Raw genomic sequence first — 72,089 nt, 5'->3', positions numbered from 1 at the left:
TATATTCCTCCATCTGAGAGAGAGAGAGAGAGAGAGAGAGAGAGAGAGAGAGAGAGAGAGAGAGAGAGAGAGAGAGAGAGAATAAGTGGTGTTCAATGGGAAGGCTGCCTTCACACTGGCATCACCTGGGGGAGCTTGTAAACTGACAGCTGCCTGGAACTCGGGCTAAGGCATTTGAATCAGAATATCAGGAGATGGGGCCCAGGCTTTGGTATTTTACCCCTTCCAGGTCAGCCAAGGTGGCAAACCACTGCTGGAAGGAAGTGATTCTACCTTTTTATTAGCACTCACTGAGCAGCCAGTTTGCAAAGTGTCCTGCTGGACCAGTGACGTCAGCATCACCTGGGAACCTGTTAAAAACACAAATTCTTGGGCCCCACTCCAGACCTACTGAACCCAAAACTCTGGGGGCAGGGACCCAGCAATCTGTGTTTCACAAGCTCTCCAGGAGATAACTGGTACCCTCTCAAGTTTGTGAACCACTGCATTAGAACCAGGCTGTCTTCATTCCGGGCTCTGCCATTTATTTACCATGACCTTGAGCAAATTATTTAACCTCCCTAGCTCCCTCAGTCCCAGCAACTACTCTGTGAAATGGGGATAATAGGCCCCACATCTTTGGGAGAATAAGAGAGTTTTGTAAAGTGCTTAATATGCTGTCTGGCACATAGAATAGTATGTGCTATAAAGCCTTGGCTAAAGAAAGATCTACCCACAATCTGATACAATATAGGAGTTGGGGTGGTTATGCAAGTATCAATAGGTTGAATCCATTCTCCAAAGAGAAAGAGGGTGAAAGGCTCACTCATCTATTTTTGCTTGTCCCATCTGGCCAGAGCAGGGCAGGTGGGGACTTGGGTCAAGCAGTCACACAGTCCTAGAGGGTCAGTAGTTGATGAGTGAGGCCATTTTTAAGGCACAATGAAATAGCAAAAAGAGCTTTTGCTGGGACCCAGGAATCCCAGCTGGGTGACCCCAGGTCCAACCCCTGATTTTCAGGGTCAATTTCCACTTGTCTCAGGCAAGGCAGATTCCTTGCAGCTCTGACGTTCGGTGACTTCTGAGTGTGCAAATCACTTTCAAACACTTAGCTCAGCCTGAAAAATAATGACCTACATTGGCAGGGCGATTTAAGTCCCTGAGAAACTCCCAGCAACAGGCTGAACTGGTTTGCAACTTTGTGCTTTGCCCATCTAGTTTGCAATGGGCTGAAACTGTCCTGGGCAAAAAAAGATCCTCATGCTTTATATGACATGAGCGCGGCTCCGAACAGCACGGCACAGTGGCAGAAGTCGTCGTGTTGGGGCCATGGGTGGAAGCCATCCATGGTTCCCCCCTGTGTGCACACCTCTCAGCCTGGGAACATATCTTGCTGGCAAGTCTGCCCTAGGAGATGGCGGGCTCTTAGGAATGAGCTGCCAGCCCGTATGGTCACCTGAGTTTCCTTGGAAATAACCTCAGTATCAGGAAAAGGGACGCTGGAGGGGAGAAAGGTAATGAGTTCAGGTTCCAAAATTCTGAGTCAGGCAGGTTCACATTCTGCCCCTCACTAACTTTGTGACCCTGGGCAAATTACCTGAACTTTGCACCTTATCTTCACCACCAGTAAAATGGAATTACTCTAACTCAGTGGTTCTCATCTGGGGACAATTCTGTCCCCAGCAGACACTTGGCAAGGTCTGAAGACATTTTTGGTGCTCACAACTGGGGGAGGGGTTGCCCCTGGCAACCAGGGATGCTGCTCAACATCCTACAACACACAGGACAGCCCCCACCACGGAGAATGACCCTGCCCCAAATGTCAATAGTGCGTGCTTAGCTCATCTGCTGTGAAAAATAAACAAGATGATGAATACACAATTGTTGGCACAGTACATATAGTAGGTGCTCAATAAACTTTAGTTGAAGAAACAAAAATCCAAACATTTTTAAATGTTCCCCCTTAAAGTCTAATTATGATCAGTAGGATGACCTCAACATAAGAAGGAATGAGTTCAAACCCCAAGTATGCCACTTGATAGCTGTATGGCTTTAAGCACATTACTTGGCCTTCCTGGGTTTGAGTTTTGTTACGTGTAAAATGGAAATAATGACATCCTGTTCACGGTGATGCTATGCAGAGCAATTAGTTACATAGACTCCTCAAGTACAGTGTGTCTTAGTTTGCTAATGCTGCAGAATGCAAAACACCAGAGATGAATAGGCTTTTATAAAACGGGGGTTTATTTCACTACACAATTACAGTCTTAAGGCCACAAAGTGTCCAAGGTAACACATCAGCAATCGGGTACCCTCACCGGAGGATGGCCAATGGCCTCCGGAAAACCTCTGTTAGCTAGGAAGGCAGCTGGCATCTGCTCCAAAGCTCCGGCCTCAAAACGGCTTTCTCCCAGGACGTTCCTCTCTAGCAAGCTTGCTCCTCTTCAAAACATCACTCCCAGCTGCACTCTCTTCCTCCCCCCGAGTCAGCTCATTTATGTAGCTCCACCGATCAAGGCCCACCCCGAATGGGTGGGGCCACGCCTCCATGAGAACATCTCATCAGAATCATTGCCCACAGCTGGGTGGGGCACATTCCAAGCAAATCCAACCATCACCAAAACGCCTGCCCCACACAAAACCACAAAGATAATGGCATTTGGGGGACACAATACACTCAAACCGGCACACAGTGCTTCGTTCGTTTAGAATGGTCCTCACCAACTGGTACGTTGCGTTCTAAAGGCTAGTTGTGATGGTAATGGTAGTAACATTTGGGTTGGACCTAATAATTTCAATAGCACTTCTATGTCCATAATTTCTTTTGATACTTACCGCCCGGTTTCACATGCAAAAGAGTACCTGCTAACACATCCGTGTATCTATTTTAAAGATGAATAGTCTGAGGCTCAGAGAAGATTTATAATTTACCTAATGGCCAGCAGAAGCTCCCGATTTTCTTCTCTGGAAGGAAACAAGTGCAGCAATCTAATTGGAAGGGAGGCTGCATCTTGAAACTATGTTTACAAGGCAAGCACCGTGCTTTACATAGATTGTTAATTTACTAAGGATGGAAATGGGGCAGGAAGCTAGGGCCCCACCCCAAACCCAACCTTCCAAAGCAAAGCTCCTTCTGGGGTTCCACCACTAGTTTAGAAGAGTGCACCCTGAGCCTTCCTACTCTAAACTCTGCGTCCCTTACACTGAGCCATGATTAAGTTTCTCACCAATAGGCTTCCTGGTGATGTTGAGGACAGGTGGCCAGGATTAAGCTGCAGACTTTGTGACATGGTGTTCAGAAATCAATTAGCATGTCCATTTCAGATAGGGGAAAACCAAAGCCACATATATGTAATTATTCATCCCTGACATTGAATGACACTACACAAATTCAGCAGACTAAAATGTGACCCAGAATTTGATCATTCTTATCTCTTTGGACTCACAAAGGTTATTTTCAGAATTAGCCAAGGAAATACAGCATTACAGACGGTGTTTCAAAATGGAAAGCATTTTCTCATTCCCTTTGCTGTACATGGTGGCTGGGTTACTGTATCCTAAAGCTGACAGAACTCCTAGGGTGGCTGCACACAGGATTTTCCATTTGCTAGTGCGATATACAAGGTATCTTGTATGTTGACATGCAATGTGGGTTAAGGTGAGGGAATCGGAGAGGGAATGAGGAAGATGAACAACAAAAGATGGTTCTGGATGAATTTTACAAGTGCCAAGCTTTGATGGCAGCCATGTTTCTTCTGGGCCAAGCTGGGTGTGCCCCACTGGGGCTGGAAGGGGTCATGCCACAGAGAGGCCTGACTGACCTGCAGGGTTTCTTGTCCGCAGGGATCAGTGAGGAACTGACGCACCAAGTCTTTTGGTCCCAGTTAACTGCTGTCAACACAAAGATGCTTTCCGAATTAGGTTACCATTCTCTTCTATCCCAGAACATAACTCTCGCCATTCAGTTTGGCTTCAGTACAGTGGTCACAATATTTCAATCTCATACAAGAGGTAACAGCTTTCCATCTAAGTGTCCGTTATTAGCAGGTGGGTTTTGGGACAGGTGCATGTGAAGCAAGCTACACTGATGAGGTAAAAATAACATCAAAGCCATACAGACAGATGGAAGAATCATCCCAACTATTTTTAAGATATCATTTCTGTTATGACGAGGACGATAGGAAAATGCAGTCAAGAGGATAACACAGGCAGTTAAAAACTGCTTTAAATATTAATGCCAAGCCCCAGGAAAGCAGCAACTCAAAAATACATTCATTACAAAATCATTTTAGTCCAAGCAGAAATGTGTTATTAATCAAGAGTTTAACTATGATAAAAGGCATTTAAATGTATCTTAAGCAAATTTCAACACTTTTTTTTCTAATTATTTTCATCTAATTCATTACATGACCTTCTAGCCCACACGATAAAACAAATTGTGTGGTTATACACTGTGAATTTCAATACAAACGTCTCACCAGCCTGTTGAATTACATTTGTTTCCCATTTAATAATCCAGGCTAACTGGTTCTCCTTCCCCAAGTTTGCACATCCAAAAAGTCACCTCTTTCCATAAACCATCCTGTGACCGACTTGAGATGTGCTAGAAGCCTGAGATGACCTAGTGGAGTCTCCAGGCATCACAGGCAGGGGTGGCCATTAGAGCCAGAGGCAGCCCTGCTTTGAATTAGACTTTTGACATTTGCAAAGCACATTCACATCTATTAGCTCACCGAGTTCTCCAACTCTGTGAAGCTGGAAGGACAATTACAATTAGCCCCAGAGTGCAGATGAGACAACAGATTCCGAATGGCCAGGCTGCCCAGAGAGGGGTTACAGGGCTGACTGGGGGAACAGTCATCAGCTCAGGCTCAAGCCCCTTTCGCTAGAAGGCCGTCGTACCTGCTCATGGGCTCGTAATTGTTCCTCCCAGGTAGGCACACGATGCCAAGTGGACATGCTAAGGTGGGCGCACACACTGTGCGGGCAGCAACTGCGTCTTCTTCACCTTTCCTTCTCTATGACTCAGACTAGTTCCAGGCATGTGATAGATGCTCAGATGGGAATAGAAGTAATAAATGAATACAAGGTTCATGGTGATACCAGCAGGGACCCGTAGGCATTAAAATCATAGTTCCCTGCCTTCATGTGGGTAAGAGTGTGTGAGAGTGTGTGTGTGTGTGTGTGTGTGTGTGTGTGTGTGTGTGTGACATTTGTTCCGTAACTGCTGTTAGGCAGGCACTATTCTAGGCATTTTCATAGGTCACCCCTTTTTGATCCTCACAACAGTCCAACAAGAGGGGTTGGTTGCTGCCATGAACACAATGGCCCATCCAAACAACAGAATACCAAGTGGCCATTAAACCAAAGCTGTAGATGAAGATTGCTATCAGATATATAGTTAATGATAAAGTTGGTTAGAAAAAGAGGGTGCACAACATGAGCCACTAAGGAAAAATAATCTGTGTACCTAAGCACAGAAAGACAGTCTAGAAGGATGGATCCACAGTAGCTACCTCTGGGTTGTGGGGATGAGGTGTTTTTCATTTTCTGCTTTTGGCTCATCTTTATTTCCTATCATGAACATATATTTCTTCCATTTTTAAAATTAAATTCATATTAAATTTTTATTTTAGACAAAAGAAACTGGAAAAGAGCTCTGATTCCCTGTGGATTTTGGGTGGATTCACTGCAGAAATTGTAGAGGGGCAGGACTGAAAGTGTGAAAACCCACAGGGTTAACGCAGCTGGAGGGAAAACTGTCTGTCATGTGCTGTGCAGAGCACATTTCAACAATCCTTTAAGGGGAGTAATTTAGTAGCCTGTATACAAATTGCAAATGTGCATCCCCCTTGACCTAAGTGTCCATCAGCATGGGACGGATTAAATAAACAAATGAAAACTATGATACGATCCACAATAGGATATTATGCAGCTGTTTAAGAAAAAGAATGAGGGATTTCATTATGTACTGATTTGAAAAGATCCAGAAGATATATTAAATGGAAAAAAAGTTAGATGCAGAAAGATGCATACTCTGCGACAATCTGCATAAAAACAAGAGAGGAATAAAGTAGAAATAAGGCCAAACCATGGAGTCTAGATTCAGACAGCTACACTTGAACCTTGGCTCCCCTTCCTAGCAGCCGTGTCAACTTGGGCAGGTTCCTTATCTTGGCAGCTTCCTCCACTGAAAACTGGGGATAATAACTACTTTGTTGGACTTTTGTTAAGGACTATGTGAATTAGGTGTTCAAAAATAGTTGCTATTGTTATTACTTGCACACAGTCATTCACTCATGTAACGAATATTGATTATCTACTATGTACCACCTGCTGTGAGAGGTGCTTAGAACACATCAGTGAACAAAACAAAGAAAAACAGACTCATCGACACAGAAAAGAAACACCCCAAATCATCTAGCCCAGAACTTCCTTTCTAGCCTAGCATCCTAATGATTTTACATAAGAATATTCTGCCACTTTTAAATTAACTTACTGTGGTGGTGAAGTTCCCATCAACTTGGCCAGGTGATGGTGTCCAGTTGTTTGGTCAAGCAAGCACTGGCCTGATTGTTACTGGGAGGGTATTTCTTGGATTTAAATCATCAGTAAATTGATCACATCTACAGCCAATTACACCTACAATTCAACTGAGGAGCTTGCCTTCAGCGAAGAGAGATGTCTCATTCAATCAGCTGAAGGCCTTAAAAGAAGAACTGATAATTTCAGCAGTCAGAAAGAAAAATTTCTCTCTCTACTTCAGCCAGCCAGCTTCTCCTGGGGAATTCATTAAAACCTTCATTGGAGTTCCCAGCTTGCAGCCTGCCCTATGGAATTTGGACTTGCCAATCCCCATAGCCGTGTGAGTCAATTTCTATAATACATCTCTTAATATTTACATTTATCCTGTCGGTTCTGCTTCTCTGGAGAAGCCTGACAAAAACACTTATCTATCATTCTCTCAACTCACATGTCTTCCATGTTCATATCTCCATGTCTTTGTTCATGCAATTCCCTCTGGCTAAAACATCCTTCTGCTCCCTCACCCCGAGTTCCCATATACCTTCAAAGTGCCTATCAAAGGCTACTGGTTGCAAAATGTGGTCCTCCAATACCCCTGTCTTGAAATGATTATCTTGCTTCCCTATACTCTTGGATAGCTAGTTTGCATCACTGAGGTAGCATCTACCTTGTATAATTACTAATTATTATGATTAATTACTGTGCGCATAGCAATCTGCCCAGATTATAAACTCCTGGAGAGTTCATTGCCATTTAAAAAATATTTCCCCATGCTGCATTTGGTTGACGCTCAATAAACATTTACTTGTTGATACATCATTGCAACCTGAACTGTTCTCATCAGCTTTGCCACGCTGAGTTTGAATTCTCTCTTATTTTTCTGTTGCACTCCTTAGCCATTGTGATTTCCTTAGGGACACAAGTGGGCCCCCTTCATCTTTATATCCCTGGGGTTCACACAGTGCCTGGCAATGGTGGGTGTACAGCTATGTTAACTGAGCAGACATACAAGTTTTTCTGGTAAACTTGATTTACTAAGGGCTACAAAATTGCATGGAAATAGGAATTTTTCCATGGTTTTTGGAGGGGGGATCTAAATACATGGAAGCAACAACATAAGCCCCTAACATTACCTTCTGCTAATGGATGGCTGGGTGGATCTATTTCTCTGTATGATTAAAATGTACAGATACAGGACCGTGCGTGATTCATAGACCTCTGGCCCTCACTTTTGATATTGGCAATGGCCAACAAGCCCACACTTTGTGTAACTGGATCCAAAACTAACACTACTTTGTATACTGGCATTGAGTATAGGATTTGGTACATGGAAACCAAAAAGTGTTTGAATAAATGAAAGACTAGCATTCAACTCGGGGCTTCTTCCAAAAGAAGCCACGCAACAGTGACCGGGCAGGCCTAGGATTTCAAGAGACAGACCCTACAGCCCATAAGGCAACATCATACTCAACATGAACTTGCTGCTTCAGCACTCAAGAAACCCTCCTGTTTTTGTGAAGACACAAGCACAATTTGGAGCCCTGAATCAAAGTCCAGGGGTTACCAATGATCACAATTTCCAGATATATACTCATTTTCATTTTTCCAGTTGAAGGCTCCCATGGCTGGAAATGGCTCTTTGCTAATGGTGAGTTCATAGTCTCAGCCTTCTTTGTTTCCCCAGTTTCTTATTTTGAGATATTTCATTCACATAGAAAAAAATTGAAAGAGAAGTACTCTTCACCTAGAGCACTGGTTCTCAAGCATGGATGATTTTGACATCCCAGGGAACATTTTGACATCCCAGGGAACATTTTTGGTGACTATAACTAGGGAGGGGGGAGGTTTGCTCCTGGCATCTAGCATGTAGAGACCAGGGCTGCTGCTAAACATTCTACAATCCACAGGACAACCCCAACAGCAAAGAATTATCTGGCTCCAAGTGTCAATGGTATGAAGGTTGAAAAACCCCGACCTAAAAAAATCAATTGTTAATACTTTGCAACATTTATCTCATCTCTCTTCACTTCTCTTTCTCTCCGTTTATGCATGTAAAATTTTTACTTGAACCATGCGAAAGTAAGTCACAAACATATGACACTTCCCCCCAAAATTCTTCAGCATCTCTCCTAAGAACAAGCAGTCCCCTTGAAAACCACAATACCATTATCACATCCAAGAAATTTAACAATGATGCAATAATAATATTTATCTAATAATTCACCCATATTCAAATTTCCCCAATTATCCTAATGTCATTTATAGTTTTTTTTAAAAATTGTTGCTTTGATCTGGTATTCAACCAAGGATCATTCCTTGCATTTAGTTTTCATGTCTCTTTATTCAACCATGTTTTAAGGATGCAAAAATTATAATAACTTTAAGACTTGAGAAAAGATGAGACTACCCTTTCCTTCAAAACCCAGCAATAATGACCAATGTTCATAAATCACATCGTAGAATCTACCCAAATGCAACTATTTTGAGCTTTTTCTTCAAGGACCATGGTGATCGTGGGCCGTTTTAATTGTAGAAAAGGGTCCCAGTGACTTTTGGAATTTTTTAGAGGGCAGAGTTCAAGACAGGACCATGAATTAATAACTAATCAGCAACTACAGAGCAGGACAAAAAGGGTTCTAGAATTTATGATGACGAAATGGGTCAGTCAAGAACCAGGAGGTCCCAAATCCTTGTGGTCAGGGCAAGGCGGCGGTACAGACAACAGCCAGCAGCAACAGCACACAACAGGTACCAGGACAAAGGTTTTGACATGAAGGAACATTCTACCCTGGTGAGAAAGCCCCTCAGAAACACGATTGAAAATGTATTTGCTGGTGAACGCCCCAGAGTTTTGCGTCACTTTCATCCTTCCTCATTCCAAAAAGCATCTGAGGTGGCAGATGAAACCCTTAAGAAAGACAGTAAAGAGTTTGGTGTAGCTGAAGGCTGGAGGGAAGACTGGCCATTCTGGAGTAAGAGCAGATTCTGAGGGGACACACGGCACATTGGATGGGCCAAGCCTCCACACACGCAAAGGCTCTCCAGGTCCCAAGAGCCTTTCCAGTCAACCAACAAGATTTACTGGGCATCGGCTCCTGTTTGCAAGGTTCTGTGGTTGGCCCTGTGTGTGACATAGAGCCCCAATAATACAGTTTCTGCTCTCAAGAGGGCCTACCTATAATGTCGTCTGTTTTTTTCTTTTCCAAGCACCTAGTGCCCTCAGGATGTTACATTCATTGATTCAGTCTTTCAAAACATTGTGTCAAGGACTTTTGTACAAGGCACTGTGCCTGGCTAGAGCTGTGACAGACTGACATGGTGCTTGCCCTCATAGGACTTATAACATTGTGGGGCATTGTTCTAGTTTGCTAATGCTGCAGAATGCAAAACACCAGAGATGGATAGGCTTTTATAAAACGGGGGTTTATTTCACTACACAGTTACAGTCTTAAGGCCACAAAGTGTCCAAGGTAACACCTCAGCAATCAGGTACCTTCACCAGAGGATGGCCAATGGCATCCGGAAAACCTCTGTTAGCTGGGAAGGCAGCTGGCGTCTGCTCCAAAGCTCCGGCCTCAAAACGGCTTTCTCCCAGGACGGTCCTCTCTAGCAAGCTTGCTCCTCTTCAAAACATCACTCCCAGCTGCACTCAGTTAGTTCCCTCTCTCTGAGTCAGCTCATTTCTATAGCTCCACTGATCAAGGCCCACCCCCGAATGGGCGGGGCCATGCCTCCATGGGAACATCTCATCAAAATTATCATTACCCACAGCTGGGTGGGGCACATTCCAAGCAAATCCAACCAGCACAAAAACTTCTGCCCCACAAAACCACAAAGATAATGGCATTTGGGGGACACAATACATTCAAACCGGCACAGGCATGTAGGCATCACAGCTTACCCTATTTAGATATTATCCTGGTTCCGGGTTCTTCCCTGAGCCCTGTGCTTTCATTGAAACTCCTCAGTTGGGTGTCTCATGCTGGATAAATTCAGACAGCAGGAAACAGGAGAATCCTCCTTACATCCTTCAAATTATCCCACACAGATAATCATTTCACCTATGCTGATCACTAAATGATTTCCCTGCTTCATGTAGGGCCAGGTCTTTTGCTTTTAGCTATAATAAGGAACCTGACTATATTCTCAGGATGTACCAAATGAATCATGTCAGAGAACTTGGATGGTGATTTTATGATTTATGCAACCCAGCACTGGTTGAATCTGCCCAAAGGCCTAATCTAATTTTCAGATGTGATGTTAAAACACTTTTGCAACCACTCATAATTTTTAGAGGCAGTATTCATCTTCACATTTGACTTATTTATAGATGACTCACTGCCTAATAGTGCCACTCACCAAGCGTCACCAAATCCAATCAGCTTCCCATTGAACATCCTCATAAACTGTAGTTGAAAAATTCAAATATTTTCTGAGTGAGCTATCCCTTGTGAAAATTATATTTCTACTCTTTGTTGAGGACATGCACATATAATTGAGCCATTTTTTATTTTTATGGATCAACATGTAAAATGCTTGCTTATCTGTACTGTAGTTTTCTTAAACTCTTAGCCTTGCTGAAATGGCTTTTCGAATCTTCAGTGAAAAGTATATCTACTAGCTATCTTCTATTCCATCGTGTTTCTTTTACCTAGTAAGAGAATCAAAATATTACTGAAAAATATATCCTTGACTAGCTACCAGCAACAGAAAGGGAGGGATTCTTAAAAAGAAGAAACTGGAGAGAGGATGGAACTGATACAACTATATATGGACCTTTTGTGAACTAGAAAGTAATAAAGGATTTGGACAGAAGAGCACTGGCCTGGGAGGCAGGAGGTTAAATTCTAAGCCAACCATTTATAGCAGGGATCAGCAGACTTTCCCTGTCCAGGGCCGCATCTTAAATATGTTCAGCTTTGTGGGTCATAGGGTCTCTGTTGCAACAACCACTCAATTTGAGGGCTGTATGGAAAACAGCTACAGATGACATGTAAACAAATGGGCTGGCTGTGTGCCAACACAATTTTATTTACAAAATCAGGCCCATATTTGGCCCTCAGGCTGTAGTCTGTTGACACCTGACTTACAGGGGCACCATGGGAAGGCTATTTATATTTCTGCCCCTCAGTTTTCTCATTCAGACAATGAAGGTGCTGTATTCCATGATTTCTAAGGTCACTCAAAGCTCCAAAAGATTCGCCTTTATCAAGAAAATCAGGTGTCTTTCTCCAAGGCCTTAACCTTTAACAGGATTGGAAAGAAACCCAGATATACAAATTCTGCAAGACTGTTTTTCCATTGTGGTAACAGTTCACCACTTAAGGAAAGTGAGCAGGATTCCTTTTTCCCATCGCACTTGACCCAAAGATAGAACATTATAGTTCAATTCATCACATATCTGAGTATTTATGGGGAGTTTTAAATCTCTGAACCATTGATCTTGTCTTGTAAATAGGGCCACTATCTGGATGAATGGTGTTTCAAATATGCAATATGTAAGCAGTCCAAACACATAATGGAAAAACTGGCTCCGGTGGCTGCTTTCCAAGATGCAGATTGAGATTCTTTTGGGCTTATAGAAACAGAATCATAAGCTGGTTTTTAAGAGTTTCAAAATGTGATGTTATAAGATAGTTTTCATATCAAGGGGGCATGATGTCTAATAATAGCTACCATTGTTTTAGCCTCTTACAGTTTTTAAACTACCAAAGGCCATTAGCTTTCCAAGCTAAAACGTGTCAATTTTCAATCAAAAACTTGCTTGAGTCTGGTTCCCAATCTCAGGGTCTGCTGGAGACCTCTTTCTTCACTGCTCTGCTACAATCCCTGGAAGTACAGGTGTTTAGAGTAAAAATGCTGCCATCTGTAACAAGGGAAGCTGGAGAGTTACAAGCACACTTAGATACACCCAAACACACTGGCACTAAAATGCATAGTCGGGCTTGCTTCCCCGGAATGAGAGCGCATTTGCATATTTTTAATGGTTATTTACAAACATAAACAAAACGCAAAAACCTAGTGCACTTTATTTTTATTGGATTCTAGGAAAATTTCTGGTGGCTTTCCATTTAGGGTTGTTTACCACAGAAATTCATGGCTTTATTCCTGCATTTAGATGACTGTCAGCTCTCCCCATTGCAATCCTGAATTCATCACTTGATTCCACACCACAGCATCTCTTAATCCTTCTAAACTATCAATGTGTACTTGATGCTAAGTACACAAATTAATATGATTTTTTAATACTCTCTGCCTGGATATCAAAGGGGAATACATTATTTCACTAGATTTCACAATATCCACACATTTCCAAGGTCATCAAAAATATATGAGATTAGAGAGCACAAAAAGACTCATAAGGGATGTAAACATACCAAATTGAAAATAGCTACCTATGACTCAGGGTCTCCCTATTATTTTTTGTAAACAACTATGAAGATCATAGGGAGAAAAAGAAGTCCTAAAGATGTGTGAGAACTTTCTGGTAGTAATGGAAGCCAATTTGCAGATGCTTCTGACCCAACATCACCCTCCTTTGATTTATTTTGGTTTTGTTCATTCAAAACCCCCTTTATTGAGCATCAGTTTGTGGGTGGAACTGTGAGAGAGAAACAAAAATGACAAGCCCGCATCTTCAAAGAATGGCAAAGCTAATAAAAAATAAAGGAGGGAGGAGGTACTGCTGAGTGTGGGCTGGAAAGATGAACATCAAACCGCCTTGCTCCATATGGGGAAAACAGATTTATGGTTATCGTCTTTAGAAAGTCCCTGAGAGAGTCCACCTCTAACTCTGGAGGTGGAAGAGGCCACATTCTTTCATAATTTTCACAGTTTCCCCTTCTGGCCTCACATTTCCATAACCACTTTGCTAACAAGTATACTTATCATGACAGTTATAATAAAAAACTACAGCAAGATAAATGGCGCCATTAGAATAATATTAGGGCTCCTTAGTTTCTTCCTAATTCCCTAGTTTCTACATGGTGTTCGTTCATATTCTTCATTTCATCAGCTCCAAAGATGGTCACGTTATCACTGAGCCCAAGAGAAAGATCCAGAGATTCCAAACTCTTTGTCCTAGCTCAAGTAATGGCCGCAAGTAAGCCCTGCTACCTTTTTGATATCCAAACATGATCATTTTGAAAATCAGGACAAACATACCATGTTTTCCCCAATGTTTTTCCCAAGACACAATGAGCTTAAAATACTGTGAAGACAGTAAGTGCTCAACACTTCTATAGCATGGAATAATTATTTCCATGCTAAGGAAGATGTTTATTTACAAAGGGCAGACTTAGCACATAGCGGGAAAGAGCTACACTGTGGCCATGTATGACATGTTAAATTTTTACTGGATGAGTTCTAAAAATCTGCTCCTTCAAGTGACAACGATAATATATCTGCAACCATGAATGTTTCCAGGAAAGGGTTTTTAGCAACTAGCTGATACATTTATTAGAAAAGTGCTGAAAAGCCTTTCATAATGAAAAGTGCCCCTTATAGCAGGGCTTTTCCAACTCTCAATGTATATAAAAATCAGCTGAGCATCTTGGTAAGACACAGATTATGATTTGGCAGGTCGGGGGTGGGGCCAAGATGCTGCATTTCTAATGAGTTCTGATGTGGTGCTGATGCTGCCAGTCCGCTGGGAGTACACTTTGGGGAGCTGGCTTTAACAGGCTTCTAGAAAAATTCAACGTGGGCCTCCCAGATGGACTGTGGTTGGCAGGTATCTGGGAGGCCCATGAGGTCAGCCTGGCAGCACATGCTCCTCATCTGACCCTGACTTTGGGGGATCCAGGTCAAGGCAAAAAGAGTAGACAAGAAAAGGTTCGACCAGGGAAAACCAAACCTAACAAATTTAGTCACCTGAACAATACTGACACTTCACACATGGGATCATCTCAGATTTCTAATGTATGAGCATGATGACCATCCATTACATGGAACTCTACCGCACTTCCTTCTAACATTGACAGACAGCCTCCGTGATGGCCTACAACTAAAGGGTGTCCTTCTCTGGGCAGGATTTTAGGGTAAGTCCCTAGCTCTGACGCTCTATCAGCACCCACAACTCTATACCCAGTACGCAAGGCAGGCCTTGCTCTTAATCTTTGGCTAAGGTTTGGGTTCTCTGGCAGAGCAGAGTTTAAAAGCTCTGCGAAACTTTCCATGAAGTCCCCACCCTACTCCTCGCCAATAGTATTTATTGAGCACGTATTTGTGTCTTTGAACGCGTCTAAACTCTGTAAGAACACACAATGATAGCTTGGCCCTGGTTCTCAAGGAACATGTACAGGAGCTGATGACAAGAAATGATTATACATAAAAATAACCTGAAAACAACCACGGATAGACTAAATTGAAAAGAGGTATCCCTACAGAACTATCACACAGCCTAGTCCACCCATTTCACGTGCTACCTCCTTCAAAAAGGCGCTTCAGACTCTCCCCTCCAGGAACGGCATCTCCTCTGGCCTGCTGCCTATTTTTGTAAATAAAAATTTATTGGAACATGGCCCTGCCCATTTGCTTCCATGTCCTCTGTGGCTGCTTTCACGGGACAATGGCAGAGAATATTGTGACAGAGACCATGTGCTCTACAAAACCTAAAATAACTACTATCTGGCCCTTTACACAAAAAGTTTGCTCACCCCTGCTCTAGAGTAATAAGTACCTCCCTGACGGCACTTCTATTGCATCAAATATGTGTGTGTGTGTTTGTGTGTGTGTGTGTGTGTGTATGTGTATGTATATATAACCCCTAGGGCCCACCTGGTTGCACACATCCAGGCTGTGCCATTCCCTTTATCAGTGATCCCCTATCCCAATTCTCTTACTAGACTCTGAGAGTCCTATTTCATCTGAATAAGTCATGTACCACCTGCCTAGATATTTGCCCAAAGTTGGAGCTCAATGAATACCATTGAATTAAAATGAAGCCTGGAGTTTTTCTAGGGCACAGTTGAAGCCGTGATATTTAGGACGGTGAAATTACTGAGAGCAATAAGCAAACATCTGATTACACCTGTAACTAAATTAGCAGAAGCCAAATGGTCTTTTTGGCAGCAAAAAGTAATTTTGTTTGACAAGGATTTAACAAGAGGCTCTGAAATGAATTGCATCCATAAAATATTTGATATTCGCACGACAGACCCTTGGTGACTCTTTACTTCCAAGCTGTAGCAGAGATAAAGAGGACAGTCCCTGCCCTCTCTAATACACACACAACCCAAAAGCACTGCCATCAGCATGCTGGCTCATGGGCTGTGTGTTTCTTCTTCTGCTCCAGCAACCCCATTTTTACAGTCTTATTTTATAGTCTTACCTGGGCTCCAAGGACCCAGCAGGAAGAAGAAACAGTAATTGCATTTTGTAAGCAATTAACTTTTTTCTTCCTTTTAAAATTTCCTCCTTTATGTAATCAATTTTTAAGAATGGAATAAAAATATGCACCTCTGTCATTGTCTCTGGAAAGGAGACTAAGTCAAATTCTTTTCTAATTATCGTATTCACTCATCGTATGTTTTAATGCTCAGTATTTCTTTTATTTCCTAGCACTCTTTGGCCCCACGAATTCCATTCATTTGCAATTGGTGAGTCCTATAAGCCCAGACAAATCCTAATAGCTGTTAAGAGTGCAGATGAAAAGTATTCCTAAGAAGCTGGTGAGTTTGAGGCCCTTTAAAATAAATTTATTTAAGATTAATTCTTATAGGTACAGTATTTTCTTCCCTTTATTTTCCCCCATTAAAAAAATCTCAAATTTCTAATCTTGCCCAGATTCTGTATCAGCATTTGTCTCTAAATTTAGAGAAGTTTTTAAAACTTGGAAACAATCTGGATTTTTTAAAAAAAGAGACTAATAAGTGTGATGCTTAGCTTTGATTTATCTGACTCAGGCGTGGCAAGAAAAATTACACAAAATTATGCATTTCAATGAATGGTCTTTCCAAATAGCCTATAATTTGTAAATTTCCCATAAAGCACACAAAATGGGCCTTGATTTCATGAAAGATTAGAAAATAAATATTCTATCAAAAGATTTAGCATCCTAGCATCACAAGGAACCTTACTTTGTTTATAGATGATAACGAGGTGTGGTAAATTGATGTTTATAAAGTTTTGATGCTTCCAATAATAAACTCTGCTGTGTTTGTGCCTCTGAGTGGAATGGTAACAGCTAAAACCTCCAACCCAATACAACCAAAGCCCCCTGCAGGGTAAATGGAATTGGCTACTCAACAATGAAAGACTTTCAATTCTCCCTCCCTCGTGAAGCCCCTGCTCTGAATTCCTGTAGTTCTTACCATCTCATGCTCCCATTTGGTTGTCCACAGGCACCCCGAATTCAAAACATCCAAAACTGAACTCACATTCATTCCCCCAAATCTCCTCCTCCACCTAATTCCCCCTTCTCCATAAATGGAAACCTTGTACTCCAAGAGTGGCTGCGATGAATTCCCTGGAAGACGTCTGCCTTCCCTCACCCTTGGTTTTTTGAGCTTGCTGGGCCCTCAGCCTGGAAGACTCGTCTCCAACTCCCCCATCGCCATTCTCCCAATTGACTAACTTCTTTTCCTTCTGCCTTGATGTTTCATCCTCCAGGAAACCCTTCTATCCACCTGCCCTGTCTAATAAGGGAGCCGCTCACCACATGTGGCTACCGAGCACTGCAAATGCGAGTAGTCCAAATTGAGATGCGCTGGAAGTGTAAAAGGCACACCAGATTTCGAAGTCTTAGTACAAAAAAAAAAAAAAAAGGATATATATCTCATCGATATTTTTTAATATACTGATTATAGGTTGAAATGGTAATATTTTGGGATCATTAGGTTAAGCAAAATACACTATTAAAGTTAATTGCACCAGTTTCTTTTTTTTAAAACGTGGCTACTAGAAAATGGAAAATGGCACACATGGCTAGCATTGCGTGGTCTGATTCAGGATCAGACCCATAACTAACCCATATGTAGGCGCTTACATATGTTTGTTGAATGAATGCAGGAACTCCACTAGGAATCAGGTGACTGGAGTCACTGTCCCTTCACCTTTCTGGGCTGCGGGGACCGAGGGGGTTAAACTGGGTCCTCTCCCCAGGCCCTTCCAGCTGTATTGACTGCGGGTGACTAACAGGGAAGTTGAATGAGTCTTTTCTTCCTCTTCAGGTTTTTAGCTCTTTCAAGGCAAAACATGCCTTTTATATTTTCCTAATGACCACAGGTCATGGAGAGTTAGCCTTTCCTTAAAAGCCATTATCAGGTCAACAAATAGCAAACAAAAAATACTAAGGTTTAAGGGGTGGGCCTGGCATGGGAGAAGTGTTTAATCTAGTGGACTCTTCTTAAACAAGGTCCGAATGTGGCTCTCGGGAATCTTGACAGAGGACTTCACTTGAGCAGGAATGACAAGCTCCCTAAAGCAATCAGGCAAATTCCCCAGGCGCTGCTAGGAAGCTTCCAGGGAGGCCAGTGTCCAGGAATGGCTGTTTTTGGGGATGCATCCTCTCTTCCTTTCCTTCTCTGGTCCAGACAATAAGGAGCAAACAATAAGGACTTCCCCAAAGATATTGGGTACTGCTACCTAAGTTGGCGGTCTCCGAAACAGTCTTAACATCCCAAATCACCTGTTCTCCTGGATCTCAAGAGGCTTTTTGGGGAAAAACACAATCTTAATTTATACTTACAATGAGCAAGTGCACAAATGCTCAACTGCTAAGTTTATTTAGTGAAAATATCCACACAAAAACACATGCTTGTTCTTAGGCTTATTTTTTTTTAACTTAAAGATAATCTTAAACAGCCTGAAATTACTTCCATCTCCAAGCAACTAGAAACCCAGTTGTCTAATCCATCAATGTTTGTAGGCTGACCGTCTGTGTTAGCTCCACTGCTGTGTTAAATGTTTCCAGTGTGGATCCCTGGGGTTATTAAGATAATTTCCCTTATTCATGGAAAAGATGCCAGCCATCGATCATGACGCACAAGACAACAATCTCATTTTAGCAAGAGGAAGGAGCGAGCTGAAAAGTAGCTTTAGCCAGAGTACAGGTGACTGAGTTGAAAAGGAAGGGGCAATGCATACAAGAAGCATAATTAAACTCCTTTAGTAGGTTGCAAATATCCATAATTATCATTTGTATTCCATGCATATTTCTCCCAGTGATAGCCAACATCTTATGACCAAAAAAATCTTTCTGGGGAGCTAAGAGGAGTCAGAAATATAAGGGCCTATTGGAAATTTCACTTTTCCTTTTTTCTTTTTTAGTGTAGCTTACCCCAGAGCATCTCTTCTGGAACCTCTCTGACCACCCTGAAGGATTCCACAGTCAAACCCACAAAGGTTTTTCTTGTGTATTTCTTCTTACCTGCCACCTGCCTTCATCTGGTTTCTGAGATTTTGGCCACATGTCCTTGATCCACCTCTGTTTATATAATTGCTCTAATTTCTCTCTTGAAATTCTCCCCCCCCACACACACACTTTTTTTCTCTACACGCACACACACACACAATTATTCTTCCCTTTTTTCCCAACACAACACACATATATAAAAATATATATTTTGTAATCGCTCCCTTTGTTCCATTTCTTTTTCCTTTCCAGCCCTAGGAAATTTCTCTTTCTGGCAGGCCCCTCTTGTTCTCTTTGGCAGTATTTCGCAGAGGCACACACAGCCATAATGATCTAAGTGCACATTTGCAGAGGGCTCCTCACCCAAGGAGAGTAAGCCACTTTGCAGACATTATCTCATCAATCTTCCCTAAACTCTGCAAAGGAGGGACTGCAATTACCTCCCATTTCCCAGTAGAGACCAGAGAGGGTTAAGGCGGCAGCACTCAATAAAAGAACCCAGAACAGAATGTCACTCATTTACATCCGAAGCATAATTAAACTCTTTTAACACCAGGCTCTTTCACTTACTTCTCTCGTTCCTTCCTTCTGGGCCTCACCCTTAATTTTTACCCAACATGAAAGGGTGATTCTTAAGTCTTGAAACTAATTTCTTCTTTCATGGTTTAATATCTGTGGCTGTCATGTGCTGAAGAGGCATATGGGGGAAAGAAACATAAACCTAATTTATGTTTTATTTTCAATTTTACTCTCTGTTCCACATACTTCCTGGGATTCCTTGGAGAGCTCTGCAACTGTTTCACTTTTCCCACTCCCATAATATTAATAGTCTTACTTAGATTTCATTGACAGCATTTGACAACTTTAAAATGGAAAGAGATTTGGACCACCTCTCCCCCTCAGCCACCCACTGTTATAGATGAGGCCACTCATGCTCCAAATATAAAAATCTGACCAAGCTGGTTGAGTGTCCAAATTAACTTCATAAGCTACGTCTCCTGACTTCTCTAATACTTCCTTTTTTTTTTTTTAAAAAAAGGATATTACATCTATTATCACATATAATGATCAAAACAATCCTAACCCCATTTCACACATGTGGAAACTGCTAAGGCTACTTGCCCAAAGTAATCTAATTAGTGGATGAAGCATTTCAACCTAGAGTTGTCTAATTCCAATCCTGGATCTACACTTTTTAAAACTGCTTTTCTCTTGCTTCACAAAGAAAAGCATTACCACCACCACCACTGTACCCAACACACACATACACACATACACACAGACAGACAGACAGACACACACACACCACTTCAACTGGGTTTCTTAGGACCTGTCCTCCCTGGGGACCATCTGACCTTGGAATGCCCCCTCTATGGGCACCAGCAGCTAGGCTTACCACAGAGACCTCCTTCCTCCTGCAAACAGGAAGTGGCCGCCAAGGGATACACTGTGCCCATCGGCGGTTTGTTTCCAACTTCAAGTACACGGCATGATGGTGTTGCCAGCACATTCCCTTTGGGCCAGACATTGCCAAGGGCACCTGGAAGCAAGAGCCTGGGGACACTCTCCTGAGCCGACTGTCCTTACTTTGCCACAGGCTGTGGAGTGCTTCAATCTTTCAGGGGGGTCCCCAGGGCAGGAACCCTAAAACTATTTTAGGATTCTACTGGGGGAGCAGCACCTGTACCATTCTTTACATTTCTGCCTGAAGACGGAGAAACCAAACCAGACAAACAAAACACTCCAAATCCCTCAAGCTCCTCTTTGGCCCTTTTAATCCTTATGAGCACACATTTGCTCATATAAAGACGATTATGTTTTGTCCTACTATAAATAAAAGACAGGCAATAATTATTAACAATGAATTTAGAAATGAGTAAATATTGAACATTTTCATATAATTTTTAAGGGGGAATGAGAAAGAAGAACTGTTCTCTTCCTTCCCTGCTGATCTAATTATCTCTTCATCCAACTTCCCCTGGAATTATCTGCAAGGGCAGTATCCCCTGAAAGACGTCACAGCTCAATAATTAGATATGGGCAATTATCTGGAAGAAAGAACCACATAAACTTAAGTCCTTTCAAACACATGTCCTCTGCCAGCATTGTCAGCCTCTGTGTTTATGACATTGTCAAATGGAGCCAAAGCCTTTGTAACCAAGTGGGTGACAATAATGCCAACACACACCTAGAATTCTTTTCTAGATTCCAAATGGGTAGGCTGAGATGTGATCAAAGGAGACTCAGAACCAAAGAAAAACATAAATTAAGATTTCAAGGTCTATGTTCTGAAGGAGCATGACCATCATTTTCTAATTACCCCTTGCTGATGTGTGGAGACACTCTATGAGGTATTTTCATGTTAGAAATTTGTTTCCCCCAGCTTATAAATTTTAAGGTTCAGGCACATATTGAACCCATTACCAAGACTTGAAGTATGTGACTATTCTTCTGAGCTACATTTTTTGGGCATGAGTAGAATTGCTGTGCCTGCCTCTCAGTTTTCAGCCCACTTTTATTATCATACATGATGAAGTCCTCATAGCAGGAGCTGGGTTGGATTTGACTGGTGTGACATTCTAAAGTTGGGGCAACTACCTTTCAATAATTTTGTTTTTAACTTAAAACACTTTGCAAATTTTGCTTTCTCTACTACCACAAAATCAATATCAAAAACTTTCATAGATACAGTCGCTGTGGAAAATAGTTTGGCAGTTCCTCGGAAAGTTAGGTATAGAATTACCATATGACCCGGCAGTCCTACTTCCAGGAATATACCCAAAAGATCTGAAAGCAGGGACTGGAACAGATACTTGCACATCAGTGTTCAAGGCAGCATTATTCACATTTGCCAGAAGGTGGAAGCAACCCAAGTGTCCATCAACCGATGAATGGAGAAACAAAATTGTGGTCCATACATACAATGGAATATTATTCAGCCACAAAAAGGAACGAAGTCCTAATACATGCGACAACATGGATGAATCTTGAAGATCTCATGTTGAGTGAAATAAACCAGAAACAAAAGAACAAATATTGTATGATCCCACTGATAGGAAATAATTAGAATAAGCAAACTCAAAGTCAGAACCTAGAATATAGCTTACCAGGGACAGAGGTGGGGTGATGGTAGGGAATGGGCAGTTAATGCTTAAATTGTACAGAGTTTCTATTTGGGTTGATTGTAAAATTTTGGTAATGGATGATGGTGATGGTAGCACAGCATTGTGAATGTAATTAAAAGCACTGAATTATATAGATGAATATTGTTAAAAGGAGAAAATTTAGGTTGTATATATGTTATTAGAATAAAAATTAAAAAATTGGAAGCTAATCAAATAATCACACTTATGAATATACAACCATTATGACATGTGTATGTAGCAGGCATATGATAAATATTGGTCCCCAAATGACTGCAGTACCAACTCATTTGTTGCTAATTATGTGTTATACTTCTTAACAACCCCATTGTGTCTAACACATGGTCCCTAATCCCAAGAAGCTTTCAATATTCATAATTTGCCTTTGTATTCAATGAGGCAGCTGGAACCAACCCAGCTGAAAAGGTGGTTGTCTGCCCAGCGGTTCTTCTCACACTGCCAGCACGGGGAGGGTTTCAAATAATTTATGGCCAATCATGCAGTTTCTTAAGTTCTCTGCAGGAAGCCCCCACGATCCACCTGTGCATAGCTTTGCACCATGACCAGGGTTCTCAGGCTCCATGCTGACCTCACAACACGATACTGCACTGAGAACAAGTCTTCTTCTAAGATCACTTCCAAGCTACAATTATTAGTTTCAAAACAAGGAGGGGGGTGATTGTCTTAAGAATTTTGAGTTATACAAACTTAGCTTTCACACTGGGTTCCAAGTTCTCTTTTGCAGTTTTGAGTGTGGCTAAAACGGAATTTATCACAAACCTAGCTTTTGCCTTAAGTGAAGGCACATGGATTTAACCAGATCACTGACTCCCAGGAGTCCTTATGGGAACACAGGGTTTCCGGGCAACTTCTCTTGACAACTTATCTAGGGTCAATGGCAAATACTTTTTAATATTGAGGAATACAACAAAGGAGTTTTGGTTTTCAGCGCATATTTTCTTCAATCTGCTTTGTAACTCAAATTGTGTCCACTATAGCTTTAAATGATAGTGCAATTCTGTGGGTAAAGGATTGGCTAATTTGTGCATGAGGGGTTTGCAACAGATTGAGTTATTGTTCCGACTGTTTAAACTCCTCAGTAATTACATTATACATCTGCCTCTTTGTCACAGACTGATGGAGGGCAGGGTGAACTTCCCCCACCCCTTTGCCCGGTCATGTGACTTGCTTGGCCAATAGGATATTAGCAGGCATGATGTGGGAGGCTTGAAATTTGCTGAATAAGACCATGCCTTGAGTTGTGATGCTGACTGGACCTAAATCCACAGCTTGGAGCCAAGCCCAGCTGAGTCCAGCCTAGATAAGGCAATGACAGGTGTAGGGTCAGCTACCCTGCAGATGTGGCAATGAGAAAGAGAAGCTTATTGTTGCTGTAAACTACTGAAATTTGAAGGCCGTTTGTTATGCAGTATTATTGTAGCCATAGCTGTCTAACACAAGAGTCTAGAGAAGCTCCCAATCTTATCAACTTCAGATCACCAATCTGCTCTCCTAGTAGAAGAAATAAGCCTTCTCATTTTTGCTCTAGGATATGCCATCATCTGAGTACTATCTCAGACAATACAGTCTTACAGAAGGCCTGTCTTAATTTCCTCCTTGCCTGTCATTGTTCTTTGGGAGTTTCGCCTTTGAGGCAACTATATTTTCGGTGTGGGAGGGAGGGGGTCTTTGCAGGACGTTAAGACCCTATGTAAAGAAGTATGTGTGTGCCCATAGGAGGGCAGGGATGGTAACCTGGCAAAATTTGAGTGTGAAGACAAATTGTGGCTTCATTCACACCCACATGCTGGTGAGATGAGGCTATGCACTGCCTGGGTTTGAATCCCGGCTTTAACACCTATTGTGTGAACTCACTGTGTGCCTTGTGCAAATCCCCTCGTCCCTCAATGCCTCAGTTTCCTCATCTATAAAATGGGGATAATAATAATAATGCCCACCCTTCCAAGCTTCTGGGGATTATACAGAGAGGATGAGCATTATGCAGAGTTGTACTCAATGACTAAGTACAACAGTGAGGTTGCAAACTTGCCATCCTCAAATCTCCTTGCTCTCTGGCTTAAATACTAGCCAGGCAAACTTGCTACCCATCTGCTATTCAGACTTTGCTTAAATTCTCATCTATGCTTTAGGAAATGCCAAAGCAAATTTGCCCTTTCCCTCCATGTTCCAATAGCTGCTTGCATCACCCTCCTCTTTTCTGATCAGTCCCCTGTATCCAGTCACCTTACTTCATAATAGATTCCCTCTTTTCTGTGTACTTTACTGAAGATCTTTAAAACAGTATTAGTTGCACTTAGGCTGTTTTCTAGGAGTGTATTTTAAATGCTTTTCCTTGGGGTTATCCTTGCTCCATTAGTTATAAGTGCCTTAAAAACTGGCTTTGCGTTTCTTAACTCTTGAACATCTTTCCTAAGGGTGGAATGTGTGGTTTGTTACAGAGAGTGGCTTCTGTTCAGTCACTGACATGGCTGCTTCTTGCAGTCAGGATGGCCTGATTCAGCCTGGGTTGTGAAATATCTGGTAACCCATGGAAACATGTAAAAATTTGTTGGGAAGAATGTTTGCGAAGGTCCATGTGCTGATTTGAGTACTGTATATTGGGAGAAAGAGAGCTTCTTTAATGGGAAGCACAGGCAAAAAGTTTCCAGGCAAAAAATATCAGCAGGAGAAGGAGACCTTGAATTTCAGTAGTGTCTTTGGAAGTAATTAGCAGAAGACAATAAGTGCTCAATAAATATTTGTTGATTTAATGGATGGATGGATGAAAGGATGGATGGATGGATGAATGAACGCAAATAAGAGAGGGGTAAACAATGAAGGGCTAAAAGCCGAAAGTTAGGTTTCTAGATACGTTTTCAGAGTAACAGGAGCTACTGGAAGATTTTGATGAAAAAGATCTATCTGATGTGACAGATGTAGAAGATCCATTTAATAGCTTGAATGGGAGACCTTATTAACCCTGCTTGATCTTCTCATACTGGGTCTTGGGAAATTATAATTATACTCTCCCAAAGGAATTCTGGAGACAATTTTCTATCCCTTTGGTTTTATTGTATCTGAAATGAACACAAATGATAACAATACTGGAATTAAAATAAGGCATGTTTATGTTCACACACAAATATAATTAATTCGTGTTTAATATGTGTGGGTCTAGTCACAAAGACTTCAGGTCACTTTATCCTTTTTGCAGAAAGGAAAACATTGTGGTTATTGTAGTCAATGAGCAATGTTATGAATAATTCATTTTTCCTTCTGCAAGTGCAATTTAATGGATGGGGTAATTCAGAGGTAAGAACTGGGTTTTAAATACTCCTGAATATAGGTTTATCAAGGCTGTAACTGCATTTATTTATAACGAAGAAATAGCATTTTGATAATTATTTGGATGGTAATTACAAAGGGAAAAACACTTAAAGAATATAAAGATGTTACCACAATTTCCAAACAGAAAGATAGCCTAAGAATCCCACCTCCTTAGAGATATGATTTATTTTTACTAGTAATTAAGAGATTCTAAAGGGGGGACTTTTTTCTTGCCGACACACCGGTACGTTATCGTGGCTCCCTTGCGTAGCCTCCTCATTGGATATCAGGATAATAAGTGGCATCCTGTGATACTGGGATCTTGCATTACACCATTCCCTTTCAAAAGTGCTTTCACACACATCATTTCATCTCATCCTCAGCTTGGGAGCGAGGAGGGAGGGTAAGTCAGTAGTTGCATTACAGACATGACAAAAGGCCTGGTACCAGGTTAAGGGGCTGATCATTTTTTGACTCTAAGTGTAACAGTCTTCCCCTTACTCCATGTTTAACTATCTGAGGGAAGAGTTTCCTGATAGAAGAGGCACTTTGGGATATTTTTACTTAATAGATGACTTCATATTTCTCTACATACAGTATCCAATTATAAGCCAACTACGGATCATTTGAGACAACTTCAAAGATTTTCTCCTTCTCCTTATTAGCCTTATTTTAAGGTTGCCTTTGAAGTACTCCTCATCCTGCTTCATTGTGAGGATTTGCCAGTGCGTCGTCTCTTCTGGAAGGTAATTATAAAGGCGAGGAGTCTACCTCAACCTGAAAACTCATGACCTTCTGGGAATAAGATTCTTTTTCCCTGTAAAAATATAGTTTGCCAAGATAATTTTTGAAAAAAGAAGACAGAAAGGGAGGAAAAAATGAACCTATATTAGTTTCAATTATCCAACTAATTAAATGACACTTTCTGGTTTTCCAAAGATCACCAAACCTTTAGTTCTGGGACACTGTAGGCAATGGCCAGTGAATGAAAGGAAATAACTCTATTTTAATTACACAGTGGAAAAGAACCATGCTTTTTAAGAAAAATCCCTTTCAAAAATTCACATTTTCTCAAAGAATCAAAGCACTCTATTTCCCCCTCAGTTGCAGCTGCATTTTTTCCATCAGGATGTATCAAATATTAAAGAATTTAGATTTGATCCTGCTCATGTCCAACATGTCCCCTACAGACAGTGTGAAACCTGCAGGGTAAAATGCTTACTTATATTGCTTCTTTTCTTGTAAGATCAGTGAGCACTTTCAGGATGCTTCATTCTCCACGAACATCTCTCCAGAAATTTCTCTCTGGCTGGCAGGGGACAAAGAGAGCAAATACCTGCCGGGTCCAGGATATCCTGGTGACTCATGCTGGGGATCACGATAAGGAGAGGGATGATGAAGCTAGAATATTCTCTCCATTGGGTCCCATTATGGGCACACCTATTACTCATAAACCTCTGGTCACACCTCACAACAGACCAGATATTTCTGAAAGTCCAATAACTTCACTCAAGTGAAGTGTCCTTTCTGTAAGAACGTCTGGCACCCTGATTCTGATAGGGCCTGAAAAAACAGAGACACACACAAGAAGCTTTAAGTGTTGGGCGACTTTGTTCTCCTTTAGGTGCAGCCACAGTGATGGTAATACCAACTCCGGATGGGGTACCTGCCTGCCCGTTCCTTCGTTAGATCTCTGTTTTATGCCACATTGCTGAGAGTTTTTCCTGCCTTTGCATGAGATCTCTTTTGCTTTCTGTTCAAAAATGCTTCCCTTATAAAGCATAATTTGTTCTAGCTCTTTCATACTATCTCAAGTAGATACAGCTGGATCCAAACCCTTTATTTATTCCTGACAAAAAATTTACAGGCTTGCTGAAAACAAAGCCAGGCAGTTGCTCCTTCAATTCACTCAATGCACTGAGATACAGTCCAGACACATCCCAAAAAGCAAATAGGATGTGTGGAGTAGTGCTAGTTAACGGGATTTCTTGTGAATTCACCGATTCACATCTCCACTCATTTTATTTTGGCCAGTTTTCAGTTTGATTGTCAATTGTTGCTCTACGCCCTGCACAAAACAGGCCTTTTCATGAAGACATTGGAACAGTACCAGTAAATTAGAAATCAGTCTCCTGCAACTGTGATGAAAACAAGGGGGCGCCTCTTTCCTACTTTTAATCTAGTTTTGGGGTAGCTCTGATTTACTGTCAAGTTAATTCCTTCACCCACTGTAAAATCAAATTCCTCCATGAAACATTACCCATAGAAAGGCCCTTATGTAGAAAAGCATGCATGTTTTCCTTCCCTCTCGTTTTCATTAAATTGGAACAAATTAATGTTGCATGAAAAGAAGTGAAGTGTCATCTTAATTAAAGATAGTAGTGCTAAATCCTTTGGCTGAGCCTCAATAAGCACTTTCCATTTCTTAAAAGTAAAACATAATTTTTCTTGATGGTTTCAAAACAGAATTTTATCTTAATCTATTTCGATATGTCGGCCGGGGCATGTTTACGCTGTGGGTTGGATACTCTGGCCTGTTGAGAATGAACTCACAACATTTTGACAACTTCCCAGCACCGAGGCAGGTCCAACAGAGATAAGCAGTTAAAGTGTCAATCAGACTGGTCTACCGATAGTCACCCTGTAATGCTGTGCTGTATGAAAATACTGTGGGTTTCACTCTCTGAGCCTTTCAGCCTGAGGGGAACTGCAGTCTTCAGCTATAAAGGGAAACCATGTCGGAAATTTGTGTAACAAGCTAGATCACAAAGCACAAGTTGGCCTGGAACAATGGTGCCTGTGTCACAAGGAAAGCTCTCTTGTAGCTACTGGAACTAGCCGAGGTCTGTGAATGCAAACTCCATTTTTTTTTTTTTTTTGGTACAGAACATACCGAAGGTAAGTCTAGGACCTCACGAAGAAACATGGTTGCCTGCTTAATCATATTTCCAACACTCGCCTTAATTAGGGAGGCATAATTAGTACTTCTGAGCAAACAAGAAAGCACGCACCATATAGCTGGCACACATGAAAGTTTCTATAGCAACACACATACAGACACACACGGACACACACTCATCTCCCAATTATTGGTGACTAATAAAATTACAAGTGCAGGATCAGAGAAGGTGGCGCTAATTAGAATTCCCCCAAAATGAGCTGATTCAAACATATCAACACCAACAAAAAACATTTCGATGCTTCAATTGCTCCTAACTTTCCCAGTATGTCAAATGAGTTACCTCTTGCTCAAGTTCAGCCACCCCTTTCCTTGCTATTTGTTTAGGAAAAAGGAAGCCTCTCTGTGTTCTGATTTAGCATGCACTGTACATTCCATCAAGCACAATCCTCGGGCAGTTGCACAGGCTGTGTTTTCCATGCTCCGCACTGATATATGGCTTCCTGCTCTCTTTTCTTTCTTCCTCTATGATCTTAAGACTGCAGGCATTCAAAACTGGAAGGTCTTTGAACTCTTGTTAAGTTCTAAAGAAACTTAACAGAGTTCCTGTTTTCATAGATCACAGAAGAGAAAAGTAGAACAGATCATAGGAAAAACTTTTGGGCAAAATGGAAATAAAAAAGAAAAATGGGAAAATCTCAGTTAGACTTGCTGAGGAAAGACCAGGTATGCATTTGGGAAGCAAATGGGTCTTGTAACCACATGGCATAAAAATCTGCTCCTTATCGTCTTTTGTTATTCATTGCAGGCATTTCTAAGAGGAACAAAAACAACACTGGGAAATACATTAGCTCTGATTTTTTCCCAGCGTAACATTTTGTTTGCCTGTTTATTCTCACAGGCATTTCAGAGCATGCAAACCAAAAAAGCCTATTCTCAGAAAAGGATTATAGTCCCACTTTTAATGATCCATTTGTATTAATGGTATTTATATTGGCAAACCTCAAATTACTCCGATTGGAAATACACTTTCCCCCTTCTTGCTGCCCTCCCTCCCTCCCCTTGTCTAACCGAGGCCGCCATCTCCTTTGCGAATGAAAAGTCAAAACAGTCCAATGCAGGATCTAACTTCAAAGTATCTTATAGATACCCAAAACGTTTTAGGGAGGAAATTGGGCTACACACTGGTCTATCTCCAGAGAAGACACAAAGGCATGGGGCAGGCGAGTTCCCTGCACACTAACAGTGCCAGCCATGGAACCTGGTCCAGGGGCAAAAAAATATCTATGCACACTCTGTCCCTTCTGTACTTCCAAACAGATGTGGCAGGTTACACTGGGAAGAATAATTCTGTTGTCAGAAGGTATTCTTTACACAAAACATTACTTTTCTTATTTGGGCTGGTTCTCAGTAATGATAAAAACCTGCAATAAGTCATGCATTCCAGGCACTACATTTAGTGCTCCATCTATCCCTTTCTTTTATCTTAAAAGTTCTCAACACTCCCAAGCAAATGCTTATTAAAACCCAAGTCTTCGAATATTAAAAGTACAGCACAAAGATGGTTCAACTGAATTTACAAAACCTAATTTGAAACCCAACAACGCATTTATTTTGAGGCACAGGGTGTTTTCTGAGCAATGGTATGGCATATTTATTTTAGGCTTTGGGAAGGCCTCTGTTCTAGATGGTTCCATAATAAAATCCAGCCTTACTACCATAGTATGTCACCAAAACATCGGGCCCTAGTGCTGCTGAGCCAATTGGCTGTCAGAACATTAACTTTATCCCTATAAAACAAAATATGTTAAGGACCATCTTACCAGATCTTCCCCTTCAATCAGCAACTCTAAGTCTGTATACTATTCTGAGGTAGCTTGAATTTATATAATTTTTCCAAATCAATGACTTTTTTTGTTTTTTTTTTTTTTTACTCCTATGCAGTAGTCATGAGGACATTGACAAAGATGTCAGCTCCTTATTTCTCCTGGGCAGTGCTCACTGACCCGGGACAGTATAGACAGGGTTTCTGCCTTGAAAGGAAAGTCAGGGTTTTTCTAACTCGAGATCCCTCAGGTTCTGTCTTCCATTTTTTTTCAGGGGCCACCTTTTTAAAAGAAATGTTGCTCCAAAGGCAATATGCCAATGCTAAATGTATATGAGAAGGGGATATAGGGGAGTAATATGGGATTCTTGGTAGTGGTGTTATTTGCTGTCCTTAGTAGTATATTGTATTGTATGACATGTTATTTTTCTTTTTATCATTTTTTCTTATTGCTAAAAAAAAAAACAATTTTTCTTGTAGTAATCAGTATGTTCAAATGCTGATTGTGGTGATAAATGTACAACTTTATGATGATACCATGAACAACTGATTGTACACTGTGGATAATGTATGGTATGTGAATATAACTCTATAAAATTGTAGGAAAATATATATATAGGAGTAAAAGTGTTGGAGAAAACATGGTGAGAGGGATGATGCCTCACCAATATGGACTAACTACAATGTGTAAACTCAGAATTGAATCTTAGAACATAGCCTAACATGGACACAATAATTGTGATGGTCCCTAGATTGTAAGCTCTTACAGCAGTTAACTCTATCCCTGAATTGTAAGGCCTATCTCTAAACTTTGAGATGCTGATCCCCTAGCATATGTTGTCACAAACATTGGGACTGGTGGTTTGATGTGCTGAGCCCTCGAGCATGGGACTTGCCTTTATGAAGCTCATTACCACAAAGGAGAGTCTAAAGTTGTATGTAATGGTGCCTAAGAGTCTCCCCCTGAGTACCTCTTTGTTGCTCAGATGTGGCCCTCTCTCTCTCTAACTGAGCCATCTCGATAGGTGAACTCGCTGCCCTCCCCTCTACGTGGGACCCGACTCCCAGGGGTGTAAATCTCCCTGGCAACGCAGAGTATGACTCCCGGGGATGAATGTGGACCCGGCATCGTGGGACTGAGAGTATCTTCTTGACCAAAAGGGGGATGCAAAATGAGACGAAATAGTTTCAGTGGCTGAGAGATTCCAAATGGAGTCGAGAGGTCACTCTGGTGGACATTCTTATGCACTATATAGATAACACCTCTTAGGCTTTAATGTATTGGAATAGCTAGAAGTAAATACCTGAAACTACCAAACTCCAACCCAGCAGTCTGGACTCCTGAAGACAATTATATAATAATGTAGATTACAAGGGGTGACAGTGTGATTGTGAAGACCTTGTGGATCACACCCCCTTTAGCTAGTGTATGGATGAGTGGAGGAATGGGGATAAAAACTAAAGGACAAATGGGGTGGGATGGGGGGGATGATTTGGGTGTTCTTTTTTCACTTTTATTCTTTATTCTTGTTCTGGTTCTTTCTGATGTAAGGAAAATGTTCAGAGATAGACTGTGGTGATGAACGCATAACTATGTTATCATACTGTGGACAGTGGATTGTATATCATGGATGATTGTATGGTGTGTGAATGTATTTCAATAAAACTGAATTTAATAAAAAAAAAAAAGAAAATTTCTAAATGGACATTTAACATATGAAAAAGTTCTCAATTTCATTAGCATCTGGATAATGCAAATGAAAACTATGATGATACCCATATAAATAAAGAATGGCTAATATGGCTATTCATGTATTCATGATAAGGATATTGAGCACTGTTAGCTATCATGCACTGCTGTTGCAAGTGTACTTTGGTAAAACCACTTTGGAAAACCATTTGGCAATATTAACTAATGTTAAATATGTATATACTATGACTTAGCAAGGAATATAGCCAACATAATTACATATAATTTTCCATCAAAACATGCATTAGAATGTTCACAGCATACCCCCAAACTGGAGCCAATAATAATAAAGAAAAATACAGTAGTGGATAACTAATTTGCATAATATTCATAAAATGGAATTGTGTACAGAAATGAAAATGAGCAATCTAGAATGACCTGTAATAGTTTATTAAGTGAAAGAAACCAGTCTCTAAATTAATATGCATAGTTATCCACTTATATAGATTACAAAAATGTGAGAAAACAGTATATGTTTTTAGAAGTCAGAATAGTTATACTTTTGGGACATGGGTGTGGCTCTTCATAGTGGAAGAGAAAATAAGGAAATCTTTTGAGGGTCTAATAATGTTTCATGCTTATTTTGCCTTTGATTTTGTTCTTGTTTAATCTGGATTGTGGTTGTATCAATATGTTAATTTTGTCAAATTTATTTATGGTGTATGCATTTCTTTAAATGTGTATTATACTTCAATAATAGGTTAAAATAATTTTCTCTAATGCATAAGGGGAAAATGTCTACACATGTATAGTGCATCCCTTGTGAATTTTTAAAATGAATCAATAGGCAGTGTGTGAATACTTCTCCATTATGTCCTCACCCATAAAGCCATGAATAAGCCATTTGATTAAAGGGGGTCACAGTACAGACTAAAATATCTGTCCTGTAAGTGTAGCATTTTGATTCCTATTTTCTGGGAGACAGCAGAAGAGATTTAACCAAGAGAAGCTGTGCAAGCATATCCAAAACAGATTTCCTTATATGAGAATATAAAGGTATCCTGTGTAATTAGTGGATATCATGTTGGCTTGCTCTGAAGCCCTCAAATGTTTTAAGCATAATTGAAAAACCATGTGCCTTCTCCTCAAGAGAGAGTCTCACAGGAGGAAAGAAACCCCAAATTATTCTTATTTCATTATGTTAGCAATATGGGGAGCACAGGCAGATTCCCCAACAAAGGGGGGGTTAAAAGATTTTTCTGTAACTCCCATTCAGAGTTCCAGTAACACTTCATGGCTCCCATCATCATTTTACCTGTGATTATTACTATTCAATCCAGGTGACATCCAAAAAGATAAACACTCTGATTTGATAACTGGAGTTTCTGGGGTAGTGTAGTTTTGCAACAATATTAAACTCAGTGTGGATATCTAGACCTCTATTTCTATTTCTTCTGCAGTTGGTATTCTTTGATGAGTAAACAACAACAAAAAAGCAAGCTTTGAAGGCAGGACACTTCCCCCACAATTGCTAAGATTTTCATGTATTTTATTTTCATTTGGATCTTCAGCCAAGATGTCAAGTCATGTGTAGCAATTGTTTCAGAATTATTAACCTTGAGATTTTCATAGTGCTTTCCAGTAGCCTTTAAAAAGAATTTTGTTCAATATTTTCTGTAATCTTGCATTTACCCTCTTTCAAATATGCCATGTATATTTCACATATATCCTGGATTTACCAATATCATCATAAGGTTCAATGTCATTTCAAAAGTGCCACCTTTATTTGGAGGTGAGACCAAAGCAAAATATTAATGTGTCTCTTTCAGTAGAGGATGCCTGCACCACAACAAAATGTCTCAGTAAGAAGACTGCCCTCACTCTGACCTCCTGTGCTTGGAGGAGTCCTTAAAATGCTGTCGAATGTCCAATTGAATGACTGAATACACATAAAATGGAGATAAAAATTAAAATTAAAATCTGCACAGCTGTGGATTAAAACAAATAACAGTCCTTGCAAACTTAAAAAAGCATGATTATGCATTTGCCTTTTCTACTAGTTATTTAGTGGTTCTGGATATTCTCAGTTTCCATTAAAAATTATATTTAAATAAATGTACTGAAATACAAAAAAAAAAAGAAATGTTGCTCCTAAAGGCTCAGAATGCCCTCTAACTATGGGAAAATATGTAGTACACTTAATGAAGAGATAGTGAACAGCTCATTGGCCCTAAACTCTCACTCGGGGTGATTCTAAGGACGGGGCTCTTTTCCCAGAATTCCACTTTCTCTTTTCATTTTTGGCTCCATCATTTCACCTGGACTAAATGCTTGCCTCTTTTTAAGTCTCAGTGCAGCCTTGTAGCTCCCAAACCACCTGTCATTCTTAAGCAGACCAATTCCAAAGTATCTCTTAATTGGATTATGGAAATAGTTAATATTTTGGACATAATTACTGATAACGAGCATCTGAGGCAACATCAAATGGAAAACTGTTTATTAAGGACACGTTAAGCTCCACAGACCTTGCCCTGGCTGTCGTGTACATATATCATTTAGGAGACCTCGGCGAGAGTGGGGCCACTGTCTGCTCTGATGTCCCATAGTCAGTGGCTATGAACAGAGGTTTCTTTTAAGTCAAATTGTCTCTCAAGCTTATCTTGCAAAATTAACTTAAAAACAAAAAAACCTCCCGGAAATCACACACACACCAAACATTTGAAACTCCTAATAATAGATGCCTGGAATGACCAGAGCTTTGTGGATGATGCAAAGGGACAAGAATAAGATTTTCTCCTGGTCAGAGAAAAACATGTTGGTGGGTGAGAAAAGACCAAGGCCTGGGGCGGGGATAACAGCACTGTAGCAGCTGATTGTGATGCCTCTGTGTTAGCCTGTGGTGGGCAATTCTGTGCCGGCTGCTGTCTCACCTCAAGGGTGCTGGCTGAGTGCTCCCCACTTTTCTGTCTTATGAGTTTTCTCTGAAGTTGCTTAGATTCAGCCCTGGTGCTCCTAAAACACCTGACCTTTGGGAAGGGGTCAGTGAATAAATACTCCAGCCTTCCATCCTGCAGAGGGGCAGGATATCTTACCCCAGGGCTCAGCAACCTTTTTCAGGAATGGGCCAGATACTTTAAATATTTTTAGATATTTTAGATATACTATTCGAAATAACACTATGAGATAGCAGAGGCCATATGGTCTCTGTTGCAACCACTCAATGTTGCCATTGCAGCACAAAAGCAGCCATAGGCAACATGTAAACAAATGGGCATGGAAGTGTTCCAATAAAACTTTATTTACAAAAAACAGGGCAGATGGGGCCATATGGGATATTATTTGCTGACCCTTTCTACATGATTTTTTTGAAAGAGACCCCAGTGGGTTTGGGCCCCTGATGCCAACACTGCCAACCTGTACACTCTTGTTTTGTTTTGCTTTTCTTTGCTCTCTCTCACTTTTCCCACTTCTCCACTCCTGCTTCCTGGAATCATTTCCCAAATAAACTGCCTGCACTCACATCCTTATCTCAGGCTTTGTGAACACTTGATATGTAGCAGGCACAGGGGTCCACTTTACTTCTGTTGACAGAAGTGATGGAAGAAGCATAAAAGAAAGAATAAAATATGATTGTATGTTGGCTTTGGTGCACTGGTAGAAATTGATGCTTATTATAAGGTGATATTAAAGATCAAGCAGCATCTTCAAGAACCAGGTTTATTCTAGTGTTAGAATAAATTGTATAACTTTTATATTTTGCATCCCATCATCACCATCTATTTAAGGAAAAAAAAAAGTGTGGCAAAGGAACATCTTTGGTTCATGAAGGGCCCCAGGCTGGGAAGTAGAGTGCTGGTAGGCAGATCAGTGCTGGTGAAGGGTCCCTGGGCTGACTGCAAGCCATGTGCTTCTCAAATGGTCCTTCTAGATGATTCTGCTAAGAAACAAGGGACCTCAGAGGAGGCCTTTTAATGGCTATTCCAATCGTTTTCTCAATTCACCAAATTCTAAGAGAGGATTCTGCATTTGTCTGTTCTTAATGGGTACAGGGTGCTTTGGAGTTTGGCCAAACCAACACCCACTAAGCTTACAGCAATAGCAATAAGGACAAAAAAAGTTTCTGCTCTTCCTTTGATAACTGCTGCTATGATCTTAACAGCACTTGATTTTCTATTATGTGTATGCTTAAATAAAATATCTCACTCACTGAAAGTTAGATGTGAGAGTGGACTAGGCAAACTCCATTTTACGAGTGCCTTTGTCTAGGTATATGGATTCATAGGAATATGAAAAGTGGGCAAGTATTAGACTATTTTCCCTAAGGGCATTAAAGGGATTTGTAACTGCCTAAAGTTGGTAATGATCAGTTACTAATCCTATGGTCAAATGTAAGGATATGAACCAGAGCAGGGCCCAAAAATTCCCAAAAGTTTCAGTATTTTAAGTTTCTACCTGAAGCAATACAAAAATATACATATTATCCATTCTCTTCTATATGAAAACAATTGCCTGGTTCAAACTTGATGGCCAATGAGTTATACTGTTTTGTATTTCCTTCTAATTCATTTCATGTTAGAGTTTCTTCCTTGCACTGTATACATTCATTCATTCATGCATAAAATAAATAGAATATCAATTATCTACAAGCCATAGGGATATAGAACATTGTATTAATGACCCCTCCCTACAGGCAGATTTATTCCCTAATTCTTGTAGGAGTGAGGCTTGGATAAGTGACTTGCTTTGGCTGAGGAAATATGAGTGGATATGACAAAACGTTTCTTAGTTAAAACATTTTTAAAGGTTATCAGTCAGTTCTACCTTCTTTCTGTTTTCTTCTAGCTGAGCCCCTAAATGAAGACAACATGGTATGGAGTTGGTCCACAATAGCTTTGGTGATAGTCAAAGACAAACCTTTGTTACCATGGCATAATTTGACCGAAATTGATAGTTACAAGGGCTCAAAGATAAAACAAACCTAGATCTTACACTCAAAGAGGTTTAGTAAAAATTATATAATAACACCACCTCTTGTATATTATATGGGTTAGTAGTATGGATAGTGGTTAGGGCACAAGTTTTAGAGTCAGAGAGCCCAGGTTTGAACCTCCCCCCTTCCATTTAAGTTGGGCTAACTTAGAGAGGTTATCTAACCTCTCTTAGCCTTACCATTATAGTTCTTAACTTGCTGGGTTGGTGGGAGGAATAGACAAGAGAATATTACTGCTTGTCTAGTGCAAGACACAGTAGTTTGCTCAGAAGAAATGCTTTATCCAAACTATGAACAATCCAAGGCTATTTAAAGGTATCCACGATGGCAAGGACAGCCTCGTGCACTTCCATGAGGTAAATTTTACCTCTCATCTTAATCCTTGGACCAACAGATAGCAAACTTTTAAGCAAAAAACCGTGTTCTGCACAGTGCATTGTAACTCAGAAGACTGGCACAGAAAATGTACCTTGCAAAGAAACAATCTAAGTTCTTTCCCTCCTCTTGGAATTTTTATGTCTTCACAAAGCCTCATTTCCCTAAATGTAAAATGAGGACTATGCCAATTACATACATATATCTCATATCTCATTGTGAAGAATAAAAATTAGTGAGGCCCTGAAACAAGAGGTCAGAGGACCTGGGTTTGGAGTCTGCGTGCACGTCACGCACACTAGCCATGTGACCTTGGACTAGTCACTTAACCCAGCAGATTTCCTGAATCAGCAAAATTTAAAAATAAATTATGGATCAGACCTTGAGATGCCACTTCTCTGCCAAATAAGAATTTTAAAAGAAAAGAAACTTACCATTGAGTACCATTATTTTATATAAGAGAAAGGGCATTTTCATCCAGAAGCATTTTGAAGGACCCAGAGGGAATAAGGGCAGTCTTTCCCAAGAAGGTGAATGACAAAGTTAAACAAATGCATGGCACGAAAAGAGGATTTGCTTTCAAAATATTGGAATGCAAAAAAATTCAAACTTAAAATTTTATTCTATTTCTTTCATTTTGGTAAGTGTTTTCTAAATATAAATTATTTCCTACATCCTCAATTTGGGGATCTATATTTAACAACGAAAACCAGAGAATAATAATAGTGGCCAATTCCTTTATGATTTAAAAAATCACGTTATTGTTGGAAAACAACATTTTGACATTAGGTATGTTGACAAGATCAATAGCAGATCTTTCCATCAGTTTGGGATATTGGCAGTTTGGGGGAAACTAAGACACAATAGCTGCTAGTTTGGTGGCTTCAAATCTCATGAGGATTATATGACCAATTGATTTTAAACAAAGGTGTCATGGAACTTCAATGGGGGAAAAATACATATCCAGCTGGAAAAACTGTGTATCTGTGCACTGAAATGTAAAATGAATCTCATCTTTGACTCACGACACACACAAGGATCAACCTGAAATTGATCATATTCCTGAATAAAAGTGCCGAAACAATTATGCCTCTGAAAGAAAACATTGGATAAAATCTTTGTGACACTGAGCTGGGTAAAGATTTCCTAAACAGGATGGAAAAAGCATGAATCCTAAGAGTCCTGCCACATACACGCTTTTTTTTTTTTTTTTTTTTTTTTACGCTCAGTTTCTTCAAAGAGCTCTCTCCACAGCCTTATAGTTGCCCCTGCCCCCAATCCAAGGATTAAAGAGCTGGTGATGGTTCAGCACTTTGCAAATGATAAGGCATCACACTAATGTTGGGTTTTGTGAAGTACCGAATTAAAGAACTGCAAAACGCGATAATGAGGATGACAATCTCGGAGCATGGTGGTTCTGTACTTTTTACAGCTAGCTCTGTACACAGGAACCACAGGCAGTGGAATCCCAGCTCCACTATTTGGCTGCCATTCTCTGTGCCTAACTCTACCTCTAGAATGGTGATAATAATAGTATCTACACCACATATAGTATTCATCAGAATGAAATGAATGGTAATTCATTAAAGCACAGCACCTGAAAGATGGATGGTAAATGCTCCATACAATTTTTTAATTGCCCACACCTTTCATCGCCCAAAGTTTCTCTTTTGGATGTTTTTCCTTCCTGACTCAACTGCGAGGGAAGCATGAGGCCTGGGAGATCAACAACCATTACGAGAAGGTCAGTGTTCTACTGAACTGGGTCGTTCTTCTCCGTGGTGGGCCAACCGCCGACCTTTCTCCAGTTCCCCAGTGGATTCCAACAGGAAAATTAATGTTCTCTGAGATTAAGTTGGCATCTTGTACTGGCTCGGGGAACAAACAGATCCTATTTGTTTTGTCACAAATCAGCTGCGAGACCAACTCGGCTATGATTGCAAACAGTGGAAGAGTTTACTGACTGTCAGTCCATAGGATTTAGATGGATTTCTCTGTCACAGTGGCTGTGAGCTTTATTTACATGTCTCTTAAAAATGAGAATACTACAGGGGATCCTTCAGCACAGCCAAAGGTCTGGAAAACCACTAACGCGGTCCACATTCTGCAGCGGCAGAGCTGGCTGTTAGAGGGGCCTGGTGGATGACAATGGCTCATTTCACGCATGGGGCGGAGACACGACCTTGGAATTGACCAAATCCATTTAATTTAAAGGAAAATCTAAATAGTAAGAAGCTTTTGTTCAAACTCCAAAGCATAAACAAAACCTACTCCAGAGACAAACAATTTTGATTTATTATCTAGGCTGGAGTTATTATCTGACTTGCCATTTAAACCTGACTGCAGATTGCAAATATTACAGCCGAAAACATCCAAAGTTTATTTAAGAATCTTGCAAGAAATTCTTTTCATCAGTCATCTACCCTTTTATTTTCCTCTGGTAATTTTATATGTAATGAGTAACTCTTATTTAAGATAATTCCCCTTTTTGAGTTTAAGATCAAGCAGGAATCTGTGGTGATTCCTGTCTCTGAGAGAGGGCGGAAGGAGGATGGAGGGGCAGGGAGAGAGAGAGATTGAGAGAGAAGGAGGTGTTGCTGATTTCCCTGGTGTCAGTATTCCCCCATGGCCAATTTCAAGCTACCAATGATTTAAGGAGCAGCTGGCAAAAATTCTGAATGTTCAAAAGTGGGCTCTCCCAAGCTGGTGGGAGCTGGCTTCAGCGCCTCTAAAGGAAGGTAGAGAGAGGGAGGAATGAAGAGCAGGAGATAAAAGCAAAAAGGAAGGGAGAGAGGAGAGAAGACATGAGTAGGCTCACTCCCCAGGATTTACTGAGGTCTTACTATGTTCTAGGCACTTAACATCGATTATTTCCCTTTATTTTCCCTGCACCATAGATTCTCTTATTCTAGTATGTTTACATCCATTTGAAAATGAGGACATCCAGGCTCAGGAAGCTAATAGGCTCGAAGGCACGTGGCCATTTTGTGGTAGAAAAAAAACTAGGCAGTCAGACTCCAGGCCTTTCTTCCCACATGAGATATTGACCTTTACGGCCGAGTCCTAGCAAATACAAACCTCTTGGTGCAATCTCACATTCCTCACCCACCAAACCTGACTTGGGCCAGTGATGGCCTGGGACTGCCGCTTCTTTTTCTCACATCAGCAATCACTGTATACCTGGATTCAACACTTGTGCCTGTCTTCTGAGCATAAGTGATTCACAAAGCATATACAGGAAGCTCAGGGTCCTTTGTGGAGTTCCAGATGGGCAACAGGGATGCAAGGAGAACTCATGTTGGGGACTTAACCTGGTGGGCAGTAGGACCCTGTGGCCAGCATCTCCCATTTTATAATAGGCACAAGATCATCATTATTTTAATGAAACTACAACCATTTGATTGGTCCTGCAAAATCTGGTATTTCCGGTCCTGAACTTTCATCTGAACTATACGATGAGGAAATTCTAAGCACACGTGGCGGTGATGGACAGATCCTGAAACCTGCCCAAGCCAGGTCAGGCTGAGCTTGCACATTCTATTAGTTCTATTAGCAGAAGCAGCTCAGAGATGATGAGCACATTCGCTTTTCTAAAATTTATTTTGGATTAATTTTAGATTGCAAGAATGTTGTAAAGATAGTACAAGGAGTCCCTATATACCCTTCACCCAGCTTCCCATGGTCCATTTGTCAGAAATGAGAAATTAACTTTGGTACATTACTATTAAGAAACTCCAGACTATCCAAATTTCACTCATGTCCCTGTAGTAATTGTTAATCAAATAATAAAACAGTGCGTGTGATATTTCAGAGTTCACAGATTGTTTTCACGTCATCAAGTTCTCATTATGGCCTCACATCAACTCTGTGAGATAGATAGGTTCATGAGGCCTCATGGAAAATATGAGAAAGTTGTGGCTTCTTGAAATTTTGTCTAATGGGCAGAGCTGCCACTGAAACCCAGGCTTTCTAATTCCAAATTTCCATGCTTTCTTTCATCCCACTAAACCTTACTGTCACTGAAAAGAGGGGTTTTCCACTGTACCGGATGGATCAATTCAGAGTGACGGGTAAGAACACATCCCCAATAATCTGCAGCAAAGCTCAGCATCTCAGAAGTTCTTCCATTAGAAGCCACCATTGACAATGACCACAACATAACTTCACATGGACTGGCTTCCCACTTTTTGTTGTAAACCTATGTTGGCAGAACTGGCCCCGATCATCAAAAGGTCATTTTCCTTTGCAAAAACTCCCTCTAGCAATCCCTCGACATTCTCTATTCCCTGAGGTCCCAAGATCATATGACAAAGCTTTGGTGGAGTTCTTCCAGAAATCTCATTGTTGTCAATGAATGCATGATTTTTAGAAGATATAACAGAACAAGGAATGTCTTCTCAGCTTAGAAGACAGGGATTTATCATGCAGCTATTTCCTAAGCATCTTTTTTTAAAAATATTTTGTCTTCCAAGATCTCCAAGATTTCACTGGATTCTGAAAACTCAAAGCCTACAGATCCATCTGTGGAAATTTCAGGAAAAGAGACACTCATTGATCTATCCATGTCTGGAAGTATACTTCATTTAGAATATTAATATTCACATAGAAACTTATGCAACTAAAGACCAGCATTTAGCTAAGCAAATAGTAATGCTTATATTCAACATCCTAAGAAGACATGACAGAGATTTCTTTTCTTTTGCCCTTTTTTTTCAAAAAAACTTCCCTGGACAAGCAGAAAATCTGTTCACAGCCAAAGCATTCCTATGCCATATTTATTTCACCTGCATCTTCAAAGTAGAACATTCAAAAATGCAAGTAATCATTCATGATAGCACAGAGGAATACAACTGGAATAGCAATCTATTGGTTTGATATGTTAACATGAGGAGCTCTGGAACATTAAAGCAAAAGTCAGAGGTTCACTGTGGTACAAATAAATAATAGTTCATGTGGAACATTAAAATGCTCATTTTATACCAGAAATCAAAATGCTGCTGACTTTTCAGATGACGTTGTTCCTAGTTTCAAATGGTCATGTTCTGTTTTCACTTTATTCTGACACATAATAAGTGCTTAATACATGGTTCTGAATGAATGAATGACAGGATACAGTGCTGACCTTTGCCTCGTGGAAAACCCAAACTTCCTGTAACCTGCCCCTTCGTCCTCATCAGTCACTTAGAACTGATTCAGACCCTCCAACCAGAGAACTCATGGGCCTATTGCTACCTTTTTGCTCCCACAAAAACAATTCAGAAATACTTCCTCAGAATTACTAGACAAGATTTTGCTGCTTTTAATAAGATATTTAAAAAGGCATATTTTTTCATTAAATACCTTAGTTAAATCATTAACTTCAAAAGCAAAAACTACCACCACCACCACCACCAAAAAAAACCAAAATACAACAATCTTGCCATTGTATTATGAACACAGGCCTCCTGCAGCTTCTTTGTTTTAGACTTACAAGTGCTTTTCAAGAAGTATAACATCTTACAGTTTGGGCAATCGCCAAGGACTAATGCACTCCTTTATTTGCTTAATTTGTTCTGCAACCTGTAGGGAACCTTGAGAAAGCACGAGATAAACACAAGAACTCACAATGGGCAACAAAACGCAACATGCCCACTGACCTACAGTCTGTTTGTGTACTGCCGCCTGACTCTAAGTAACAATGACAAACACATGGTGTTTTTAAGTAATGACAGTCACGTTATATAATTACCCTTTCTGGCCATTTCTCATTTTACTCTACCTTTCGTAGTCAAAAATCAAAAGTAGCGATAATTACAGCCATGCTGGGCTCGGAGCCTGGCCTTGCCATTGCGAGCTCCAGGACAGCAGTCATCAAGCATTCATCAAGCCTGACCAGACAGTCTGGGCAACTTGTAAGGCAGTTCTGAGGGGGTAATTCACCAAACTACAGGAAGCCCTCGCAGCAGGGCATTTGTCGAGCTAGCAATTTTAGCCTCATCAGTGGTAATTTACGAGTGATTTAACAGTACTGAATCACAGGTCTGCTTCCACGTTTATGAGTGGACATAAAACGTTATGCCCATTTCACACCACAAAATGAGTATTAATAATAGAAAATAGACTTTGCTTTTAAGTGGTATTCCAATGTTTTTTTATTTTTTATTTTTTGCATAACGTGTCCTTAAAATGCAGCCCCGGGGTAGAAAGGTGAGAATGGCAGACAGAGAATAGTGTCCAGGGCACTTGCATTGAAGACCATGGCGGTGCTGGCTTAGTTGGGGGAAGGAAATTGGACTTGGCCAGTTATACCAGCTGTTCTCTGCTCATAATGGCAAAGTTTCTGAATCGCTCATCCCCACTGTCTCCAACTGGTTTAAAAAAAAAAAAAAAAGTCAAGATACCATACTCATGGCCAGGAATATGTTGCAACTATTAAAAGTTATTCCATAAGTCATAACACAATGCATGACAAAGTAGATTTATAGCCAACTTCATCGGTATATTACATTTTGGTTACGAGATAAAAATTATTTTGGAAAAATTGCTAAAACTGCCAGTCATTAAGAAATAGTAATTTAATTGGGAGACTTAGAGTACAAATAAGCTATTTGTATTTACTTCGTAAAGATAGAGACCTTCTCTGGTGGGGGTCAGACCCTCAGATCCAGCAGTCACTGTTCATCTTGGCTTTTGCAACTTAGGCACTGGTTTTGGTTGATACAATTATTCCTACAGATAGACACAAAATGACTCAGCAGAGGAGAGAATATTCTACTGAGACAATTATATGATGCCAGTTATGATAGAGCCCAGCTCACTGAGAGTATCAGTGGGAAGCTACTAGTGGCTCAGAAATGGAAAAAAAAAAAGATTTTACAATGACTAAGAATGAACTGTGAGAAGTTTGAAAATTTAGTGACAAACACAAAATAAAAGTATTGCATATTTAAATAGACTTTTCCCTTATTTATGTCCTGTGAGCATATTTGTGTTTATATATAGATATCAGTCAAAATTTCATATATATATATATAATGCCATCTTTGTCCCTTTCTTTCAAGGCCACACCCTCTGTGAAAATTCCCCTCCTTCTCTTTCTCCCATTATATAGGTAGAAAATGTATCTCATGGGAAGAGAAATTTGGAGAATCCATGAAAACCAAATGTGGCTCTTCAACCGTTTTCCAGGCACAATTGGGTGTTGCCTAAAGAAGAGGAGAGTGTCGCTATTTTGTTTGTTTAGCTTTTGGGGGATAGGCATACTGCAGTTCTGAACACTATGAAGAAAAGAGAACAAAACTTCTGGTCTCTCTGGATCCAGCGAGGTTTCACTGAGAAGAGGACATCTGAGCCAAGACTTGAAGGAGGAGAGGGAATGAGCCATGCAGATACTGGGGGAAGTGGTTCCAGGTCCAAGGGAACAAACAGTGCACAGCTCCTAAGGCATACGCCTACCTGGCATCTCCAAGCCCAATGTGTCTGACTTGGAATGAGCAATAAGAGATGACATCAAGGAGGTAATGGGTTCTGAAGGGCCTTCTCTACCATGAATCATAAGATACTTTGATTTTTACTTCCAGGGAGATGGGCAGCCACTGGCTCAGTAAACTTCTTGATTTTCTCTCTCCTTTACTGCTTCCACAGCATTGAGTCCAAATCAAAGATGCATATTTTCGTTACTTTGGTGGTAATTATTCAGGGCCAAGAAGGCTTTCATCAAACATTCTATCTCAGTTTCATAGATCATTACCTGTTTGTTTTGGGGAAAGTATGCAGATTCTGGTAGCTGCTACCCAATAGCCATTCTTCCCTTCTTCCTAAGTAAGAGAATCCCTATTTTCCTCAAAGCTTCAGCATGTCCAACTAAAAGACTACATTTCCCAGTCTGCCTTGGAGCTCATTTGAGGCCATGTGATTAATTTCTGGCCAAGGAGATTACAGAGAAAGTGTTGAGTGGGACTTCTAGGAAACATGCTTAAAGCTGGAAATGCACCCCTCTGCTCTTCCTTACTCCCCCTTCCACCCCTCCCTTCTTACTAGCTGAAATTCAGAGGTCAAGGGTATAAGTTCATAAGCTTTCTTGGAACACGAGGTAAACTTGAGATTGGAAGCCATTCTCCACAATGGCCGAACAGGGAGGCAGAGGGAGCCTGAGAGAGAGCCTGGTAACCGCTGTGTCCATCCCAGCCTTGTGCTACCAACCGGGAGAGAGAAATGTCCATCTTTTAAAGTTACAGTTTTGTTATGCTTTTAGTTTTCTATCATATGTAATGGAACCTAATTCTAATGAAGAGATTTAGGATGTTAAATTCTTAGATTTTCCTTCTTTAGCTTTTTTTTAAAAGACTTTTTTTTAAAAAAAATGCTCCTTTGGCTTTTAAATAATATCTCCCTCTCCCCGAAAATAAGCACCACAAATTTAGAAAATCTCTTCACTGGGGAAAAAAGGGAGCCAGTTCAACTAAACAGCACTGCCTCTAATTAAGGATATCTTGAGTAGTGAACCATGGAAGCAGAAACCAAGGCTAAGACCAGAGACTAATTGGCTAAGCTGATCACAGAGAGAGAGAGAGAGAGAGAGAGAGAGAGAGAGAGAGCGAGAGAGAGAGAGAGAGAGAGAGAGAGAGAGAGAGAGAGAGAGAGAGCGCAGAAACCTTTATCCTGGACCCAGGATGCCTATGAAAACGGCTGCCTAAGATTAATGAACTATGCAGAATCAGACACTCCCACTGGAGAACACCACTACCTAGTTCATTAAATTCAGAGAGCAATACCGGATGTAAAAATTTTCTCATTTCCCCTCCCCTTAAAACATATGCAAAAAGCTTCAAACTTCAGGATCATACAGGATAATAGTATGTCATATTACTGTGACAGGATAAACGATGATGGAATCAAAATGACAAACTCTTCTTCAATTTGGCACACGGTAGGTGCTCGATAAATGTTTATTTGAGATCCCCCCCACTATAGCCCCAATTTCTGGGTCACCTGTGCCCCCTTTATCTCATTAACCAAAATAGATCAAATAAAATCTTCACAGGCATGCAAGAATCAGATCAAATACAAGGCATGAAAGTCCTATAAATAAAAGAAAAGCCACATCATTAGTGGTTGCGTGATTTATGTCAGTATTACATTTTGTTTCATCAATTCATTATTTTCGGGAAATCATTTCTGGTTCATTCTCCAGGCCCAGACATTCTGACAATCCAGTTTCAATTATTAAGAACTGCCAACATTATCTTGTATTGTGAGGGCACTTAAACAACTTTCAAAGCAATTTGAGGACGTCTTTTACTGTCTGAAATACAATAACACTGAGATATAGGACAGATTCAATGATGGCTCTCATTTAACACTTGAGGAAGGCGAGGATGAAACAAAAAAGTTTCAGCAACTTGCCCAAAGCTATCTAACTGGGAAGTGAGAGAGGGAAGTTTGAGAAGTGACTCTTGTGATTACTAAATCTAGTGTTTGTTTTACCCTATGGTTTTTCCCTCCATGAATGGCTAAAAGAAGAACTGTGAAAACCCCTTAATTCAGAATTTCAAAACAGTGTGGTCCACCCATGGATTTCTGTATGCACAAACAGATCAGCCAGGTGTGAAATAGGCAGAGAAGTAATTCCTTTAAGTCTTGTAGACCGTGCCAGGCCATCAGAGGGACACTTTTCTGAGCAGAAGTGGGACGTTCAAACAGGGTCTTAGCCACCCAACCAGGGAAGATGCCAAGTCCACATCTGCTCAACATACAGTGGGAAAAGATTGGCATAAGATCAGTTCTGTCTTCCTACACTCATTGTATCAGGAGCTGTCTAGTCTTCAACGTATCACTTAACTTGAAGTTATATATATAAATTTTAAGTTCATGAAACAGAAGCACTTTCATTTCAGTATGTTTGCCCTATGATCCCTGTACTTCCATGAAGATAACAGTAATTCCCACTAGCCTTTCTTGTATGAAAAAACAGCAAACCCATTTGCCTGGATAATTTAATTTTCCTTGGCATAAGCCAGGAATATTGTTTTCTTTCCAGCTGAAGATTTCTTAACTCAATCAATAGCAGTAATAATAAATTTCACAAGGATCAAAATTGTACTTACTTATTGGTCATGAATTTGCCTAGTCCACATTGCATGTTTGAGCAATTTTTATTTAAAGGGAAGGAGCACATTTTATTTATTACCATGTTTCTGGGCCAAGAATTAGGTAGCCTTTATGTTTTGTTTTCATATTCAAATCCTGTGACCCTCTTATTTGCCAACAGCATGAATTCTAAAGAATAATTTTCTATTCACCTTAGCTCTAAACGCAGTCTCCCTCAAAATGTAGGACAAGTTTGGACAAAGGCAAAGGTCATTTATCAAAAGCAGTGACTCTTAATTAATAAATTTTGAGTGAGGCTTGTTTTGTTTGGAAACAACAAAATGCTTCCACTTAGACTGAGTATACAAATGCTCCATCATTTCCTAACATGCACAGTCAGTGGATTCTAAGGAGATTCAAGCAATACTTGCTGTATACAATTACCATTCTACAAATATCGCCTTTGTAAAACAAGGACAGTCACTGCCTATGACACCTAAATCCAAATCATTTTTCCCAGAAAAGCTGCAAGTGAGATTTCTCTTGAGAAGACAGCTCTATATTGTGAAAGGAGACCTTGGAAGGCAATACTACATTTAGTTTGGTGAAATAAAATGGAGAGGAAACAGTGAAAATGAAGGGAACTTAGCAGAAGGCGATGCTTATTTTTATAATTTGCTGTTTTGCTAATACCTATGCAAACAGGCAACAGTCCCTGTTGGTCATGCACTGTTTTTGCTCACTGAAATAGGATTTCACCAGGAATCTGTGCCGATTTCAGTTTACATATTTATTCTACATATAAGTAAACAGAACCCGGCCCTGGATCCGTTATGGAGTTAGGCTGTAAAGCGATTATCTAACCACTGGTGACCCAGAGAAATGTGCAAAGTTTGAGAAGCACTGCCTAATCACTTATTGCTGATGCATTAATTCCATCTGAACTTAATTTCCCCTTTACACCAGAGAAGGGTTTGACTTTTTTTTCCCTCTTTTACACATCATTTAAAATTTTGTAAACTAAAGCAAAGTTCACCATGGAAGGTTTAGGGATGAGATTTTAGGGGAAAGAGAAGGTTTTCTGGAGCTTTGCACATCAGTGGCTTGAGTAACTCAGGAAAGGATGGGACAGGCTTGTTCTGGGCATGCTGCTGGAGAACTGCCTGTTCTTCCTTGAAATTCATTTCTAAAGTTGTCTGGGGCTCTCTTCATTACCTTAGACCAGTGGTTCTCAACGAGAGGAATTTTGCCCGCCAGGGAACATTTGGCAATGTCTATAGAGCTTTAGAGAGAGGGGCTCACTCCCCCACATTTTTATCCCTTTCCTTTCTCTGCTTCATGAATCACCCCAAGTCCACCCGCAGGCTAATGAAAGCCCTGTGTCCTTCTGAAATCAGGGGATGGGGAGAATAAGATAGAGGGGTTTCGGGTCTATTCTGGGCCATGTGGTAAAGATATGGGGAGACCAAAACCACCAGGATGGACAGGAAATTAGAACTCAATGATCAAAGGTTTTCAAATTCAGTTAAAAGAGCCAAGATGCTCATTAGGCCAATTTTTGGAAAATGAAGAAATGAGGTAAACGATATGGAACTTTAAGTTCTTCAAAAAAAGCTAACTCGCCACGTGGCTTTCTTACTGGGACACACTTATCTTGGGAGGCTGAAATAGGAATTATGAAAGGGTTCAGTTAGCAGCTGTGGGTTTTCTCTTTTCACCAAAAAGCAAAAATAAACATCCGCATCCCACATTTACCTTAGTGGCATAACTGACCGAACTGGAAGGTACAAACAAGCTGACCCTAAAAATAATGAAAACCCCATGAGATCATGATTTCAATTTTTTCCAGTTCTACTAAGCACACTCAAAAGCTTAGATCCTTTTAGCCTTGTGATGCAAACTCATTACATTCAACATGCAAAACCCAGAAGCTAACAACTCTTAATAACCATTTAGTTAGACCCACACGTTTCACTAAGGTAGCCAGTAGAAGCCGCTACCTCCATGTGGCATTTGAGCCCTTGGGATGTGGCCAGGATGAATTGAGATGAGCTGTGAGTATACAATACACACTGGATTTTGAAGACTTAGTACAATAAAGAGAATGTGAACTATCTCAACAATTTAAAAAAGATATTGATTACATGTTGAAATAATAATTTGGGTATACTACCTTAAACAAAATTCATTATTAAAATTATTTACACTTGTTTCTTTTTACCTTGCTTAAATTAAAAAAAATTAAATTATATATGTGGTTTGCATTTTATATATATAACACTTATTGAGAAATAATTTACATACCATACAATTCTGCCCTATGAAGTGCACAATTCAGTGGGTTTTAGTATATTCACAGTTGCACGCCCATCACTACTATTTTTGAAACATTTCTATCACCCTCAAAAGAAACCCCATACCCATTTGCAGTCACTCCTCCTTCTCCCCTCCCCCAGCCCTTGACAACCACTAATCTACTTTCTGTCTCTATGGATTTGACTATTCTGGACAGTTCAGATAAACAGAATCATACAATATGTGATCTCTATATTCATACATGTTGTAGCTTGTACCACTATTTCATTCCTTTTTATTTCCAAGTATTATTCTGTTGTATGGACATATGCATTTTGTTTATCCACTCCTCAGCTGATTCACACTTGGGTTGTTTCCACTTTTGGGATATTATAAATAATGCTACTATGAACATATACGTAAACTTTTTTGGTTGGACAATGTTTTCATTTCTCTTGAATACATATACCCAGGAGTGGAGTTGCTGGGTCATATGGTAATGCTATGTTTAACATTTTGAAAATCTTCCAGATTGTTTTCTAAAGCAGCTGCATCATTTTACACTCTCGCCATCAATGTACGAGGGCTTTCCCATACCCTTGTCAATGCTTGTTACTGTCTGTCTTTTTGATGTTATCCATCCCAGTGGTATCCTAGTGAAGTGGCATCTCATTGTGGATTTGATTGCATTACATTTTTATTGGACAGTTCTGAGTTAGACGATCTTTACACGGGAGCTACAAGTACATCAATTTGTCAAATCCACAGGGACAACTGGCCTGCATTACTTGCCTACTCAATGATGATTTCTCTTTCCTGGACCCCCACCCCACCCTGGACCCAGCTGTCTCCATAGCAATGTTCATAGCCATGCTGTGCCCAGTAAGCATAGGTGCATTGACAGGACAGGGCACACAGCATGGCAAGCAAGAGAAATGATAACTTCACACGCAGTAGAATGGGGGGACATGGACGAGGCTGTTCATCAGAGACAAAAGAGCCTGCAACTGTAGCCACCCTGAAAACTGAAGAGAGAAAAATCTGGGCACAGCCATAACCATGTATGTAATCATTCATATTCGTCATCTAAACCGGGACAAGTGTTTGAATAAAAGCAGGTGTGAGTAATAATTATACTAGGACTATAGGCATAAAACAAGATTGTCCCAAGCAAACTATGACATTATGGTCACTCTGCTTATATCCTGTTTGTGGCACGCTGGTTGGGAAGCTCTGCCCTGGCAGGCTGTGCCTCTGTGGAAGGAGCACGTTACACTGTGTTTGCAAACTTCCCAACTGCCCCACTTCTTGTGGCCCAAGGAACTAGGGTGCTATGTGCTCCCCAACTATTGGTCAGTCTCAAAATTTGTGGTTCCATAAATAATCATCATCTTTTTAAGTGCAACTTCTTGGAGGGAGGGACTCAAAGATTAAAAGCATGCCATCGTTACCATGAAAGCTTTGTTCCTGGTTGCTGACAGGAGTTCAGTGATTCTCCACTGGTCACTTAAAACAGGGACCTTGTTTTTATAGTAAGTTTGTTCCAACAGAGTTCATTTGTTCCAAAAGGCTCATTGCTCAAAAATAATACTCACATGCATCTTGCCAAAAACTCTTTTCCTCTTTCCTCAGCTTCTCAGTTTGCTCCTTTTCGCCTCTAAATAATGCACAAGGCAGTGGCAAACTGCCCTGCCCCATCAGCCTATCATTTTGCATCCCGAGAGTCTCAAGCATGGGTAGGAGGGAGCGGGTATGATACTAGAGGCCCCTTTCCTCCTGGAAGGATTATTTGAAGAAGAAGAGAGAAGGGGCAACAAACAAACAAAATAACAACAAACAAATGATGATTTCCAAATACATGTTCTTTTCCAGTTGCGTATTTAGTGATTTTTAATTTTAAATTTAGATTTTCTAGGCCAAGTAGCATATACAGCCTCCTGGAGATACTTCCTCTAAATTACAGGGTTTTATAATGTGCAATTTGGGCATCAGTTTAAGGCCATTCAACTTCTCTCCATGTTTTCTAGACAAAGCCATGGAGTACTTCATGGATTTCCAAATTAAGGGCTGGCGATTGTATGTTTCAAGTTGCCTCCAGCTGTGCTTTCCACACAGCAGAATAGCCCGGGAAGGAGGAGGCTGTTCTGGAGGGGCTGCTTTCTCTCCAGATTCAAGAAAAGTATTTTATTCACGGATGCCTGCAAATGAAATACGGATAGGCACTGCCCAAACTTCTGAATGTGTCAAATCTACTAAAAGAACTATTAGGAGAATAAGGACATTGATGGTTTGGGGGAGTAGGCTCCTCTACCTCCTTGGTCTCTTAACCAAGAATCCTGGATTCCACTGTCTTTCAAGTTGTTACAATCAACCACACATAGCATTCTATGGTCTACAGGGCAGCGCAGTGAACAGTGTTGGCACTCTTCCCAGGTTTCCCCAGGCCCTTTCCTTAGGGTTTCTGTTGCCCCATTCCCCTCTATGTGCTTTCCCTTTCAATGACCTTCATCTGCAGATCTTCTCTAGGGCCACTGGATCTGCTTTGCCATTTACTGCAGAGAAGCAGAAGTGCCCCTTAACCAAAAACTGAGAGGTGCAGGGAAGATCACAGTCTAGCTTCCCGCCTCAGTTTGAGCCAAATCCGTGGTGTAACTCACACCGCAGAGCCCCCTGCAGGATCAGGATGAAGCTACCCTCTGCAGGACTTGGGATCAAATCACAAGCTTCCTTGGCTTCCTCTTCCCCTCCCCTGTTCTGCAATTCACACTCCCTTACCAAGCACCCCTGGGAACAGTTCCTTACTAGACCCTTTGCTCACAAATCCCTAAGTCAGGTTTACTTTGAAATATATTACCTGTCTGTAGAGTTGCAGATAAAATAAACGATGCCCAGTTAAATTTGAATTTTAGATACACAACGAATAATTTTTTAGTATAAATATTTCACACGCCGTATTTGGGACATAGTTATACTAAATAATTACCTATTTTGTATCTGGAATTTAAATTTAACTGGAATCCTTTATTTTCATTTTGTAAATCTGGCACCCCTATCTATCTATCTGTCTGTCTGTCTGTCTGTCTAATCATCTTGACAACCCTTTGAGAAAGGTAGCATTATAGGATACTGTTATTCCCATTTTACAGATGGAAAAAACTAAAATGGAAAAATCTAGTGACTTTTCAAAGATCATACAGGAATGTACAGTTTTCTTACTTACACTCAGGATCTTTTTTCTGCCTTTGGTTTCATTTTCTTAGAGCTCTGAACATCTCAGCCTTTGTTGGAAAAGCAGAGTTACCAAACTAATTCAAACTAAGGTTCCAGTAGCCAATGACCATCCAGTGAGTTGAACCAGTTCAGAATATGGTATTTTAACAAACAATGCCTTAACAGGAAACTGTGACTCGTTCACAGTGGATATGTCTCATCTGTGGACAGGTGACCTTCCCCTGGCCCTCAAGCCATACAGTAAAAGGGACTCATTTCCTTTGCCTTTGAGTAAGACTGGAAATAATTTCAAGGGTAATAAAAACATAAGAAAATGAAATGAGCTCTGGACTTCATCAGTTCAGAATGCAGTAATAAAACAGTTCTTCCAGTTACACTGGGGGCTCCTGCTGAGATGATTCATTCCAACTCCATGGGAAACAGTACAGTGTGGAGGCCTGGAGCTCTAGCTCTGAGATCTATCACACACAGATTCAAACTCCACTACTTACTAGCTAGATGATTTTGAACCTTGCTAAGTATCAAGAACTGTGACAGGTCTGAGATTTTACACTACTTGCAAGTTAACAAGTTGGGGCACCACAGTTTCATGGACACTGGGAGAAGACACAAGACTCCTGGATCAGAGACAAAGGAGTTTATTACTCACAGCAACAGCAGTTGCCAGAGTATCACATTTGTGCTGGTTCCCCAACCCTCAAGTCCCACTGGGAGATATGAACAGGGTCAGCTTAGAGCTGCACACACAGTGGGTTACAGGAGAGGAACCCCAAACTTAGAGAACCTGAATCATTCATAATGTGAGGTAAGCTTGCCTGAACTTTGTCCTGGATGGAGACATTATCTTTATTATATAGGACAGGATACAAATCTGCCTTTTGATCTGGATAGAGCCACTATCTCTGTAATCCAAGGCACCGTACAAACATCCTTGCAAAGAGAGTCCAGGACAAAGGCAGGCAAGTGCCTCTGTTTGCAAGCTATGTGCAGATATGTGACAGACGGTTGGAAAGTTGTTATAGTTATTTCATCTATAAAAAGGGAATTGTAGTTTCTACCTCACAGAGTTCCCCTACATCCTCTCTCTATTCTGACTGGCTCTTTTCTTGCCCCCTCCAGGATGGCTGCATATCTCCTTATTATTACAGGCAGCTCTGGATGGAGAAATTGTCTTGGGTGTGGCATCCTGGTTTTTGTCACCCACTCAAGTATGTATTGAACACCTTCCACCTACAGGGCTCTGTGTGATATGCTGGAGTAAGCCCAGACTACCTGGCTTAATCTAACTTTGTTTCCTTGTGAGAGATCCTGAAGCTCTCTGAGGCTTCTCCTCTCTAAAATAAGAATACTTTCTTTATATCATTATAAGGAATGGTGAGATAATAAATTAGAAACCAATTTTAAAATTATAAAGTGATATATAAATTTATTTTTTCCACAACATTCTCTTTTCAGTGAGGGCCTGGCCTAAAACCTTACAAATCTAGCATTGCCCCAATTTTCTTAGTGGTCTAGCATACCATAATGGCCTAGGAAGCAGAAAGAGTTTATTTCCAATTCTAAATTGCATAAAGGATGACAGAGAAAGGAAGGTCACTTCATTAATATTCCTCTCTTGGATTTCCAATTTCATGAAGCCTTTGTGTGGTATGTCTACTTACAGTGACTTGTTATAACTTTACTAAAATAGTAGGAATAGTTTCCTTTTAAAGGTCATCTGTAAACCTTTTGTGGATTGGTGTGCTGATACACTCAGTTGTTAAATAATACAGTTGGCTATAATCCAAAGAGCTTTTAATTCTTTTTAGGGCTGGGAAATCACAAAATAATAGATCTCCAAAGGCTGGGGCAGCATAGATTTATCATTTCTCTCCCACTTTCATAGGTTTCAGTACAAGAGGTCTGGAGATACACTCACACTGTTTTTCTTCAATAAATTCTGATCCTGAACAGAATTCACAAGGCGAAATTCTATTCTATTTTCAAATTATAACTAACCAAGGGACTTCGAATATATAATATGGCAGGCTGCTCAATAAATCCTTGGTAAAGACTAACGCTTTATAATGATATAAAGAAAGTATTCTTATTTTAGAGAGGAGAAGCCTCAGAGAGCTTCAGGATCTCTCATAGGAAAAATTCACTGGAGTCTTAGATACTTCATAGCAACACTTCAGAAAATCACGTGTAAGGGAGTACCATGAAAGGAAAAGAGGAAAAGGGAGATTACTGATGAGAGAGGACAGAGATGGAGATGGGTCAATATCAGATTTCTCATCATAGCAGTAAATTCCAGATATCAGTGGAATAATAATTTTGAAGGGCTGAGTAATAATGAGGAAGATCTGAGGGGAAAAATATCTAATATTCCAAACTATCTCTCAAGAGTAAGAATGAAATAAAGATATTTTCAGACATATTAGAACTCAGAAAGTTTGCCACTGATATACCATGACTGGGGAAAAAAATTTGGATCTATTCTAGAAGAACTGAAAGGAATAAAAGCAGCAAAGAAATAGGCAAAACATATAGGTAGAAGAAAGAAAAAGACAAAAGACAAAATATATTGGTAAATTTAAATAAATACTTTCCAGAAAAGTGTGCATGAGGGTGTGTTTGTTTAATAATAAGTTGGAATGAAAAGTCCAGATTCCAAGTTATACTTGGGAGTTGGGGGTAGGTTCCAGGCTGGCTGGGAGCATGTATGGAAGCGAAAGTGTCTGGTCCAGAAAGGTGAATGCTTATTAACTTTAGATTTTGCTAGACAAATATTAGTTTAAGTATGCTTTAGTAATCATAAAGAAGGTAAGCAAAAAATCATAAAAATGGAATGTATAACTTCCACACAGTAAAAAGGGAATAAACAAAATTCAATCAATCCAACAGAAGTCAGAAATAGAGAAAGCATAATAAAAAAGATATAAAAAGTAAGTCCAAATATTTCAATAAACATAATAAATATGAATCAGTTAAACTCATCAATTAAAAGATAGATATTCAAATTTTTAAAAAATCAACCATGTATCAGGACAAAATGATTCTGTGTCAGTTTTGAAGAACTTACAACCACTATAATCAATCATCACAATGCAATAAAAAGAGAAATCAACGAAAAGACTTCAAATTCAAAATATTTGGAAACTAAAACATTTGTCTAAATAATTCATGGTTAAAGAAGAAAGAAAAATAAATATTACAGCATAAAACATTTAGAGTTGAACTGTAATGAAAGCAAGTCCATATAAAAATATGTGGATAAAATAAAGAAAAAGGGATCCAAAATAAATGAACTAAATGATAAACTCAAAAAGCTAGAAAATGCCAAATGAAGCAAGACAAAGAAAGTGAGAGATAAATGGAGAAGTCAAAATGGAAAAACCAACCAAACAAAATCCCTACAGAGTTGCTCAATAAAGCTAATGTTGGCTCTAAGAAAGTGTAATTAAATAACCAAACCTCTAGAAAGGGACAAGAAAAGAGACAGGGCAAAAATAAATACTATTAAAGATGAAGGGCATGACTATAAATGCAGTAGTGATTTTAGAAATCAGAGGATACAGTATATAATTTTAAGCAAATAATTTTAAAAACAAGACAATAAACTTCTACAAAGAAATAACTGAAAGCCTGAATAGACTGATGAACATAAAAGCAATGGAAGCAGCAACCTAAGCCTCTACCAAAAAAATCCCACTAAGTCTAGAGATTTTACTGGAGACTTCAACCAAACTTCTACTAAAATGCTTCCCATCTTAAAATAACTGTTTTATACTCCAGTAAATGACATCAGCCTGCCAACTTGTTTTAAGAGTCTAGCATGGCCATGAAACCAAAACCAAAGAAAAGGAACATAAAAAAAAAAAAAGTTCAAACTTACTTATGAGTTCAGATGTAAAAATAATTCTAATCAAGGCAGAGAAAGCATTTACTGCAATTTTAACAATAGGTGCTGAAATCCGATGAAAATTTATAGCAAACCAGGAAAGATGGAAACTACCTCGATCAATAAAAGGGTACCTACTAAAAATCTACAGAAAACAACCTACTTGGTAGTAAAATGTAAGAGGCAATCCAATTAAAATCCAGCATAGCTAAAATTACCAGCAGGTATTCAACAGATATTTGAACTTGTAGTAGAGATTCCAGCTAACACAGAGACTGAAACAATAAAATTAAAGACTTTAGGATTGTAAAGGTGGAGACAATATTTTCATTATTTGCAGATACTATGCTAATCAGGATAATCAAGGCACAATTAGAATTTGATGAGAACTCAGCAAGTGACTAGTGACAAGATTAATATATAAAACCATGATTAACACCCAAATGCCATGATCTAACCAGTTAGAGCATGTAATAGGAAAACAGATCCCATTCTCAATAGCAAGGAAGATAACAAAATATCTTGGCATGATTCTAACAGGCCATAACATGTATGTTATGAAGAAAACATACATGAAGAACCATAGATGACGAAAGGTATAAAACGTTATTAGTGGGAACAAAAGACTTGAATAAGCAGAACAGCATACTGTCAAGGAGATTTTGCCCTGTTCCAAACATTTCCCTGATTTCCCTGGACTGCCAATCCCTTTCCTTCCTCTGAACTCTGTTTAACGCCGATATCACTAGGCTGACAATTGAAGATATGTATATTGGCAGGTGGTTGCTCTTCTGCTGTTGCTGAAATCTTTTATTGCTGTTTAACTTCAGAAATATTTAAGTCTTCTTCCCAAATAGACTGTAAGGTATTTGGGGATAGGAGCTAAGTCATTCCTTTGCCATCCCTCACAATACCTGAACATAGTGAGCTGTCAGAAAATACTGTTGACTGAATTGGATTTCTGTGATCGTGCTTCTAGAAACATCTGTGCTCAGGCCACATTTTTTGAGCTGCTTAATATCCTCAGCCCTAATTCCACTCCTGGCCACCTTTAACTTGTCTTCAAATCATACAACCTGCTCACTCCCCTTTCATCAGTTAACTCAGAAGATGGAGCCATGATTATTGGCCAAGCTCTGGAGAGTTGTGTCTCTCCAGCAGCAAGAGGTCAATTCGATCTCCATGTTTTCAGATCCTTGGAAATCATCTGTGGCCCGGGGCACTGTTGTATCCATGGAAAGGGAAGAGATGACAATCTCCAGGCTGTATTTATAGCTTAATCCTAGTCATCTCCTTTCCTTGTCAGCTAAATGGATTGCTGTTTGCTCTGCACTGTTCTATTCTGCCCATGACTTCGTTTATAAAAACAACCTACAAGATAATAAACCCCTTCTCTGTTCCTGAAAGCTTAGTTAGCTGCTAGACACTGGTTTTAATATTGACAACTACCATAGCTCAAAGGTTAACTCATAAAATTTTAAAGGACTATTTAGGGTACTAAAGTAAATTCAAAACTCAGCTATTTACCTTGAAATTCCCCTTTTCGAAACAGTATGTTTTCAATAAAAGCTCTGGCTACTTCTCACATTTCATAGCAGAAAAATGCAGCCCGTTTTTAATACATAAAACTGTAGTTTACTGTAGAGCTTGAAAAGACTAAAAGGTAGATTTTTTTTTAACACAGTTTTATTCATATACCATATAGTCCATCCAAAGGGTAAAATCAATGGCTCTCAGCATAATCAAGAGCTGTACTTACATCACCACAATCCATTTTAGAATGTTTTCATAGCTCCAAAAAGAAAAACCCCATGCCACTTATACCCCATTACTAATGACACTTAGCTTCAGTGGGGTACTTTCGTTACAATTGATGGAAGAACATTATCTATTATCAATAGACTATAATTTGCATTAGGTGCATTTTTACCCCATATACCACCCTATTACCAACATCCTGTAGTTGTGACATACATTTGTTCTAATTCATGAAAGAACATTCTTGTATTTATACTATTAACCACCTTCATTATTCACAACAGGATTCACTGTGTTATACAGTCTCTTGTTTTATCCTCTAGCTTTACTTCTAGTGATATAACACAACCTTAAACTTCCCCTTTCAACCATTCTCACACGTGTGATTCAGCGCTGTTTATTTACACACATGATAATGTGCTACCGTCACCTTTATCCATTTCCAAACATTAATAATCACCCTTATTTAAAAATTCTGCACAAATTCAGCATCAGTTCCCCATTCTCTATCTTCTGGCAACCTATATTCTAGATATTAACTCTATGAAGTTTGCTCATTATATTCAGTTCATAATAGTGAGATCATGCCATATTTGTCCTTCTGTGTCTGGTTTCTACTTACTTCTAAGAGTTTTAAAACAAAAACAAAAACAAAATTGCTTCACTGGAAACCAGCTGTGTGACCGTGGGTTATGCATTCAACTTCTCTGGGCATCTAAGTCTTGAAGGTGGAGCACACACCTTCAACTGGGAGAAAACGTTAGAACATTTATTAATATTTTACCATCTAAAGTGTAAGAAAAAATAAGCTTCACTAATATTTGGTTTATGTGGATCAACAGGGTATAGGTACAAATTTTAGGGTGCCTTCTCAAAAAGGCTCTGCTTTTACGGACATGCGATCAAAAAAGAAAACATGCAGATTACTGATCTACACCTTTCAAAGACTAGGCTAGATTCAGTATTTTTTCAAATTGCTGATTGCAACCTGTTGTTGGGTTGTGCAATCAATTTAGTGGATTTTTAAATAGTGAAATGAAATAAAATATAAAATATCGGAGTGTATTGCTCATAGCAGGGATTAAATATTGTTCTGTGAAATTTTTGTTTCAGATAAACACAGCCCTATGTACTGGGTTGTAATGTAAAATATATTTCCTATTGTAGTTTAAAAAAATGGAAAGCAACTGGACTAGAGCAGTGATTCCCAAGGTGTTGTCCTCTGATAAAAGGTAGATTTTTAAATCCCCATTTAATCACAACATACTCTCCAATGACCAAGCAATTCAAAGTGATTAAATGATTTAAAAGAATATTTAAAAGTTTCATTTACAAAATCTCCATGTCTCACATTAAGTTACGCTTTAATGAGTAAGCTGGTGTTTGGGTATATTTTTACTAAAGACTTGCAAACTTTCTATCATGGGGAACAAAAGGAATGAGTATGGGGCCTCATATTTCAAAAGGAAAAAGTTCTTGTTAGACAGGAAATATGCATTAGAAAATGATTAAAAATGATTTGTGTCTCCCTTCATTTATGCTACATAGAATTCCTCTTTACCTCTGTTTCACCCCACCTTCCCCCCTACTGTCCACTGTTTATACAACCTATTGCTCTCAGGCAATGGACTCAATCAAGGGTGATTTTGCCCCACAGGGAACATTTGCCAATGGCTGGGTACATTTTTGATTGTTATAACTGGGCAGAGGGCGGCTACTGGCATCTCGGTAAAAGCCAGGGATGCTGCTAAATGTCCTACAATGCACAGGATACTCCCTCACAACAAAGGGTAATCCAGTCCAATTGTCAATAGGGCCAAGTTTGAGAAACCCTTCCTGGCACTTAAGGATAAAGAAAACCACATCTAGTGTAAAGAACTTAAGTTGAAATATATGTTCAAGGTCAAGAGCTCAGTATATAAGCAGAGGAAGACATCAAAAGGGAAAAAATTATGCATTTTTCTGTATGAAAACTGAAAGCACTCTTTGTCTCATAACATATAATAAAGAACATTAAAAGGCATATGACAACCTGGGATAACCAATTTGTAAAAACTGTTGAAGATAGTGAGTTGATTCCTTAACATATAAAGTGTTTACAAATCAATACGAAACAGACTATCATCCCAACTGAAAAGATGGATGATTGGAATGAATAATTAACTCACAAAACAAAGAAATATAAATAGCTAATAAACATATGAAAATAATTTAACCTCACTAGTAATCAAGAAGCCATAAGGGTGATACTATTTTTCACTTATCAAACTGGAAAAAGATACAAAGATGTTAATATTTATTGCTGATTAGGAATTCATAAACGAGACCATGGGAGATCAAACTGATATAGTTTTTCTGGAGAGCAACTTGCTAAAATGTCTCAAGAACTTTAAACAATATACAAGAACCTTTTGATGCTGAAGCATCATTTAGAAAAACCTATAAAATAATCATCAAAGAAATGGACAAAGACTTCTAATAACTGATATTTATAAAGATAAATGATTGAAAACAATCAATTTGCACAAAAATAAGGTTGTCAAAGAAATTATGCTATGACATGATATTTTACGCAGTTGGAAGACTTTTTTTCAGAGTATGTAATAGCTTAGGAAAATATGATGTTAAAATAAGAAAAATGTGAAATTGTGTATAAAGTGTGTTCCTGATTTTGCTTTAACATGCACACACATGCAAAAAAACATGCACACACACACATTCATGTGGAAGACGAGTCACCAAAAAGTCAGAACTCCCTGCCCGAGTGAAGAGACCAGTCAATGAGTTCCTTTCAGTCAGATTCAGCTTTTCTCATGCCTCCTTCTTGGACATAAACTGACAAACACAGATCAAGCACTTAGGAAAATCCTGTAACATGAAAGATAGTGTGCAAAATAAATAAAAAGCAAAAATGACATGAAGAAAATAGAAAACATGAAAAGGAAGTAAACTAAAAAATAATTCATTAAATATCCCTCAGAGGATTTGGGGAAATTCATAAAACAGGAACAGAATGTGATAAAAAGGAACACTCAGAACAATTAAGAATTCTTTGGGAAAAAAATTGTGTTTGGAATAAAAAAATTAATACACAAGTTTGAAGATAAAGTCAAGGAAAATTCCTATGAAACAGAACAAAGAAATGAGATGTTCAAGAGGGGTGACAAACTAAAGAAATCAGAAGACTAATCCAGAAATTTCAACAATCAACTAATAAGATTTTCAGAAAACAAGAGCAAAATAAATGTAGGGATGGAATTATCAAAGAAAAATCAGAAGATCATTCCTAGAAGTGAAGGTCAGGAAATTTCAGAATGAATGAATCCACCAGTGAACAAAAATGTTGACAAACATCACTGTAAATTTTTTTAATATAGTGAAGAGAAGATCCTAAAAGTAAAGAACTGATTGCCTGTGAAGAATGAAAATCTGACTGGCATTGGACCTCTCACCAACAACAATGGTGAAATGTCTTCAGAATTCCAAAAAAAAAAAATCATTTTCAACCTACAGTTACATATCTGACCAAACTATCAACCAGATGTTAGGACAAAATAAACCCATGTAAGGATTTGGAAAGTTTACCTCCGATTCACCTTTTCTTAGAAAGGTACTTGATAATGTACTCCAGCAAACCTAGGTAGTAAATACCAACAAAGAAAGAAAGAAAACCCGGTCTCAAACTAGGAGACCAATGGAGGGAAGTCCCAGCACAGCTGTTCCTCAGGCTGGCAAAGCAATTGGTCTAGATTGGAGCAAGGGAAAGGAGGACTACAGAAAGATGCTATCCGGGAAAGGCTAGTCAAATGAATATAATATCTTTATCTTACCAAGTCAACAATCAATATTTTATTAGTTTGTGAAGCAAGAAACAAAAGTTAAGCATATTATTTAAAGTTTCAAAGAAAACCAATAGAGGAATTAAGGACGGGCTTCTAACTATATTGGGAGAAAGAGAATTTTGGCAGAGGAAACTGTAGGTGTAAAGGCTCAGAAATGAGACTGTGGCAGGTTGGAGGAATGGAATTATGTTCCACATAACCAAAACCTGCAATGCAAAAGAATATTATGGGGAAAAAAAAGAAGAGGCCAGAGAGGTTACCAATGAGCATCTATTTGTCAAGGAAGATGGGTGCAAGTTTCTTGTGTGGATACCAAAGAAAACTTTACTAACATTTATTTCAAAAGTTACTGTGTTTTATGAAATTGAAACATTCAACTATCTATTGGATGCCCTCTATATTTTAGGCACCCTGGAGATTCACTAGTGAACAAAACAGGTAAAATACTGCTCTCCTGGAGTTTAAATTTTGCTTGGTGGAAGGGGGAGATTGAAAAGAAACAAATTAGCAAAGAGATGATACTTGGTAGGCCACCCTCTAGAATGTCTCCCAATAACTTACACCTCCTGTTATTCACACCCTTGTGTAATCCGCTCCCCTGAGCGGGAGCTGGACTACAATGACTTGATTCTAACGACAGAATTCAGGAAAAGTGATGGGATGTCATTTCCAAATTAGATTTTAGAGGTCTGATTTTCACATCGCTGGCACTCTAACACTGTGCTTGCTCACCTTGATGAGCTGCCCTATGGAGGAGTCCACACAGCAGGGAACCAAAGACAGCTGCTGGCCAACAGCCAACAAGAATCTGAGGCCCTCAGTCCAAAAACTCACAAAGAATTAAATCCAGCCAGCAGCCACGTGGGTGGGCGGGGAAGTGAATCCTGTTCCACACCTGGACTGCAGCCTTGTGAGAGACTCTGAGCCAGAGGACTCAGCTAAGCCACGCCCAAAATCCTGAGCCACAGAAATGCTGAGATAACAAATTGGGATTGTTTTAAGCTGCAAGATTTTCAGGAAATTAGTTACACAGCAACAGATTACTAAGACATGATATTTTGGATAAGTACTACAGATGAAAAATTAAGAAAGATAGGCAGTTTAGGAAGGGCTGGGGTGGAAGTGAGGGGTAGCTTCTATTTTAATAAAGAATGGTCAGTGGAGGCCTCTCTGAGGTGACAGAGCTGAAGAGAGCGTGGGTGTTGGCCATGCTGATATCTGGAGGGAGTGCATTCCAAGAAGAGGGAACAGGAAGTACAAGAGCCTTAGCCAGACAAGGGTTTGAAATGTCCAATTCTACCAAAAATTTGTCTAAAGCAAATTTAGAACCCTGAGTTATGGAAGGCAGGGAGGGGTCCTCAGCTCTGGCCATGTTTATTACATCTGTAAGTGGGCTAGTTGGCTCGCTTCGTCTTGTCTGGCTTTAGGTGAACAGTTTCTCCTTGGCAGAATTTGAATCCTCAAAAAAGGGAAGGCGTCTGACCAGATAAGGTACAAATGGTACATTCTTAAAGGGGATGCTTTTTTGTGTTTAAAATGACCTTATATACACAAGAGCGAATAAAAATTGCTTCTTACCAGGAAACACATTTAGTATATAAGGCAAAAATAGCATATAGTAAGAATGATCGACCATGAATTTCATGATAAATGATTTTGTGCACAACAACTTTGTTTACTAATTTTTAAGCGTGCTAAAGCTTAAGAACCACTAACGAAGGAGAAAAGGGTATTTATATGCCAATGTCCGGGGGGGGGCATTTGAGATCATCACCAAATCCCATGGAGAAAGGAGATGGATGAAAATCCTCAACTTTTCTATTTCCCTACTGGGTTTAGTGTCTCCTGTTTCAATTAACTATTAATGCAACTGTAATGTATGCTATGACTTTTATGAGATATGTGTTAAACATCGGGCACCTCACCTAGAATATAGTAAGTGTTCAATAAATATTGGCCAGGTTTGAATCTAAATCCTGCTTTGACAGACTCACATTCATACTGTTATTTAAAAAGGTGTTGAGAATAAATGGCCACCTATTTCCTCTAGTTATTGAAGTCCCACCATTAGATGTCACACTCATGCCTTTGACAATGGTCTCATGAAGAATCATTTATTCATGTGGCATACATTTTATTTTGCTTATAATGCTTTTCTCTATATTCTTTTTACTTCCTAAACTCCCTGAGAGCACAGAACATACTCAAATATGCATTCTTAAAACTCAAAAACACTGCTTAGCACAAAGTAGGCATTCTCAAAAGTCTTGTATAAGTGAATGAGGAGGCAGGGCAAGATGGCGGACTGGTGAGCTGTATGTTTTAGTTACTCCTCCAGGAAAGTAGGTAGAAAGCCAGGAACTATGTGGACTGGACACCACAGAGCAACCTGACTTTGGGCATACTTCATACAACACTCATGAAAACGTGGAACAGCTGAGATCAGTGAAATCTGTAAGTTTTGGTGGCCAGGGGACCCGCACCCCTCCCTGCCAGGCTCAGTCCCGGGGGAGGAGGGGCTGTCAGCTCCGGGAAGGAGAAGGGAGAACTGCAGTGGCAGCCCTTATCGGAAACTCATTCTACTGATCCAAACTCCAACCATAGATAGACTGAGACCAGACACCAGAGAATCTGAGAGCAGCCAGCCCAGCAGAGAGGAGACAGGCATAGAAAAAAACAGCAAGAAAACTCCAAAATAAAAGCGGAGGATTTTTGGAGTTCTGGTGAACACAGAAAGGGGAAGGGCAGAGCTCAGGCCCTGAGGCTCACATGCAAATCCCGAAGAAAAGCTGATCTCTCTGCCCTGTGGAACTTTCCTTAATGGCCCTAATTGCTTTGTCTCTTAGCATTTCAATAACCCACTAGATGTCTGAGCAGGGCACTTTTTCTTTTTTTTTTTTTTTAATCCTTTTTCCTTTTTCTAAAACAATTACTCTAAGAAGCCCAATTCAGAAAGCTTCAAAGACTTGCAATTTGGGCAGGTCAAGACAAGAGCAGAACTAAGAGAGCTCTGAGACAAAAGGCAATAATCCAGTGGCTGAGAAAATTCACTAAACACCACAACTTCCCGAGAAAAGGGGGGTGTCCGCTCACAGCCATCATCCTGGCGGACAGGAAACACTCCTGCCCATTGCCAGCCCCATAGCCCAGAGATGCCCCAGACAACCCAGTGTGACGGAAGTGCTTCAAATAACAGGCACACACCACAAAACGGGGCGTGGACATTAGCCTTCCCTGCAACCTCAGCTGATTGTCCCAGACTTGGGAAGGTGGAGCAGTGTGAATTAACAAAGCCCCATTCAGCCATCATTTCAGCACACTGGGAGCCTCCCTACACAGCCCAGCAGCCCAGAACTGCCCTGGGGGGACGGCACTCACCTGAGACATAGCACAGTCATCCCTCAACAGAGGACCAGGGGGTGCACAGCCTGGAAGAAGGTCCCACTTGCAAGACTCAGGAGCCATACGCCAATAGCAAGGACTTGTGGGTCAGAGGCAGAGACAAACTGTGGCAGGACTGAACTGAAGGATTAGACTATTGCAGCAGCTTTAAAACTCTAGGATCACCAGGGAGATTTGATTGTTAGAGCCACCCCCCCTCCCTGACTGCCCAGAAACACGCCCCATATACAGGGCGGGCAACACCAACTACACACGCAAGCTTGGTACACCAATTGGACCCCACAAGACTCACTCCCCCACTCACCAAAAAGGCTAAGCAGGGGAGAACTGGCTTGTGGAGAACAGGTGGCTCGTGGACGCCACCTGCTGGTTAGTTAGAGAAAGTGTACTCCACGAAGCTGTAGATCTGATAAATTAGAGATAAGGACTTCAATTGGTCTACAAATCCTAAAAGAATCCTATCAAGTTCAGCAAATGCCAAGAGGCCAAAAACAAGAGAAAATTATAAAGCATATGAAAAAACCAGACGATATGGATAACCCAAGGCCAAGCCCCCAAATCAAAAGACCAGAAGAGACACAGCACCTAGAGCAGCTACTCAAAGAACTAAAGATGAACAATGAGACCATAGTACGGGATATGAAGGAAATCAAGAAGACCCTAGAAGAGCATAAAGAAGACATTGCAAGACTAAATAAAAAAATAGATGATCTTATGGAAATTAAAGAAACTGATGACCAAATTAAAAAGATTCTGGACACTCATAGTACAAGACTAGAGGAAGTTGAACAACGAATCAGTGACCTGGAAGATGACAGAATGGAAAATGAAAGCATAAAAGAAAGAATGGGGAAAAAATTGAAAAAATCGAAACGGACCTCAGGGATATGATAGATGATATAAAACGTCCGAATAAAAGACTCACTGGTGTTCCAGAAGGGGCAGAAAAGGGTAAAGGTCTAGGAAGAGTATTCAAAGAAATTGTTGGGGAAAACGTCCCAAATCTTCTAAACAACATAAATACACAAATCATAAATGCTCAGCGAACTCCAAATAGAATCAATCCAAATAAACCCACTCCGAGACATATTCTGATCACACTGTCAAACATGGAAGAGAAGGAGCAAGTTCTGAAGGCAGCAAGAGAAAAGCAATTCACCACATACAAAGGAAACAGCATAAGACTAAGTAGTGACTACTCAGCAGCCACCATGGAGGCGAGAAGGCAGTGGCATGATATATTTAAAATTCTGAGTGAGAAAAATTTCCAACCAAGAATACTTTATCCAGCAAAGCTCTCCTTCAAATTTGAGGGAGAGCTTAAATTTTTCACAAACAAACAAATGCTGAGAGAATTTGCTAACAAGAGACCTGCCCTACTGTAGATACTAAAGGGAGCCCTACAGACAGAGAAACAAAGAAAGGACAGAGAGACTTGGAGAAAGGTTCAGTACTAAAGAGATTCGGTATGGGTACAATAAAGGATATTAATAGACAGAGGGGAAAAATATGACAAACATAAACCAAAGGATAAGATGCCTGATTCAAGAAATGCCTTCACGGTTATAACGTTGAATGTAAATGGATTAAACTCCCCAATTAAAAGATATAGATTCGCAGAATGGATCAAAAAAATTGAACCATCAATATGTTGCATACAAGAGACTCATCTTAGACACAGGGACACAAAGAAACTGAAAGTGAAAGGATGGAAAAAAAATATTTCATGCAAGCTACAGCCAAAAGAAAGCAGGTGTAGCAATATTAATCTCAGATAAAATAGACTTTAAATGCAGGGATGTTTTGAGAGACAAAGAAGGCCACTACATACTAATAAAAGGGGCAATTCAACAAGAAGAAATAACAATCGTAAATGTCTATGCACCCAATCAAGGTGCCACAAAATACATGAGAGAAACACTGGCAAAACTAAAGGAAGCAATTGATGTTTCCACAATAATTGTGGGAGACTTCAACACATCACTCTCTCCTATAGATAGATCAACCAGACAGAAGACCAATAAGGAAATTGAAAACCTAAACAATCTGATAAATGAATTAGATTTAACAGACATATACAGGACATTACATCCCAAATCACCAGGATACACATACTTTTCTAGTGCTCATGGAACTTTCTCCAGAATAGATCATATGCTGGGACATAAAACAAGCCTCAGTAAATTTAAAAAGATTGAAATTATTCAAAGCACATTCTCTGACCACAATGGAATACAATTAGAAGTCAATAACCATCAGAGACTTAGAAAATTCACAAATACCTGGAGGTTAAACAACACACTCCTAAACAATCAGTGGGTTAAAGAAGAAATAGCAAGAGAAATTGCTAAATATATAGAGACGAATGAAAATGAGAACACAACATACCAAAACCTATGGGATGCAGCAAAAGCAGTGCTAAGGGGGAAATTTATAGCACTAAACGCATATATTAAAAAGGAAGAAAGAGCCAAAATCAAAGAACTAATGGATCAACTGAAGAAGCTAGAAAATGAACAGCAAACCAATCCTAAACCAAGTAGAAGAAAAGAAATAACAAGGATTAAAGCAGAAATAAATGACATAGAGAACAAAAAAAGAATAGAGAGGATAAATAACACCAAAAGTTGGTTCTTTGAGAAGATCAACAAGATTGACAAGCCCCTAGCTAGACTGACAAAATCAAAAAGAGAGAAGACCCATATAAACAAAATAATGAATGAAAAAGGTGACATAACTGCAGATCCTGAAGAAATTAAAAAAATTATAAGAGGGTACTATGAACAACTGTATGGCAACAAACTGGATAATGTAGAGGAAATGGACAATTTCCTGGAAACATATGAACAACCTAGACTGACCAGAGAAGAAATAGAAGACCTCAACCAACCCATCACAAGCAAAGAGATCCAATCAGTCATCAAAAATCTTCCCACAAATAAATGCCCAGGGCCAGATGGCTTCACAGGGGAATTCTACCAAACTTTCCAGAACGAACTGACACCAATCTTACTCAAACTCTTTCAAAACATTGAAGAAAAGGGAACACTACCTAACTCATTTTATGAAGCTAACATCAATCTAATACCAAAACCAGGCAAAGATGCTACAAAAAAGGAAAACTACCGGCCAATCTCCCTAATGAATATAGATGCAAAAATCCTCAACAAAATACTTGCAAATCGAATCCAAAGACACATTAAAAAAATCATACACCATGTCCAAGTGGGGTTCATTCCAGACATGCAAGGATGGTTCAACACAAGAAAATCAATCAATGTATTACAACACATTAAAAATCCAAAAGGGAAACATCAAATGATCATCTCAATAGATGCTGAAAAAGCATTTGACAAAATCCAACATCCATTTTTGATAAAAACACCTCAAAAGGTAGGAATTGAAGGAAACTTCCTCAATATGATAAAGAGCGTATATGAAAAACCCACAGCCAGCATAGTACTCAATGGTGAGAGACTGAAAGCCTTCCCTCTAAGATCAGGAACAAGACAAGGATGCCCGCTGTCACCACTGTTATTCAACATTGTGCTGGAAGTGCTAGCCAGGGCAATCCGGCAAGACAAAGAAATAAAAGGCATCCAAATTGGAAAAGAAGAAGTAAAACTGTCATTGTTTGCAGATGATATGATCTTATATCTAGAAAACCCTGAGAAATCGACGATACAGCTACTAGAGCTAATAAACAAATTTGGCAAAGTAGCGGGATACAAGATTAATGCACATAAGTCAGTAATGTTTCTATATGCTAGAAATGAACAAACTGAAGAGACACTCAAGAAAAAGATACCATTTTCAATAGCAACTAAAAAAATCAAGTACCTAGGAATAAACTTAACCAAAGATGTAAAAGACCTATACAAAGAAAACTACGTAACTCTACTAAAAGAAATAGAAGGGGACCTTAAAAGATGGAAAAATATTCCATGTTCATGGATAGGAAGGCTAAATGTCATTAAGATGTCAATTCTACCCAAACTCATCTACAGATTCAATGCAATCCCAATCAAAATTCCAACAACCTACTTTGCAGACTTGGAAAAGCTAGTTATCAAATTTATTTGGAAAGGGAAGATGCCTCGAATTGCTAAAGACACTCTAAAAAAGAAAAACAAAGTGCGACGACTTACACCCCCTGACTTTGAAGCTTATTATAAAGCCACAGTTGTCAAAACAGCATGGTACTGGCACAAAGATAGACATATAGATCAATGGAATCGAATTGAGAATTCAGAGATAGACCCTCAGATCTATGGCCGACTGATCTTTGATAAGGCCCCCAAAGTCACAGAACTGAGTCATAATGGTCTTTTCAACAAATGGGACTGGGAGAGTTGGATATCCGCATCCAAAAGAATGAAAGAGGACCCCTACCTCACCCCCTACACAAAAATTAACTCAAAATGGATGAAAGATCTCAATATAAAAGAAAGCACCATAAAACTCCTAGAAGATAATGTAGGAAAACATCTTCAAGACCTTGTATTAGGCGGCCACTTCCTAGACTTTACACCCAAGGCACAAGCAACAAAAGAAAAAATAGATAAATGGTAACTCCTCAAGCTCAGAAGTTTCTGCACCTCAAAGGAATTTCTCAAAAAGGTAAAGAGGCAGCCAACTCAATGGGAAAACATTTTTGGAAACCATGTATCTGACAAAAGACTGATATCTTGCGTATATAAAGAAATCCTACAACTCAATGACAATAGTACAGACAGCCCAATTATAAAATGGGCAAAAGGTATGAAAAGACAGTTCTCTGAAGAGGAAATACAAATGGCCAAGAAACACATGAAAAAATGTTCAGCTTCACTAGCTATTAGAGAGATGCAAATTAAGACCACAATGAGATACCATCTAACACCGGTTAGAATGGCTGCCATTAAACAAACAGGAAACTACAAATGCTGGAGGGGATGTGGAGAAATTGGAACTCTTATTCACTGTTGGTGGGACTGTATAATGGTTCAGCCACTCTGGAAGTCAGTCTGGCAGTTCCTTAGAAAACTAGATATAGAGCTACCATTCGATCCAGCGATTGCACTTCTCGGTATATACCCGGAAGATCGGAAAGCAGTGACACGAACAGATATCTGCACGCCAATGTTCATAGCAGCATTATTCACAATTGCCAAGAGACGGAAACAACCCAAATGTCCTTCAACAGATGAGTAGATAAATAAAATGTGGCATATACACACGATGGAATACTACACGGCAGTAAGAAGGAACGATCTCGTGAAACATATGACAACATGGATGAACCTTGAAGACATAATGCTGAGCGAAATAAGCCAGGCACAAAAAGAGAAATATTACATGCTACCACTAATGTGAACTTTGAAAAATGTAAAACAAATGGTTTATAATGTAGAATGTAGGGGAACTAGCAATAGAGAGCAATTAAGGAAGGGGGAACAATCATCCAAGAAGAACAGATAAGCTATTTAACGTTCTGGGGATGCCCAGGAATGACTATGGCCTGTTAATTTCTGATGGATATAGTAGGAACAAGTTCACAGAAATGTTGCTATATTAGGTAACTTTCTTGGGTAAAGGAGGAACAGGTTGGAAGTTAAGCAGTTATCTTAGGTTAGTTGTCTTTTCTTACTCCCTTGTTATGGTCTCTTTGAAATGTTCTTTTATTGTATGTTTGTTTTCTTTTTTTTAAAATTTTTTTTCATACAGTTGATTTAAAAAAGAAAAACAAGGAAAAAAGTATGTAGTGCCCCCTTGAGGAGCCTGTGGAGAATGCAGGGGTATTGGCCAACCCCACCTCGAGGGTTGCTAACATGACCACAGACATAGGGGACTGGTGGTTTGATGGGTTGAGCCCTCTACCATAGGTTTTACCCTTGGGAAGACGGTTGCTGCAAAGGAGAGGCTAGGCCTCCCTATAATTGTGCCTAAGAGCCTCCTCCCGAATGCCTCTTTGTTGCTCAGATGTGGCCCTCTCTCTCTACCTAAGCCAACTTGAAAGGTGAAACCACTGCCCTCCCCCCGACGTGGGATCAGACACCCAGGGGAGTGAATCTCCCTGGCAACGTGGAATATGACTCCCGGGGAGGAATGTAGACCTGGCATCGTGGGATGGAGAACATCTTCTTGACCAGAAGGGGGATGTGAAAGGAAATAAAATAAGCTTCAGTAGCAGAGAGATTCCAAAAGGAGCCGAGAGGTCACTCTGGTGGGCACTCTTATGCACACTTTAGACAACCCTTTTTAGGTTCTAAAGAATTGGGGTAGCTGGTGGTGGATACCTGAAACTATCAAACTACAACCCAGAACCCATGAATCTCGAAGACAGTTCTATAAAAATGTAGCTTATGAGGGGTGACAATGGGATTGGTAAAGCCATAAGGACCACACTCCACTTTGTCTAGTTTATGGATGGATGAGTAGAAAAATAGGAGAAGGAAACAAACAGACAAAGGTACCCAGTGTTCTTTTTTACTTCAATTGCTCTTTTTCACTTTAATTATTA

This window comes from Choloepus didactylus, chromosome X (assembly GCF_015220235.1).
Source record: "Choloepus didactylus isolate mChoDid1 chromosome X, mChoDid1.pri, whole genome shotgun sequence".
NCBI lineage: Eukaryota > Metazoa > Chordata > Mammalia > Pilosa > Megalonychidae > Choloepus > Choloepus didactylus.
The sequence above is the reverse complement of the archived record's forward strand: the minus strand, read 5'-3'. Positions refer to the sequence as shown.